The 65,324-nt window shown below is 43.3% G+C and overlaps 2 protein-coding genes, 1 long non-coding RNA gene and 1 other non-coding gene across 5 annotated transcripts; 1 reads left to right on the top strand and 3 right to left on the bottom strand.

Moving 5' to 3' along the window:
- Window positions 1–18,068: 18,068 nt before the first annotated feature.
- On the bottom strand, window positions 18,069–18,205 carry LOC111758303 (small nucleolar RNA SNORA2/SNORA34 family). The gene has a single exon (XR_002792499.1). It is a non-coding gene; the product is annotated as a small nucleolar RNA SNORA2/SNORA34 family (small nucleolar RNA).
- An 8,190-nt stretch (window positions 18,206–26,395) lies between these two features.
- On the bottom strand, window positions 26,396–34,916 carry Rnasel (ribonuclease L; the record flags this gene model as incomplete). The annotated part of the gene is given in 6 exon segments (NM_001173055.1): window positions 26,396–26,850; window positions 27,494–27,627; window positions 29,334–29,466; window positions 29,877–30,082; window positions 31,270–31,355; window positions 33,258–34,916. Coding segments are annotated over 6 exon segments (2,208 nt in total). The 5' UTR covers window positions 34,720–34,916.
- A 2,156-nt stretch (window positions 34,917–37,072) lies between these two features.
- Window positions 37,073–51,155, top strand: LOC134474014 (uncharacterized). Its single transcript, XR_010044552.1, has 3 exons — window positions 37,073–37,268; window positions 42,584–42,683; window positions 50,900–51,155. It is a non-coding gene; the product is annotated as an uncharacterized LOC134474014 (long non-coding RNA).
- Window positions 51,156–51,698: 543 nt separating this feature from the next.
- Window positions 51,699–56,889, bottom strand: Rgs16 (regulator of G protein signaling 16). 2 transcript variants are annotated; one of them, XM_063240199.1, is made up of 5 exons: window positions 56,718–56,889; window positions 55,835–55,945; window positions 55,072–55,133; window positions 54,641–54,807; window positions 51,699–53,446 (listed from the first exon to the last, which is right to left on the bottom strand). In XM_063240199.1, the coding sequence occupies exons 1-5, from the start codon at window positions 56,759–56,761 to the stop codon at window positions 53,225–53,227; spliced, it is 606 nt and encodes a 201-aa protein (XP_063096269.1). In that variant the 5' UTR covers window positions 56,762–56,889; the 3' UTR covers window positions 51,699–53,224. The 2 variants fall into 2 exon arrangements, with proteins under 2 accessions (XP_063096269.1, XP_063096268.1); XM_063240198.1 differs by having other exon boundaries at window positions 55,072–55,136; window positions 56,718–56,888.
- Window positions 56,890–65,324: the final 8,435 nt, after the last annotated feature.

The raw sequence follows: 65,324 nt of genomic DNA, 5'->3' as shown, positions 1-65,324 counted from the left end.
ATTGGACACGCAATAAACCATTTATACTCAAGTGCCTCAAGGACCCGATAAAGCCATTTTTTAAATAGTTGGAATGAAAAACACCCCTCAAGAATGGTCTGTGCTTTTTCTCTCCTTTCTCAGCCCAGTTTTGTACTGGATATTCACAGTGTAAGAGAAGTTATTGCTGACCTTGGACAGACCAAATGTGGTCAGGAACGGGTGCCCTGCTAGAAAGTCTGATAAGAAAAAAGGGATATATAAACATCAGGGGAAATAATAGAAATTGGGTGCTTATGATAACACGGGAGAAGATAGGCATGGATAGATAGGTTTGCTTCCTGCCAGAACCACAGAAAAAAGATTAATAACCTAAACTAATCCTGTTAGCTTTGTAGAAGGAACTTAAGCCTGAGTGATTCTAATCTTCTTCCTCTGCTCCACTATGGAGGAGGGTGAGCAATTTTTACACTCTGGCATTGCTGGCTGGATCAGTTTCTCCCCAATCCCTATGATAACAGATAGAGTCAGTCACTCCAAAATAAGGGTCACAGGATTTGACCAGAGACCACATGTGGAACTCATATTTACTTGCTCCCCAAGCACAAAGAGAAGACTACAGATTAAAACAAGTATTGTTCCACATCAGTATTGTTCCAAATCAGAATTAGTATAGTATTCCCCCCTCTCCACGTCTGTCATTAGCCTCCTCCTTCCTTGGAAACATGCCAGAAATGGATGTTCTATTAGCAAAGGTACTATAGACCTTGGTGGTGGGATTTGCTGGTGGTAAAGCTGGTACTGAGAGGAAAGAAAAATGAGGCCCCGTTAACTTTCACATACCTAGAAGGGAAGTAAATATCAGGTAATACAAGCTTCCAGATGGACACACTAGATTGGAAAGGCCATAAAAGAATTAGAATCTAAAATGGGATTTTACAACCTAGCCACAGTGACTTGAATAAAGCTATCTGATAAAGAAAAAAGAGAAATAGGACTTGGCCTATGACTGCAGACCAGTAAAACTAGGTTACCTTCACTTGGGAGGGAAGTAGTGGACATTCCAGGTACTGCCTCAGAGACACAGTTCTCCTCCCACTTCATGGTGACTTGCATCAGGACATTATCTGTTCTCATTCCCTACTGGTATTAACAAACTGGTGAAAACCATCCATTTCTACACAACATGTTAGAATGACTGTGTACTCCCCTACACATAAGAAGATGGCTGTCAACTCCTATCAGATTTAAGGTCTGGCCCACATATGGAGTCCTTAAAGGTGGTCTGATAGGGTAGGATCACTTGATCCCAAGCATGGTAAAGTGCAAACCTCAAACTCTCAAATGACAAAGGATATATAGAAGTCTATAGTGCTTCTGGGCTATGCGTGGGCTTTCATTACTCACCTACCTCAATTCCATACCCACTGTGTTGGCTAATTAAGACTGGATCTATGTGAAACTGGGATGCCCCTCAGAAGGAATCATTTTCAAGGAAAAGTTTTGATGGTTCCAGTGCCCCATACCTGGCATGTCAGTGCAGTTAGATGTCACCCCAATAGTGGATGGGATGAGTTTGACTTTTTGGCAAGAGCAACATAAACAAAAGTTGGCTCTAGGATTTTGGTCACTGCTCTGGAAGAGAGCTTAAACCAGTCAAACCATGTAAAACATTTGCAGCAGTGTACAATATCCTACTACAGGTGGAGCCATTGATCAAGACTGCCAATCACAGTGTGAACTAACCTGCCTACAAGTGGGGGGGGGTGGCCCACTTCACTAGTCTCAGTCTCCTATAGTACAGACCACCACTCTCAATCAGTGAGTGGTGTACATATTTGCAAAAACCCAGTTACCTGTGTCATTGTCATTGTCTACCAAGATGGCTCTCCCAATGTCCTTGATCTCCTAAGTGCAAGGGGAGATAGACATCACACCATAAAATGCTCAGTATGCAAGTGAGTCCAGTGGGGGAAACCCAGGTGTAGGACCATTTGCTACAGTACAACCTGCTGCTGCCATTACCTGACTTGAGACAGAAGGAAAACAGAACAGCCAGGAGGTACAGGCTCACGTGAGATGTCTGGCAGTGACCCATGAGTCATGGCACCCGGTTGTACTGACAACTGGGCAGTGTATTGAAACTGTACATTGTGTGTTGCCCTAAATGGCAGGTGAAACAATGGCTTATTGTGGGAGACTCTCTCTGGGGAGCCTCACTGTGACAACAAGTATGGAAATAGCCACATGAACTTTGGATGTAATTGACTACATATATTGTTCACTCTCCCAGGATGACTCCACCTTTGGAAATATGGAGGCAAATGCTTTGACTAAAGTACAGGGCCAGGCCCTGACACAGGCAGCTCCTGTTAGAACACAGAATGAGTTAGATATGAAAATGCTAAAGTATGGGACATAGCTAAGGAGGCGGGATCATCCCTAAAATTCAGTGAGTTGGTGGTGGCTGACAGCTCAAGCTCCAGCCCTGTTGTGTGACCTACATATAGAGGCAGACATACAAAGCTGTCCAGCCCACACAGGACTGGCCAGTTGATTATATTGGCCATTTGCCAAGCAGTAAAGGACATAAAAATACTTTAACCTATATAGCTATAGCTACTAGCCCTATTCAGTCTTTTCTAGCAAGAGAATCAATAAAATTACTACTAGCAAAGTTTTGGGAATTTAAGTGTGGTGCATGAACACCTGTTAAGGGTTGACCAGGGCACCCAATTCACAGGACACACTGCCCATAATTGAGTCCAAACATATGATCTATCATAGCATTTTCATCTGCCATATACTCTCAGGCAGCTGGCTTGATGGAGAGAAAGAATGGTTTTATTAAGAGAATTTACCTTAGTTAGTAGGCTGAACTGAAGTATTTGGAGAAGCATTAATAAATTTAAATAACCATCTAACTGGAAAGTCTGCTCTCAGAAAGCATTTGGAGGCTCTGGCCTCTACCTCTAAGACTACCCATGACCAAGCTACATATACAGATGCTATGCTGCCTGAGTCTATAGACAGAGAATACTGCTGTTAAACACAATGCAAGTGCTAAATTCAAAACAGGGAATGATCCAGTGGAAACTACAGTGGCTTGCAAGGTGGATTATTCATTGTTACATGTTGAAACCTCCAATCCTTCTACTTTCTACTTTGGTGCCCACTGAGCCTGCTGGACTCTGGGCCTGTGGTCAGTGCTTACACATTGAGTGAGCTAAAGGAATATTTTGAGGTGCTACAATTTCCTTGCCTGTCCTACCATTTTATCATTAGTTTTAAGAATCTCTTATGGACCTCATCCTGTTGGCCAATATGTGTGGTATCCCTCACCACATCAGTCCCCAGATGCTGTCCCCATGTTGCCTAACAGAGATGATGCCACAAGCACTGTCTTGCTGTATGATACAGGCTTACCTCTACAAGCCCTGAGCATTTATTTTTCCACTAATAGTTGCAGTCTTTCACTGTGTTTGTTATTCTCCCTGGACCTTGTCCTATTAGCAAGACAAAAGTTTTGTGTGCATCCCTGATGTCCCATACCTAATGGTGCATGTAAAACCCCATATGAATAACTTGCCTGATGCTGTCACTTCTATGGGAGTAATAGGCTGTTTGGTTCCTGGCACTACTGGTGGGAAAAGTTGATGACCATTACATTTTGATTTTGTTTGTTTGTTTGCAGTGCTGAAATTAAACACAGAACCTTCATACTGAACTATATTCCCAGCCTTTTTTCCTCCATTTTCTTTTGAAACAGGGTCTCACTAAGTTGCTGAGATGCCTAGGCTGAGCTCAAACTCACAATCCTCCTGCCTCAGTTCCCAGAGTTCTAAGATTATGAGCATGTACCACTGTACCTTACTTCTCTATCTGTTTTCAAGTCTGTGCCTCTATGGCTGTGGTGAATTTTGCTTACAAGCTGGACAAATGGCCTCATAGTATGCCTACACATTGCTAAGACCACTCATTTATAGGCTCAAGGGACATTGCAGGAGTGGGGTGGCATACAAGACTATAAGAGCTTTATATGGATGAGCTACACTTGACCTAACTACAATATCTAGAAGGGTTTTTTTTTCTCCTGTTTTAAAGATGGTAAAATCCAACAGAACAAAGCCAATCAAAACAAAGCAGCAAAATTGGTATAGAACTTCAACACAGGATACTAGGAAAACAATAGCTATCATAGTATATCTTATTATCTTTACAATAGGTGTCTATCCCATCAGGTGTAGAAAAATCAAACCAAAACAAAATAGAATAAAACCAATCAAAACAGAACAGTGAATAAAGCAAAACAATCAGAATAAAACAAAACAGTGGAACAATACTGAATTTGGAAGGCAAGATTAGAAGGAAATCCCCCATATCTGCTATATTGCACACTGTCATACTCCCATGAGATGCTCAGACAGCTGGCCTCAAGCCTGCAAAATCAACCAAACAATACAAGCATTTAGTTGCTTTTCATAATTAAGTTGCTAACAATTCCACCCATCCTCCAAACCAACTGGTTCCTTGGGAGCTCTCAGCCCACACAACAGTAGGCTCACAAGAGGCTGTTTGACTTTTCCCTTCCTGGGCCCCACATGGCTTGCGTGACTTACCAGAAAGTTAGCTTCTTGCCTAGCTTCTTGTTGGGTCCGCCCAGTCCCAGCATGGCTGACTCTCTGGAGATGCTGACTTTTCTCTTCCTGGGCCCTGCATCTCTCGTGCAGCTTACCAGAAAGGCTGGCTAGTTCACCATCTTGAGTTTTAACTGCCATGATTACCCCTAAGCAACTCTGGTTTTTCAGGATACACAAATTGACAAAATTTTTACAGTGGAATATGAAGCCTTAAAACTGGATCTTGGTGCCAAGAATGTGCCTGATTCCTTGACATTATCTCAAGAGAAACCAAGTACATTCTTGCTTAGATAAATTCACTTATTTTCTTTTTTCTTTCTTTCTTTCTTTCTTTCTTTCTTTCTTTCTTTCTCTTTCTCTTTTTATTTTTGTCCTGACTGCTTGATGAGCTCCCATCTTTCTGGTCCAAATCATGGCAATCCATCTAGTTTTTCTCTTGTCCAGGAGGGACCTTGCTTATATGTCTGTGAGTCCCAAGAATCTATTCTGTGCATTCCTGGATCTGTCTGCCCCTTTTCTTCAGCCTCATGGCACCTAGAGCAAGCTCTCCAACATGGGAACCAGGTTGTTCTGAAAAACTCTTTAAGTTTCTTTTCTGTGTACTGGGAATCAAACTCAGAACCTGACCTTCACCAGGCAGGCACTGTGCCAGTGAGCTACAGCCTGGCCCCCAGAAAGATGTTGTCTTTAGATTCTTTAGTATTTCAACACACAAGACAAGCATGTTATTTGCAAAACAGAACAGTTTATAAACTGTCTCTTCTCAGCCCATAGACCCTTTATTTCCTTATCTTGCTGCATTAGTCATGACTTTGATGTGATGTTGAGAAGGGGAGGTAACAAGGGACATCCATGTGCTGAAGCTGATCTTACTTGGGAAAACTTCTAGTTGTGGTGGTGCTTTTATCATGATGTTAGCTCTGGAGTTTTGTAGGTGTTCCTTATCAAGTCGAAATAATTCTGAATTCTTAGTTTACTGATAGGTCTTATCATGAATAGGCAGTTGGATTTTACCAAATGTTTTTCTGCATCTATTTATATGGTCATGTGATTTTTCTTCAGTCTTATATAACAAAGTACACTAACTGATCATGATTGTTAAGTTATCCCTGCATTACTGCTTGAACTTCAGTTGGTCTCATTCTTTTACTTTTTTATACCTTACTGCATTCAATTTATTAATATTTTAATATATTTAACAAAATATTAAATATTAAGGTTTTGCATCTATGAGTATGAGAGGTATTAGACTATAGTTTTCTCTTCTTTTTCTTGTCTTTTTTGTAATACATTTGCTTTTAACATAATACTTGTTTCATAGGATGAGTTAGAAAGTAGAGTTCCCTCTGTTCCTACCTTGTGAAACATTCATTAAATGTTTGGTATAATTTACCAATAAGTTCAGTCAATTTTGGTGGATTCCACTTTGGAAAATTATTGTTTAAATTTCTTCAACAGATATAAGACTATTTAATTTTTTTTATTTTTTTGTGAGAATTTTGGCAGATTCTGTGTGCTGAGGATCTCTCATCCAGGTTTGGTGGTCACAGAACTGTTTATAGTGATTTTTATTATCCTTTTGATTCCTGTGAAATTTATAGTGATGTTCCATACTCTACTGCTGATAGTGTTAATTTGTGCCTTCTCTATGTTTTTAATTAGCTTCTCTATACTTAATTAACTGATTCGAGGCTTATCAATTTCATTGATCTTTTTGAAGCATCAGTTTTTGTTTTTATTGATTTTCCTCTGTACTCTTCTTGTGTTCAATTTTATTGAGTTCTACAGTATTATTTCTTTTCTTTCACTTAATCTTTAATTAATTTTGGTTTTAACTTGGTATTGGGGGGGTTGTTACCTAATATGGAAAGTAGATTATTTTAAATCATTCTTCTTTTCTAATATATGGGCTAAATGCTAACCTCGTTCTCCAAGCACCACTTTAGTTGCATTCTGATAATGGGTATTTTTGCTTTTATTTAACTCAAAATTTTTACATTTTTCTTGAAATATCTTCTTTGCGACTTCCGGGAGAACATGGCGGACAGATAACAGCAACTACCGGAGGCTCTCTGAAAAACTAGGCTCAGAAGCCAGGTATGTTGCGGACTAAAGAGACATAAGCAGGTGGAATATGCTCTGCTGACTCAGGAACGAACTGGGCTGAGAGAAACCAACTTGGAATGCAGTCCTGGTGCTAAAACAGGAACAGAAAAGTCTCGCTGCTGAGGCTGGACCCTGCGCCATTGGAAGCCGCGATTTGGGTTTCCCGCCGCGCAGTGGCTGGCTGCCTCTACATCGGCTCGGCAAGGAGAGAGACGCGCGGAAACTCTGAGAACGGGAGTCTGCGAATGGAGTCGAAAACAGAACGGGCAGGGAGGCATGTTCTGACTTGTGGCGAGGTGAGTGAGAGAAACTGACACTCCACCACAGTTTGACTCCAGCGGACTTTCTGGGCCCGAGCAGTCCTGCGGGAGCAGGGCGGAGTGGGGACTCCAGCCACACATTCCCCTCTCGGGCGGGATTGGTGAAAAGTGCCTGGCCTGCGTGACACTGCCGGCGGACCCCGTAGGCTGGCCCAACACAGATCGCAGAGCCTGACGGAGGCCGGGAGGAGCGGGCCCCGAGTAGGCTGCCTGGTGCGCAGTGGTGAGTGGGAACACCTAACCAGCGCAATTCGATCAGGCTGTGGCTGACAGGGAGAGAAGCTGGGCCTCTTATATAAGCTTGCATATATAAGGAACAGAGAATATGGGAAGAGGCAGCAACAAGAAAGGCTCCTCGGCCCCCAATTCTGAGAAACAGGCAATAGCGGACACCGCACCATTACACATAAGGCGCCATATAGAGAGCCTCATAGACCAATTCAGGAATGAAGTTATCAACGACCTGAAGCTAGAAGTATGCAAAATAGTCAGAGAAATGCTAAGCCCCACCCAAGAAAAAAAAGATGGTGGAATGGAAGAACAGAAAAAGAGGGGAGAATTGTTTGATGGAGAAAACAGGGAAAGCATAGAATACGTGAAGCAGGTTCAAAGGGACTACCAAGAAACTAAGAAGTCTATCGAAGACTGGCATAACAGCTTGAAAGAAACTAAGGACAGACTATCTGAACTGGAGGGCAGAATTGTAATATGGGAGAATGAAATGAAAAACTTCTTAAAAACAGCAAAGAAACAAACAGCAATAATACAAAGACAAGAAGATGATAAGAGGATCCATAACTTAAGGATTAAGAACATAAAAGAAGAAGTAGGGACACAAACAAATGAACTACAAAAGCTACTCACAGAAATAATCCAGGAGAATTTTCCTAATTTAGCAAAAGGTAAAGATACTCAGATGTATGAGGCATACAGGACCCCAGCTACCTACAACCCAAACAGAGCAACACCCAGGCATATAATAATAAAAATTCCAGAAATTCAATACAAGAACAGAATATTAAAAGCTGTCAGAGACAAGAAACAGACCACTTACAAGGGAACACCCATCAGAATTACAGCAGATTTCTCTGCACAAACCATCAAATCACGAAGAGCATGGGGGGAAATAATTCAAGCTTTGAAAGATAATAATCTCCAGCCAAGATTGAGACATCCTGCACAACTGTCCCTGGAAATTGATGGGAAAACAAGGTGCTTCCAGGATAAAGAGGAACTGGGGGAATTTGCAACCACCAATTCAACTCTACAGAGAGTATTGCAGGATATTCTAAAAAAAGAAAAATACAAAGAATCCAGAAATAGTGGAGGCCACGACTAATGGAGCAGAGAACAAAGTGAAGAAGACAAACTGACAGCTACTGACAGAATAAGAGCTCAACAGAAATGAGGCAGAGAAGATTGGATGATAGGAACAGCTATTTTGGAGAAAATGACATCTTAATAGGTAATACTGATTTAGTATCATCTTGTTTTGAAGTCTCATCTAGCTTTTGTCCTTCTGTCTCCAATGGTCTAAATAGGTTGTATCTTACTGGATTTTATTATGTATGATAGTATAAGCAAAAACCTTTTAAAGACAAGGAGATTATACAGAAACCATTGTTCATTTTCTGTTAGTCGATTCTAAATACTCTGTAATGCTGTCATTCTCTTAAGTGGTTTTACATTGTTTTGATATACTTAATGCTACAGTATACGAAGTTGTACTCAAGGATTTCAAGGAAAGAGACAATATGGTAACTACTTTTAGGTCAGGATTATCTGGTGGTAAAACACTATTCTGCTTAAATGGTTATGTTTTGATCAGTGCTGTTTCGTTGTTATGCCCTCTTTTATCTCAATCTCCACTCCATTATTTACTTTTTTAATACTTTTTTAAAAATTTTTATCCTTTTAATTAAAGGAAAAAAATAGCAGGATATATTATAGTAACCCACTTTGACTTTCCATTACCTCGATTTAAAGCCCTGTATTACTCTCACCATCTGGTTTTTAACTGATGTTCCCCTATTCTGTTTTGCTGGATAGTATCAGGTTCGAAAATTTAGGCATCAGCTGTGAAGATAATGAGATTCATTATAACGCCCATTCTCGTTGACTTTTATCTACTTTTGAAGACCTACAATGTCCCCAATGGTTTGGCTTTGTCGGTTTTGTTCTTTACTGTTTTGTTCAATTGTATTATAACTAATGGTATAGGCAATTCTATTAGAGATAGCGGGAGGCATTATGGTAACCATTGTTGATCACCTTGTATTATGTTTTCACATTATCTATTATGTCCACCCTTTTGACTTGACCGATTCTGTTCTGTTATGTCACATTTGGTTTTACTCTCTTCCAAAAAAGTAATAAGAACCGTGAGAGCAATGAAACCCAAAATGTGTAATAGTCATTGTACAAAAGAGAGGAAAAGAAAGTGCTCTAAACTATATAACTGCATGTATATTTAAGTGTATAAGATAGAAAATGATATCACAGAGATTTATTGGATCATTGAACAGAACTGTTTGCAGTATCATTGATGGAATGTCCACTTTACAAGCTTTAATTTTGTGACTTGAACAATTATTTCTAAGATGACAGTATATAATCCATTAACTAGTGATTTCCTACTGTTCATGTTTTTTCTGCAAATCTGTATAACTTGTACCCTTTCTCTGCTTTTTTTTTCTTTTCTCCTTAAATAAAATTTTTAAAAAAGCAAAAAAAAAAAAAAAAAAGAAATATCTTCTTTGCACCTAATGTCATTTAGGAATCTGTTGTTTAACCTCTAAATATTTGGGGATTCTTTGGCTTTCTGTTACTGATTTTAGTGTACTTTCATTGTGCTTTAGGAGCATAGCTTATATAATTTTTATTATCTAGAATTTGCTAAAATGTGTTTTAGAGTCCACAGTATGGTCTCTCTGAGTGAGTCTGAGAAGAGTGTGTGTTTTGCTGGTTTTGGACAGGATGGTCCATATAAAGTATCCTACATGTATGAAACTGTTCATTAATGTTGGGTTTAACTTAACTGATCTTCTGCTCTCCCCATTTGTTCATCTGCTGATGTCCTTTTTTAATGTAAATCAAGTTTCTGGCTTTCATTATTTGCCTTCTCTCTGAAGAACTTCTTAACATTTCTTGGCAAAATTTTACCTTATTTTACATTTTCATAAGAAATTATTTGCCCTTCACTTTTGAAGAACAATTTCACAGGGTACAGATGTGAACATTAATGAATGTTCTTTCTCTCAGGACATCACACATTTCCCTGTACCCCCTTGCTTGCACATGCTTTAAAGAGAAATCAGATACAATTTTTTTTTCTTTTACAAAGAAAAAAATTTTCCCCTCTGGCTGTTGCTGCCTCTTCTTCTTCCTCCTCCTCCTTCTCCTCCTCCTCTTCTTCTTCTGCTTCTGCTTCCTCTTCTTCTCTTTTTCTTTTTAAGGCAGGAGTTTTCTATGCAGTTCAGGCTGACCTTGAACTCTTTTGTAGCTCAGTTTGGCCACAAACTCCCAGCAATCCTCCTGCTTCAGCCTCCCAAATACTGGGATTACAGGGATGTACCCTCACACCCAGCTCTGGCTTCTTTCAATGTTGGGTGGGGGTTGTTTTTGTTTTTCTGGGGGTTTTTTTGCTTATCTTTAATGTTCTATGTTTTGAATACGATGTACACAGATGTAAGATTTTGTCCTCTCTTCTGCTTAGTAGCCTCTGAGTTTTCTAGCCATGGTTTAGTGTTTGATATTAATTTGGAGAAAGTCCGTAGTCTTTATTATTTCAAATATTGTTTTTATCATTTCTTTTGTTCTTGTCTTGCATGTGTTATGCCTTTTGTAGTGCTCTGTGGTTCCCAGATTTTCTGTTCTCTTGTTTCTTGTTACCTACTCTCTTTTCCATTTGCTTTTCAATTTTGAACATTTCTAGTGACAAATCCTCAAGCTTAAAGATACTTTCCTCAGCTCTATCATCTGCTAATGAGTTCATCTTGATTTTTGTTGCAGTATTTTGGCCTCTGCTTACATTGTCCATTTTTCTTCTATGCTGTCTACTTTTTCCATCAGAGCCCTCAGCATATTAGTCATTTTGTTTTAAATTCAGTCTAATTCCAAGCCCCCATCATATTGAGGATGGAGTTCTGATGCTTCTGTCTCCTCAAACTGTCTCCTATCTTTTAGTAGGGGAAGCATTTCATAGCTCTGTGACTAGGTCATAGCTTACAGTGGGTGTTTGAGTCTCTGAACTAGGAACTTCAAAATATTTAGGTTTTCCTTTTTGTCACTGTAGTAGGAGGCACAGGATAGTCACAGAAGATTGTGGCTGGGTATTTCCCAGCCACAGATTGGTTAAACGCTGATAAAAGCCTCAGTACATTGTTAGGCCATGGGGCCAGGGATTTAGCTCAGTGGCACAAGTGTCTGCCTGGCAAGTGTGAGGTTGTGAGTTCAATTCCTGACACCAAAAGAATATGCTATGGTAAAATAGTCTCGTCGGCAGGCGAATTAGCTCAAAAATTTAAAAAATGTACCGGTGCAAGTGAAATGCTGCACACCGTACTAACCGGAGGGTCTACGTATGTGTGACAAAAGGTTACAAGCATCTTTCTTTGGGAGAAATGAATCCTCATGTTTATTTTTAAGAAGCTGGCGAAGTGACCGCGGCTGTCGCGCTCCCAGAGACGAATGGGACGGATGCAAACTTGCGCTGGTCTTGAAAGCACAGAAGTGTTGAGCAATGTTCAAGAAAACAAGGGAAGCAAAACCTCAAAGTGCTTACTTCCTTCTTCTCTGGCGCAAGCACAGAGAGAACACTGAGAGTGTCAAGACCAGAAGCAGAACGACAGATGACCTACGGACCCCTCCAACTTCTTGCTTTGTAAGATTGCTCAGTTAACCTGGCTCCCTTGAATGTCCACACAGGCTTGAAGATCGGCTGCAGTCCATGTCTGCTGCTGCTCCTTGGCCTGATGACAGTGGGGAAAGGTGAAACTTTGATGGCAGTTAAGAATCATTCGAGCCAGAAGCTTACTGTAAACCGGGCCGGCACAGAGGGTCCTCCCACACAGCCACCTGGTGACTTCTGTCTGCCTTCCTGTCATAACAAATTCCAGGGTTGTGAAGCCTCACTTTGTTTTACCTTCACATCATCCTGCCTGCATGATTCTCTCTAGCAACTCAGCCTTTCATTTGACATTGCCAGGTGAGGAGGAATCTGTCATCTGTCAACATCGGCTCGCAGGTTAACATCCCTCAACTCCTGAGACACAGGCACTGGATCCACAGTTGTCACGGATCAGGGTAGTCTAGCTCAGGTCATCACCAAGGTCCGCTCGGCCTCTCTTTACCATGCTAGCAGATCATTGCTAACTGTATGCATGAAAGCCACACACCCACATTTCCCATTCTGTTCTTTCTTTGGGCCATAGGAAAGATGCAGCTTCACTAAATACCACGAAGTCTTTCCAATCATTCCCATTTGAGTCTGCTGGAAGAAACTGCTCCAGTGAGACTACCTTACAATGGTGACAGATCTGATCAAGGAAGTGGCACCACTGTCCTCATGATGCAAAAGTCAAAGCCTTTCTTCAGCAGTAGTTTCACAACTGAAGGAAGGGAGACCAGGTTAAACTTTATTCAGTGCTGTCTCCTCCCTGATTCCAACAGGTTCTAGGTATTTCATTGGTGACCTCGCAGGAGGCAGTGATCAAGAGATCCTGAGCAGCCTTGTTGGGGCCTCTGCTCAGCTCTGAGTCTCTCCTCTTCATAAAGTATGAGCTACTGTACAGCAGAAGTCATGCTTTTCAGAACAGGAGTAGGTGTGGCGGTTGACAGACTGTTCTATGTAATTTTGCTACAAAGTAAAGAGAAAGAAAAAACTCTTTAGTCTAATCAAGAATTACAAAAGTCCATCCTTTTGATTTGACTGACTCTGTTCTGTTATGTCACATTTGGTTTTACTCTCTTCAAAAAAAAGTAATAAAGGGGCTGGGGATTTAGATCAGGGGCATAAGCACCTGCCTTGCAAGCAGGCGGTCGTGAGTTCGATCCCAGGTACCGATTAAAAAAAAAAAAAAAAGGTAATAAGAACTGTGGGAGTAATAAAACCCAAAATGTATAATTGTCATTGTACAAAAGAGAGGAAAAGAAAGTGCTCTAAACGATATAACTGCATGCATATTTAAGTGTATAAGATAGATAACCATATTACTGAGTTTTGTTGGATCATTGAACAGAACTCTTTGCAGTCTCACTGTTTGAAAGTCCACTTTATATGCTTTAATTTTGTAACTTGAACAACTATTTCTAAGATGACAATATGTAATCTATTAACTAGTGATTTCCTACTGTTTATTTTTTCTGAAATTCTGTATAACTTGTACCCTTTTTCTGTTTTTTTCTTTTTCTCCTTAAATAAAATTTTTTTAAAAACTGTAAAAAAAAAAAAAAAGAATTACAAAGGTATGATTGACAAATACCATGAACGTTTGCATTTGAAAAACATTTTTAAAAAAGACAAATCGAAAAAGTCATCCAGGAACCAGTGCTATGCATGGGCCACCTGCAACCCAGGAACAGACAGACCCAAACCCCTTCCCGCACACAGGCTGCCAAACAAGAAGTAGCAAACCCCACCCCAACACACACCCTGCTGTAAGCCAGCGGCTTATGCAAAGAAACACAGCTGTGATGATAGCTATGGAGGGGAAGTGCAACTGGACACCTGTGGTGCTTTGGGGTTTCACTAATGTTGCAGGTCTAGGGCCAGTGGTCCAATCAAAGGTTCAAAGGACAGTGTGGCATCTAGGGTGGGAATCTCCTTCTGAGGGTTACAGCCATTGTGGATTCCCTATAGTCTTATTTTGGAAGCCATACGTCTTTTCCATTGTTTTGTTGGATTGAGTTTTATTCTCTTTTGTCCTGTTTGGTTACGTCAAATCTGATGGTAGATGCAGCTATTTACAAGATAGCAAGGTATATTATGGTACTAATTTTGGATTTACTATAGGCTTGTTTTGAAGTCCTTTGTTGCATTCATTGTTTTGTTTTTATTGTTTCTATTCTATTCCATTCCATTTGATTTTTACTGTATGAAAAGTTATCTGCGACTATTTTGACAACATTGAAAGGCATTATGGCAACCATTGTTGATTTTGTAATGTTTTGAAGTCCTGCATCTTTTACACTGGTTTGTTTTGATTGGTTTTATTCTGTTTTATCCTCTTTAAAAATTAAAAAAATTTAAAAAGACAAATTTCCATTAAAGACCTTCAAAGTATGCTCCCCTCACACACACACACTTCAAATACTCATACAGGCCTGGGAATTTAGCTCAGCAGCATAAGCGCCTGCTTTGTAAGCGCAGTCGTGAGTTCGATCCCCAGTACCAAAAAAACCCCCAAATACTCATCTCATCATTCTAGTCACCAAAGCAGTCACGGACGTCTCTTTTCATGAGAGTCTTCAGTTGCCCTGTCACGGCTGCCTCAGTGTCCTGCATCAATCAGTTCACAACATTTACTTTTTGTGGTCATTTTGACTGTGAGGAAGTACCAGAAGCTGCACAGTGCCCAGTCTGGTGGATAATGTAGAAGAGACACACCACAGTGCTTTTATTTGACAGAAATTGCTATAAACAGTTATCAGTATGAAGTGATCTAAAACTGTGTTGAATGTTTAGTTAAAAAATATATCACAGTAAAGACTCATTGCCACTGATTCCCTTCAATATACTGTTCTTCCTCTTTCTTCAAACACACTGATCCAGTTATCATTGACAAGGTGTCTTTCACTGCAACACTTCCTTTCACTTAAAAATGAACTGTATTTTTGCTCCGCCCTTGTGTGATCCTCACAGAAGTCCTCTACCTTCCTTTCCCATAAGCTTCGAGGAGAACAGCCACGAGGCCTCTGCTCCCCGCCTTCCTTGCATACTGCCCCTGTGGTCTTCCTCAGTGAGGGTGGTCCTGCCTCATCCATACTGCAAGACCTCCTGTGATCTTCCCTGTCATCTTCAAGTGAAATCTAAAATCTCCAGTGATATAGTGCAATGAACTCCCAAACTACTATGTCCGGAATAAGTTCGTGTTCTGTAAAATCGAAGAATGAATTTTAGGAACAATGGAGGTTAAGAGCAGAAATATTTACTGAGAGAAAGAAAGCTTCTGTCTGAGAGATAGAGAGGAGGTCCTGAGCAGGTTGCCAAAGATTCTGTATTTTCTCAGGATTTTTATAGAGTAAAACCATGCGGTAAGGTGGGTCTAAAATTGGGGAAAACTGGGAACTTGCAAGGCAGATGGGCATGAGGTGGGACAGAGCTATGGTCAATCAATAAGATTAATAGCTCAGGTAAAATTGACTAAATTGTGAACAAATGGGGAAGTGAGTCACGTAGAAGGTGGGCATCCTTAGAGAGCAGTGACTCTTCCCAAGGGATTGGAATGGTGACTCCTGACTTCTCAGGTGATCCAGACTTAATCCCTAAGGATTACACTTAAGGGTGTGGCTGCATTTGTTTTGCTTTCTGTCCAAAATATGGCCCACTGCAAGAGATGTGTGTCCCCTCCACGGTCATCAGACATCTGGCCCAGCCCTGTCTGACTGCCTATAATATTTCTAACTAGCTCAGCTGGCTGTAACACTAGAACAGGATGCAGGCCCCATGACCTTGTCTTGCTTCCCTCTCATTAATCTTGCTTCCTACCTGCCTTCCAATCTCCGCTTGGCCCAAGCTCTGGACCTTGGCACACCTCCAAGCCCCGCCCACATGCACCGGGGAATTTTGCTGTCCTTCAGCGTTACTTTCCCTCTAGTGCTCCCACCCCAGTAGAGGGCTCTCAGCCTTCTTTCTGTCCCTGCGATATGTTCTGCTGAGTTGCCAGGGTATACATAGGCTGCCTCCTTTAACGGACTGAGTCCTCTGAGTCCGGGTACCGTGTGTCCTCACCCGTGTCTGCTCAGGGCCCAGCACTCAGCCTGTGCTCCTCCAAATCAGTGAAGTGAGTTCAGTGTGAGGACCTGGTTAACAGTACACTGTCCATTTGCATGCAAATGGGGCAACTGGTGGTGCCTGTAAGGCATATGTGCCTCTTTTAGAATGTAATTGCCAGGCTAGCATGCCTCTTCATGGTAGCCCACCTGACGCTGTAGGATGTACTTTTATTGTTTGTTTTTTTTCCTACTTTTACTTGGCCCAAACTATCTGTGCAGAGCCTGTTTTATCCTACCTCTGTATCCCTTCTTGTTGTTGTTGTTGCTGCTTGTTTTTTGAGACAGAGTCTGTCTACATACTTCAGGCTGGCCTTGAACTCACTATATAACCTAGGCTGATCCAGAACCCCCAGCAATCCTCCTGCATCAGCCTCCTCAGTTCTGGGATTACTGGCTACAGGCACCACCACACTCAGCCTTCTCTTGCGTTTAGGCATAAAATGCCCACATTTCCATAGGGATTACCTAAATATAACTTCATTCCTACCTCTTTTGCAGTGAGGCAGGGACAGGAAACTAAAATTCTGCCAAAAGGATGTAAGCAGAAGGGTCAGAAGTAATTACTACCGTTTCTTTGCTTCTTTCCTCTTTCTCTTTTCACATTTCAACTCAGGTCATCACTAGCTGACTCACAAAGTTAGCCCTGGCAACCTCTCCCTGAACTTGCAATGCCCTACCTAGCCCTGTATGGCACCTCCCCTGAAGTGTCTGACAGGAGAATCACATTGGTATGTTCAAAATGTCTTCCGTTGAACCTGCTCTTCCCAGAACCTTTCTGTGTCTGTTAACGGCAGCCTCCTGTTGCTCGGGACCGTGTGTTATAGATGTCCATGTTCCTGTCTTTCCCCCGGGCCCTCATTCTGTCAGCAAATGCTGTGGCTCACCCTTAAGGCAGCTTGAAACCAACATCCCTGCTCTCACTCCACTGAGGCTACCAATCTTTTGCCTGAACTACTTGACAGTCTCCTAACTCATGTCTGTGGTTTAACTCTCACCCTCTGCCATCTGTTCACAGAGAGACCAGGGGGATTCTCATAAAATTTAAATAGCATCACACTAGTCCTTGCTCACGGTCTGCTAAAGACTTCCTATCTCACCCAGTAAAGCCTGAAGCCTGGGCTTGCATTGGCGCTCTCCCTCACTGGTTTCCTGTTTCCTTTCTTTCTCCCCTTTTCCACCCCTTCTTGTATGACATACTGTTACAGGCAGCTAAGTTAGATTAAAGAAAAATATTACAGACAGTCAGGCAGGGCTGGGCCTTTGAAGAAGTCAATGCAGAAGACAGGATGCTTTGCAACCATGGGGGACACAGATACCTCTTCTGTAGGCCAGACCTCAAGACAAAAGATTAAATCAATGCACCCACACGCTTCCTAGGGATAAACATCAAGGATTGTTATCCTAAATAGGTATCCATCACCCTGAGAAAGCCAGGAAGAGTCACCAGCCCAATGCCCTATAGGAAAACCCCCTGTTCTGTATTTACGCCTACTTGCTCCATGACTTGTTTCCCTACATGACCCCAATTTAATTAATTTTATTTTTTTATTTTAAAGGGGGTAAAATTAAACACAACAAAACAGAACAAAATAGGACATAAGAAAGCAATGTAAGAGATAACAAATTTCAAAGCTAGATGACCTGAGTTCTTCACTGTCTATCATATCATCTCTTGTTTTCTTCCAAATAGTTGTCGATGTCTTCACATACAGAGAATTCATACAAAACAACATAGTATAGAACTGATCAGAACAGAATAAGGAAGGTGATTTAGGTCTTCAAAACCAGACAATAGGGACGTCACTAATGGCTGTTGTAGAGTCTCTTGTTCTCTTCAAAGTAGCTGACCATACTTTCATATATATTGAAGTTCAACAAAACAAAATAGGCGGGGCGGGGGGGGGGTTGCTTGGTTTCCCGGTGTTCTAGAACAGAGCATGGCACGGGTCCCAGTGAACCCTGGTGGCTCAGTCCTGGGCCACCAGAGCCTGCCACGCTCACAGCTGCTCATGGAGGGGGGGTTGCTTTAAGCTGTTTCTTCCTAGTGAATTGACCATTTTACTGCCCAAGTTCTGAAATGGCCAACAGATCATAGAAAGACATCTCTTTAAGCTCCTGCTTGAAACTAGAAGCATCAGGAAGCTGCTGGCCTTAATTCAAGGCCAGAATTTAATCAACTTTAAATGAGCAATTATATTGCTAATCTTATTGGTTGACCATAGTTTTGTTCCACCTCACACCACCTTTCGATTTCTCATTTTTCCCCATCTTGGACTCACCTCATGTCATGAATTTGTTCTACAAAAATCCCTAGAAAAGGCAGGGTCTTTGGCAACCCACTCAGGACCCTTTCTGTCTCTCTCAGACAGGAACTTTCTTTCCTCTAATAAATATATTCTTCTCTTAACCTCCATTGTTCCTGAAATTTATTCTTTGATTTTGTAGAGCACAGTCTCATAATGGACATCAACCAAGTTGGGAGTTTCTTTCCCCCATATCATTTGGAAATGTTCTGTCAAGATCATTGAACAGAGGTAAAAGTTTGCTTTTGTTTCATAGACTACAGACTGAGACTTGTTTAGGTAACATTTTTATGCTTTAAATTTTGTTATGTCTTTTCCCATTGCTTATAATTCCTTGTCCTTTGTCTCTTAAATTACCTAAGTGTTAAAATGATGATAAATCTAACTTAAAACATGAGAAGGTTATATGGCGATGATGCTTCTTCAATGGGACATTTCTTATTCCTGTTTTGCTCTTGTATGTGTTGCATTTGAACCAGTTACTGAATTTACTGGTATTCCTTGTTTGATTTTATTTAGACACTGGTGTGAGAAAGAGCAACATTAGAATGTCCCCAGGGGGAAGTTAATGTAAACTTCTGTCAAATGAGTCGTTTAAATGAAATCTAGCTCAGACTTACAAAAATATACATATCTATGTAATAAAGTATAGTAATCTTCCCACCAGTTAAAAGACTAGTGCTAAGTAAGCTAGGTCGGTGGCTAGTCTTAAGACTTGGAGGGCAGATTTCATAGGGACAGAATGGCTCTGATCCTCCTCTACACTCTGAAGGAAACGTCGAGCCTGTTCTGCCTCAGTTTCCTCTCTCTGGCCTTACTCCTAATCTTTTCCTGCCACTTTGTACTTTCCTTTTCCAAGATATGTAAAATTAAAAAGAAAAGAACTCGAGATTGTCCCAACCTTTTCCTCCTACTCAACAGCTAAGTTAGGCCCATAGAAATGAGCACTGATTAACACTGAAGACCGGGAAGTCATCTTAGATGAAGAACATATACTCCTTCTCTGGGTCAGATGAAACTGTGAAATTTTGCCCACCCAGGAGAACACACATAAAGATTATGTCCAGGCTTAGTGCTCTGGGCAGGTGTCCTTCAGGCGGATGACCCTGAGACACAGTAGAACTGACGTCAGGGTGAAACCAGAAGAAGCTGTTTCTAAAGCACACATGTATGGGATCAAAGCACATTTAACCTAAGGAAGGATCTTCAACCTTACCTTTTCTCCTCCTAGGTCTAGTTATCATTTATGTATATAGGAAAAATACTTTCATAATAAGTTGTGAACTTTAATGCTTCTACTGTAAACTTACAAAAGGTAACAATGTTGCTCAAGATTTAACTATCCCATATAGAACTTTGACAAACACTGTTTACCCTGCCAGCTAAATGCTCTTAGAGCTAAGGACAAGTGTCCCCAGCATCTTTTTGGTGAATCCCCATTGAAAAAAATGGCCAGTGGAAGGTTGACCAGACAGACAGCCGGGTTCCTTTCAAGAGACTGATCTCTGGTTGTGTGGCCAACAGAAACTAAGAACAACTGCGGGATCGTGGCTAGAGACTCTCTGATGGACACCCAACGTTTCCTCAGTAGAAATTTGTTCCCAATGACAGAAAATTCTCCACTTATCTATTGTACTTATCCCTCTCTGCTAGTAAACTAGAAATTCTCCCTAAATTTTTCAGTGGATCTTAAAACCACTTAGACTACCCCTCTCTTCAGAAGTCAGGTTGAAGCAGCTTCTGCCATTGCACAGCAGCTAGCAAAGAAATGATTTACATTTGTGCCTTCTATATGCTAACTAAGAGATGTTAGATAGCCTTCTCTTTCAAGTGCAGAGAGAAGACTGATAGGCCTTTACAACATGCAAAATGTGATTGCTAGATAACAAATGTAAGTTTAACTTGTGAGCTTCAAAGATGCAAAAATTGAAATAAGGCATAGCCTTGTCCCGCTGCTGGGAAAGATTGCCTAGGTGATTAGATAGATAACATGAATATCTTAGACTTCTTTGCCCTAGGGCCCATGGCAGAATTTCCCAAGTTAATTGTTGCTTTTATCTATCTCTATCTATGACCTCCTTCACAGCACAGCTGGAAAAACCGCTCTAATTCTAACTCACCTTTTTATGTATGCCCTCTTCCAAGAACAAAAACCAATAGTTTATTACAAAGTTAGCTTCCTTCTTTAAACATTCCTGTCACAATTAAGACCAATTGTAATTTGTGTTTGTAAATGTCCTATAGGAGTAAGTTCATAAGCTCCCTGGGAGAATAAAATTGCACACCACTTTGAGGGTGGATAGCATGGTCAGATTTTATCTTCTGCTCTCTCCAGATAGCATCCATCTGCCCTGGAGTGGAATCTACTCAAGGGACGGTTTGAGTGTACAGAAATCAAATAGAAATCAAAGAAGAGATGCCTGAATTATTTCTTTTTGTACTTCACACATGGGGTGCTCAAAGTTGAAGCCTCTTACTCCTTTAAAATGCATCCTTAAGAAGCAGTGAAATACTTTTGATCTTTATGTATCGAAAAAGAACTGTTTGATATTTTTTTTGCATGTGTGCATGGCCTGTCTACCCCCTAGAGCAAAAATGCAATGCAGAGGGAAGAATTAATTATGATGTTCTTTTACAACTAAAATCATACTGTAAAAAAAGAAGAAAAATGATCAAAATTGCCTTTCAATGTTCAAACTTTATTTGCATTAAGAAATAATTCTTATTTATGCTCAAAAGATAATCATAATTTATAAGAGACTACTCCATTCACATGCCTTTTTCAGTGACTTAAGGCAAATCAAACTAGAACTAGAAAATTTTCAGATGATCCTTTTAAGTACATCAATGTCTTTAGAGGTCTAACTAAGACCTATAAACTGGACTGGAGAAATGTAGTGTTAATCTTAAGTCAAACATTGTCTTCTAATGAGGACAAGCAACATTATAAGCTTGCTATTACATTTGGAGATGAATACCATATTGTCAATTTTAAACAGTCAGAAGATTGACAGCAAGGGGAACAACCAGTTCCCACTGGAGCACAAGCAGATCCCACCCAATAACCCACTGAATTAGCAACCAGACAGGAGATTAGAGTAGGACACATTTTCATGTGTGTATTCTTGAAGGTCTAAGAAGGACAAAAGCTAAGCCCTCTAGTTATTATAGATTCTAGCTATTTTTCAAGAGTATGATGAAAATCCTTCTGCTTTCTTAGATCATTTCAGGCACTGGTAAAACACACGACCAGAGCTCCTGATTTGATAGGACAGATTTTGCTTAAAGACAGGTCTATTACCCAGTCAGCCTCACATATTAGAAAAAAGTTACAAAAGACAGCTTTTGCTCTGGATAGTTCACTTGATACTTTAGTAAATCTGCCTCCTTAGAACTCTATAATCAAGACTAGGAGAAAGCCAAGGAGAGAAAACTGAGACCAGAAAGTGGCTACCTTTGTTATGGCCTTAAAAGAAGTAGACCTTAAGTCTGATTCTCAAGGTTCCAAAAAGAGCTTAGCGACCACTCGCCCACTACCACTGCCAAAAGCAAGATGTCTTAGTTACTTTATGCTCGTTGCTGAGACCAAATACCTGAAATGAACAATGCAAACTCATGAGGCCTGAGGGACACACACATAAACCATGACACAAGGTTACCTTAAGAAGGGCTGCCTTAAGAGGCCTCCCAAGCCTTGCCCTGACTGCAAAGGCTGCACTGGAAGCCAGAGGTGGAGGCCCCAGAGCTCAGATTCGCCCTTCCCAGTCTAGCAAGACCAAAGGGCTTTAGTGCTCTCTACCCTCTTCTGGCCAGACTGTCATCTCTACCTGTCATCTCCATGGGGAGCCCTGAGTAATTATGACTACAGGGATAAAACAGCCTAGTGCTGGACAGTGGCACATGTCTCTTTGTCCCTCCCCAAAGCTGGCCTTCCTTCCAGACAGCATACCTCAATAAAATAGTCACCAAAAGTATCTTGGTTGAGCTGTAACTGGGACAACTTTCTCTTCACTCATTCCCTTTTTATGCCCAGAAGTCCAGCTCCATCCTGAAGAGATTTTATGCTGTCTAAATATTTTCATATATATATATATATATCCAGGTTGCAAACTAATCAAAATGATATTGAGACCAATTTTTACAAACATAGTACATATTGTTGTTCATGTATAAAAGCTTAAAGAGTTTTTCATTTGTCAAGATAATGTATTAATCTAGTTCTCATATATCATCAAAAATTTAGAGATAATTATAACTAAAGCTACTGGGACTTATGACAAAAAGACAAAATGTCACCCTCGATCAATAAAGGGACCTAAGAACCAGTGAGTTACAATTGCTATCCCTGAAAAAGTTTCTAAACTTACCCACAGCTCTAATGCTCAGGCTTTGATTATACGTGCTCTAATTTCTCAGAAAATTTATTCTTGCCTCAAGGATGCCAAACCCCAAGGCATCATACAGATAAAACCAATAATAAATGTGCTAGATTCTTTTTATATTTCTTTTACTGGGATCTGCTAGATGTTATCCAGAGAGAAGGCATTGACATATATCAAGGCCTTAACTATCCTCAACAGGTCTTACCACCACCGCTGGTCTCTCTCCTAAATCAAAAGTAATTAATAGGGGCTGGGGATTTAGCTCAGCGGCATAAGCACCTGCCTTGCAAGCAAGCGGTCATGAGTTCAATCCCCAGTACCAATAAAAAAAAAAGTAATTAATAAGACAAGTCATCCCCCAAAATGAGATGACATTAGACATTCTAACAGCAGCACAGGGGTTAGGAGGTACTTATGCAATTGTGAAAACTGAATGTTGTGTGTACATTCTAAGGAGAAATGACAAAAAGTTAATTTCTTGAGGATTAGGTTGGGAGAACTCAGTGGTTAGCAGTTGAGCAGAGAATGGCCTGGGCAAAGACAGGGAGGAGTAAGCAGTGTGGAGGTGAATGTAGTGCTGAGGACATGAGGGGGACACCTGCAAAGGCCGGAGAGTAGCCAGGTACTCAAACTGCAGTCGGTTCCTTAATGAAAACAGGGACACGGTCTAACGGATTTGGCACTGTGAAGGTCACTGGTGACCTTGAGCTCCTATGTTTCCAGGGACAGAAACAGGTGGAAGCCCTTGTCCTTCTGACCAGTGACCATTCCTGCTGCCTGACTCACTGTCTTTGATACTCCAGAAAGACTATTCCTTATTATTGACAACAGTTATCCAAGTACTGTAATCCTTTTTCCAGTTTTCCTCACAATCCAAAAAGTTATATTTGTAATCAATCTACCACCTCAATGCAACCCATGGCGAGAGTAAAGACACCAAGACATTCTCCAAGTTAAGGGCAGCCAAGGGGTCCCAAATCAAATCCTTGTGGGGATGCACGAACAAAGGCCCTGATCCTAGGCCTCTCCCAGAATTTATTATCTTGTGAATAAGGGGGGTGGCTCAAGGCTGAGTGACAGTGAGGATGGCAGGAATTATGTAACTTGAACTGGCTAGCCAGGTGAGGAGAAAAGCATCTCTGCAAATTGCAGAGATAAAGATATGCAGAAGGATCAATTCACATAGTCCAATTACGGTAGCAACTGAATTGTTTTAGGAGGCTGCTGCTTCAGTTTCTGATATATAAACTTTCATGCCCTGAGGAGTCATAGCCTCTACCTTGAGGCTCATACCCAGTTGACATTCCCGAAGCTATTAGCTCTAACATCCCACGGTGTTCATATCCTTTTCGGAGAACACCATTCGAGGAAACAGGACTGTCTGTGGGCTTTAGAGATTACATACCAGCACCTCAGCTAGCCTTATTTGCAATGCTTAGAGCCAATTGAAGAGAGAAGGAAATACCATAGCCAGCTCTCTACATAGCAGTATAAGGAAATAAATCTCCAAATAATTAAAGTTGCAGCAATTGTTTTCCATTCAAGGGGAGTCACTAGAGTTGTCTTACGGACACTTACGGACTCACAGACCTGTGTTGCAACTAGGCTCTTCTGTTTACCATTAGTGTGAACTTTAACACCCTGATGATTCTTTCTAAGCAGTTGCTGTTTCTTCTACAAAATATGAGAAACCACATCTTACAGTGAAGTCATGGACATAGATACTATATGGAAAAGCATTAGGCAGGAGCAAATAGTAAGTGCTCAGTAAATAGTAGCTCTGTTACTTTTATCAGTATCATCTGACTTGTGTTGCTTGTCTAATATATCTCAGTGTGCAGTTCTTTCTTTGAATAACTGATCTTCCTGCTTGGTAAGCCCAGGCACAGAATCTAATCTAGCCTCACACAGTGCCTAATATGAACAAGGTAAAATGATGGATTCCTTCCCTGGGCCCAAGCAGACACCCAGGGCCCATGTTGTTCTAGAATTCCTGAAGGGCAGAAAATAGAACCCTTTTTACAGTTTTAAAGACTAGGCTTTCCTTTCTTAGAACTCACTCTTGAATTTCTCATTTAGTTTTTTCCATTGTAGATATCACTGATCTTCAAAGTGGAACTGTCATTCGAAGAAAATCAGATTTAATAAGATGATTCAAAATTTTATTGAATACGTTTTCCCAGTGGGCATTTGATTGACATATCCAGATATTCACTACAAATTTGGCAACCAAAGCTTAACTTTAAAGCATAAAGCAATCTTCATAAAACCTTATTTTAAAGCCTTTGGTTCATATCTTTTAGTACATCTTAATTTCACCCAGTGATATTGTATCCATCATTAAACATTTCATTTTCAAAAAAGAACTGTAGATACTATCTGGTTCCTGTTCCAAAACTGGGTTAACCACCATGAGATGGAAACAACATCAGACTGAGCACCAGAAAAATCTGTTCAAACCAAGACAGTGACACTTCCTAGCTCTATGTCCTAAAGTAAATAAAAATATTCCTAACCTTATTTTCTTCATCACCAAAATGAAGACCAGCATGCACACTTTACAGGATTGTTGCAATGTGTAACTCATAAAGCACCATAAAAATCTAGGATAGTATTATTCTCAAATGATTAATGATTCACACTCATTCATTAATCAGTGGATACTTATGAAACATGATCATGAGGCAGACACTTTGTAAGCAATAAAAATATAAATTCAAAGTAAGTCAATGGCTCTAAGAAGCTTCAATACCAACGGGGAAACCAAATTTACAAGGTGGAAAGAAGCACGTGCTAATGTGGCTCTTGGAGTCAGAATGGAGTATGGAAGTGAGATTGAAGGAGGACTTCCTGAGTTGCTAACACTAGAAGGAGCTACCAAATTACAGACTCAGCAGCGACAAAATAAATCAGAATCACTGCTCTGTGAAGTGGCCCACATGCTCCACTGTCCTGGGCCCAAGCAGTTCCAGTGTCCCAGCCCCTCAAGACAGGCTTTGCCAACTCAGCCCCACTGGATAAATTTGTGCTGTGGGCCTGTCTAGTGCATTGCAGAATACCTCTACCTACTAAACGGCACAGTGTCTGCCGTTATCCAAACTGTGGCAGAAACTTCTGCAGACACTGCCACAAACCCTCTGGGGAGTTAAATTGCCCCCAGTTCAGAACTTCTGCTTTAAGGTTATGGAAAACCAGTGTAAGTGCTTCTAAGAGGAATAGAATTCATGCAACTAGTACCTAGACTAACACTGGTGTTCAACAAAAATGAATGAATGAATGAATGAATGAGCCTCTTGGAATCCCTTTGGCTATTTCTCTCAGGTCTTATTCAGAAGAGCCTGGGCTGCTAATTAAGTTTTAAAAGTATGCAAGTGAGGGCCAGGGATTTAGCTCAGCAGGCATAAGTGCCTGCCTGACAAGTGCAAGGTCATGAGTTCAATCCCCGGTACCGCAAAAAAAAAAAAAAAAAGTAGGCAAGTGAGAGGTAATAATAACACCAACATCCATTTAAACAGTGCTTGGTGTAAGCCGTACCATCCTGCACAAGGAGCTCAAACTCTCTGAGTCTCAAATTCTTAAGTGGGGATAATAATCTGTATTTTACAAGGACATTGGGAAAATTAAATGAGATAATTGCCAGTAAATTATACTGGCTTAGAAGGCTTAGCACTCTCTTTTGATGTAATTGAGAGGAAGAATTTTAACAGGTTGTTTCCCACTTCTTTCCAATAAGTTTTACCCACTAAAATGAACCAGAGAAGTTTGAAGAAATAGTGCTTTTGTTTCAAATGAGTGGATGGAGCGCACCGTGATAGAAACTGACAATCAGGCATCCAGCTCATCCCTCATGAGCAATGGGTCAGTTAAGTGGCCCCAAGCATTGTGACTTCCAAGAACCACTCATCTAGTAAAGTAGCAATGTGACCATGAAAAGCTCAGTCAGCACTCAGATCTGGCCAACGCACTGGCCTGGATGCCTTGGTCACACTGAGGCTTGGTTGGGTTGTAGGTTTGAGGAAAGTGCCTTGCGTATGCTGTGTCCCGCAGTTTTGTATAGACATAGATCACCAAATCTGGAAATGTCTTCTGAAAATAATGGGAAGGTTCTCCAATGATTTCCTTCATCCTGAAATGAAAGAACAAATGATTTAGCATACTTGCTTCACGCACCTCCTCTCTTCACAGAATACAAGAGTTCGCACTGCTCTCTTGATTTCAAGTGCAAAATGAATAAAGGGTTTGGAATCTGATTGAGCAATTCTTCTAATTTCTTAGTAACTCTGTAAATGTTGGCTATTTAATTTTCCTGAACTCCAGTTTTTCACTAATAAAACAGAAGTAATACAATTCTATAATCTTTTATGTACAAATCTCAAATTCAAAAAAGCCCCAAACCAAGAGGTTTTTGTATGTATGTGTTTATGGCAATCATTTGAGGCAGGAAAATCTGATTTTACCAAATAGGGCTGTTGAACTTTCGTTAACATAGATTTATTTTACCCCGCTGGCCAATCTCCTGGTTACTCATGTAAGAAATTGCTAGCGTCTGTTGCAGTGGTCCTTGCAAAAGTCAAAAGGGAGACGACAGTCTGCCGGACCCGTCCATCATTAATGTAAAGCCAAGTGACACCCTTTTTTCAACACAGAAGGGACTGCTCTTCTTCTATGAAAATAAATTTTCTTGTTTTTATGTAGACAGGTACTTGGAAATGGATTTTTAAATTATTCACATTGCATATATGATTTATAAAAGCGGAAACAGTATTTACCATTTATTTTTCTCCTCATCAATGTGTTCTCCTATATTCCGGATGAACTTCAGCAGGTCACCCACACTGTCCTGGTAAAATGTTTTCTTTTTTTTATAGAATTTATTCATGCTCTTCATAACAGATTTATCAATCTGGAAACAAAACACTGCACATAAATGTGGTGGGAACAAAATAAATCTGATGGCATGCAAAAGGCAAAGTACAAATTTGAATACACGTTCTCTACTAATAACTAAAACAGATTAATCAAAAGAATGAGAGTAAATGCAACCCGAAGCAGTGGTGGCCACATTAATGTACCCTGAAAAACTTGGATCATGCACCTATGATGGCAAAACAAAACCATGCAAGCCAAAAATGGGCAAGTCACTAAAATCAATAGAAAAACACAGTCTAAAATGGATATTAAAAGGCAAGGCTTGAAGTCAATCAAAACTCAGTATAAGCAAAAACCTAAAAAAAAAAAAAAAAAAAAAAAAAAAAAAAAAACGCAGTATAAGTCTATGAAACTTAGAGGGAGAAATGCAGTGAATTGGGAAACAAAAAAACAGGTCTTGCTTTCCAGCACTGCTAATCCCTGACTGCCCTGTCCTGGGTACTTCAGGTGTACTTCATTTCTGAGCCTCAGTTTCCTCAGGGATTAAATAAATTGGAGCTGTTGATAGTATTGTAGCTTTTGTGGTGACAGCAGCCTAAGCACATGGCTCTGCAGCTATTCCAGCTTCAAATCTTTCCACACCACTCCCTGGCTCTCTGCCTTTGGAAAGTTGGTCTGTGCCTCAGTTTAGAGGCTGTTTGAGGACTGAATGTGACAACATTATGAAGTCCTGAGAACCACGACTGTCAGTTAGCACTACAGAATCGCTGGCACCATCTACTCTAGTTTCAAGTTGCTCTTTCAAAGGTTAAGTGTGAGCTGAAATTTTATAGACACTGATGGAACTTGCAGGCCAGCAAAGAAAACAGACATTAAACCAACATTACGAGGTGTAATCTAGAGATCAGCTAAGGAAGGAAATAATCCAAGAGCCAGAAACCAAGAAGTTTTGGAGAAGAAGCCTACGATAGGGAGGCTGCTGGTTGCAAAGACCTAAAGATAAGGACCCTTCCTTAGTGCTTTGTACGTGTCCTCAGGGTGCCCCGCACCCATCATTTTGGGGGTCTCTCAGTTGCATACACACTAGGCATTTTCTGCTTTATGCACCCAAATCCTCACATTGGCCAACCTCATAACTGACATTTGATAGATGTTTTTAAATTAATAACAATGAAAGTTCTGATACTAAAGTCTAGAGATACAGATTAATTTTTTTAAAGTTTCACTATACTTAGATCAAGTTAGGTGGAAATTTTCTTGAGAAAATTTTCCATGAAAGATCTTTTTTTCAAGGTGTTTTCTCAAGGCATGCTATCAGTAGGAGTGTGAGTCTTCAGAGCTGTGGATGCACACGTGGCAGAGGCAGCCTGACTCTCCCCTGGCTGAGATGTTGCATGCTAGAGCACCGCCCTTGGGCTGGGTCTATTTAGTCCAATATGCTGGTCACAATAGCTAGGCTTGAAGGAAATGCTCGTAGGTTGCGTTGAGACCTTTTTAAGCAGAAGCCTAAATATGAGTCCATCAGGAGCCTTGGGTCTGGGGTAAACATGAGGTCCTGAAAGGAAGCCCAGGGACCCGAAAGTGCTAAGAGGGTCTAGGATGGAGAGGAAGAGAAGGAAAATCATCTCTTTGCCTTCCTAGCTGGAACAGGTCGGTATAAAATAAGTTAGAAACATTAGCATAAAACATTACACAGACTGACTTCTGAAATAACTCCTAGGCCAGAGCAATTGTCCATACCTTATCTGTCCACTTAGCAAAACTTCTAGAGCATTCAGATGACTCAAGTTGTAGCAGATTGAGGATCTCACTATCAGATTTTCTCATTTTGATGTCAGATTCATTTCCTACATTTCGAAGTGTCCTATATCGGCTGAAGATGATAGAATTATCATGATTATTTTGTTCTTCCCACTCTTTTCAGAAACAGAAAATTGATTGATTTTATTTTCTGAGAAAAATACTAGCTCTTTAAAACTTCTGATTATAGAAAAGGCATCTGAAAGGTCATGTGTTCAACACCCGGTACCAAAAAAAAAAAAAAAAAAAAAGAAGAAAAGAAAGAAAGAAAGAAAAGAAAGGCATCTGATATTTTTTCCCTCTTATTCTGCAGCAGAGAAAGCCAGAACCAGAAAGTCACATCACCTCTCCAGGGAAACACAATCAAGAATATGCTGGATTGGAAGGAAATCCTAGATTGGCTGATTCCCAGCCCTATGCTCATCCTCACCGCCTCCCCGTCTCCTTCTGGAGCCCTGTGACATACATTTAGGTTTTACTTACTTTTCCCAAGACCAAAAGAAGGGGTGAGCCAGAAGACTGTTCAGAGAGTCCCTTACGTTTTCCGCAGGGCAGAACAAGTGATGGATGAGGTCCTTAGTTTCCTCATCTGGAGAAAGTTGGAGCACCTGTTCATTACTTTGAGCCTTCAGCTGCTCAAAAGGGATCTGTCCCTTCTTTACCACGTACAGGGCCAGCCGTCCGAGGGCCTGTGCAAGGGCCACAAAACAGCCAAAGGTAATTATAAGTCTCCTTTCTATTTTCTATTTAGAAAATGTGGACCAAGATGCACACACACAAAAGCAATCCGCAGGCTTGGTAGGAAGAGAAGGTGCAGCCCTGTGCATAGAGAGCTCTTCAGAGCAATATGTGGTTCACATGGTTCAAGTTTATGAAGAGTAAAAGATACCCTTGGGCCAGAGTTGTCAGGGCAGGGTACCTGGAGGAACAGGGATTTGAACTGGGCCTTGAGAACACCGATGGATTATAGGTGAATCGGGGAACGTGAGACTGTTTTGAACAAGATGTATCCTGAGAAACTGGCTGGGAAGGGGAAGTTCAGGTCCAGGGGCCTGGTAGGAAGCGGATATAACATAGTTGAGGTTGGGAGGGTCAGAGTGCCAGTCAGGGAGTCAGACCACAGCAGGGAGGAAAACAGAGAAGGAGGTCATCACCGAGCCTCTCCCCTGGACACCAGTCAGGGATGGAGCCGAAATCTAGAATCAAATCAATGGGCCAGGAGATAACAGTTTGGGGCCGTAATTAGCCCAGCAGCTTTGGGCTGCAGAGCCAGGCTCCATGTCCTCTCTGGAGCAACAGATGTTTCAGGATCCTAACTTTTTTGGGTCAGCTTCATGTCTTTTTGAGTTGAGGATGACCCCACCACTCCTAGAAGTTCTCTGAAGACCTCAGTATCTGGCCTTCTTCAGAGCTTAGCACAAGAGTTTGAACAGAATGGGGAAAGAAATCTCATCTACTTTATCTTTAGGCAGAAGAAGGTCTCCTGGAGGAATGTTGATGATACTTGGAAAAACCTCCCTAGAGTGTGTGGACAGAGGTACAGCATGCTCAATTCATTACTTATTTGCTAGTGGAGGAAGGAGGAGATCCTAAGAGACACAGGAAGGGGTTGCAATCATAGTGAGGCACACATCTACCCAGCACACCATCTTCTCCTCTGTATATTAAAAGCCAAGCAGACATTCTGTGTGTTGAAACTCCCATAGGGGAGTTTGTTGGCATGTGACTGAAGACAATGATTAGGCAGGGGCAAAGCTTGAAAGTTCTTTCCCTCCTGGTTAAGAGAGAAATATCCTATATTTGATCACAGTAACTAGGGTAACGAACCAATAATGGAGCAGAAAGAAGAAAAAGTAAACTGAACTGTAGACATTACCTCTAGATCATTCTTGATTTCCTGAGGATCTCCAGTCCACTTGATGCTCTGATCAAAATCACTCAGGCGAACAGTATTCTTGTAATCTAAGGGATAGTTTACAGAGGGGCGTGGGAAATACTCATTGTCTGTATTGTGATACTCAGTAGGTATGTACCATGATGTACAATCCATCATCACTGGAGGGTAAATAATAATGCTACTGACTCCCCAGAAACTGTCACACATATAGTTTCATTTGAGGTGTCTACCGAGATGCAGCAATTAGCTAATAAAGTTCTAAATCCAAGACTGTAATGGCACAGAATTCCACTAAATGGAGCAGATGAGCCACAGCCCAGCTGGATGGGCTGACATTCTGGATAGTAACCATGCATTAGTGATGTACTTGTAATGAGTCATTGCTTCCTTGTCCCCTTCAGATTCCTTTTCCCTTGAAACAAGCCACACAGCCCACAGAAAGAGGGATGAGTGGATGTGAGAAATCAGAACCTAGATGAATGGAAGGCAAATTGGCAGTTCATCCTTCAAGAGGTGGCCCCTGTTTTTGGCTCTAAGATTTCTGAGAAGAAGAAAGGCTGCATAACTCCAATAGGGTCAGGGTCAGTCGAGTTGAGTGCATCTGGATTCTAAACGTAAACATTAAAGTTGTATGAGAATCGAGTCTAACAAAAAATGAATCCATTAAATTATATGACAAGTGTCTACTGAAAGAACAATGGGTGAAGGAGAACCCAGCTCAAGAATAGTAAGTGAATAATTATACAAAGCAATGTGAAAATAATTGCAACTTTGGAATGCTAGCCAAAAGTGCAAAATGCTATGTAAGTATTTTATAGGAAAGCTTCATGATTAGCTGGGAAGGGGAAAGGTGTCCCTTAAGGATGAAATACTTAAAGGAAAAGCTGAATTGAATTCAGAAAGTAGAGAGGAGAAGAGAATTTCAGATAGGAATTCCTGAGGCCACAAGGAACAAAGAATTCCAACTTGGAGTGTCCAGAGAGCAAGGATGAAGTCACACAGTGGCCTGCAACAAGGGCTGGTCTCATTACTTGAACCAATAATTGTTTTTCCTAATTTAAGCCACTTTGGGTTAAATTTACTACCACTTAAATCTGAAAGTGCCTAAATGGACCATTTGACTACTCAAATGTGTGTAATTTACAAACTCCAAATCTTTCCTATTAGATTCAACAGATATTGTTAGTGGACTCTAAAATTTTTGAAACTCTTAGGTTTAGTTTCTGCACTGACAGTCAAAGAAGGTTACAAACAAATCTTTTTCCCCGCTGCTGCTCTGAGCCTCAGTCCTCTAATGTCTTTGGCCCATTTTAAAATCAGATTCTTCTATTTTCTTATCATTGAACTATAAAAGTTCTACGCATATGTGGGGCAACAACCCTTTATCTGATATATCTTTTGAAAATCTTCTCTCACACTATACCTTACCTGTTCACACTCTTCACCTTGTCTTTTGCAGAGCAGAAACTTTTTATTGTAATATAGTCAATTATTATTGCCTATCATTTTTTTCTTCACAGATTATACCTTTGGTATTGCATCTAAAGAGTCATCACCAAATCTAAGGTCCTCCACATTTTCTCCTATGTTATCTTCCAGGGAATTTTATACTTTATGGCTCCGGTAGAGAGCCAGGACCTTATATGGTAGGTTTGGTCTGGAGGAATCTGCCTTAATGAATGGGAAAATGCCACTGTCAGAGGAGTGGGATCATTATCCTGAGTGGGCTTGGTATAAAAACAAATTTGGCTGCCTTGTGCTCCTGTGTGCCCTCTTATCTTTCTGCTTCTGCCATGCACATCACAGCAAGAAGTCCTCATTAGAAGCCAGTACCTTGATCATGGACTTTCTAGCTTCCAGAACTGCAAGAAAGAAATCATTTTGTTTTTAACTAGATTGCCCAGTCTGTTACATTCTAGCATAGCAATACCAAAAAAGAAAAGAAAAAAAAAGACTAGGGAACTCACCTATTAAGATATTTTCTGGCTGCAAATCCTGATGAACATATTCATGCAAGTGTAATTCTTGAACAGCTTTAAATATAGATGCTAGGACATTTCGGCCATGTGCATCTTCCTCATCCTCCACAGCTTCCGCTCTGGGCTTATCCAAGTGCTCTTTCAGAGACTCTTCGCAGAGGGCTACACACACATACAAGCAGCCCCCCTCACTCTCACTCCCACAGAAGGTCAGAAAGTTACTGTGCCCCCGGAAGTGTCGTAGGCAGTCCATCTCCCTCTGGGCATGTTCACTGTCCTCACGGAATACCTTCACAGCCACCTCTCTCTCCTCGTGGAGCCCCAGGTAGACGCCCCCTTTAGAAGTGCTGGCAATCTTATAGTCATCATTTTTAAGAATCTTGAGTTTGCCAGTGTAACGGTGGCACATTTTATGGAGTTTTTCCAGCTTTTGCCCCCAGCGTGAACTCAAAGGCTTCCAGTCTTCAGCAGTGTCAGGGAAACAGTCTTGGGCGTTATAAGAGCGAAGCAAGTTTACAAGGGCATTGTCATAATGTTTACGCTTTGCTATCCTGACAAGATCTCCGCAATCTGTGCTGGCTCCCTTCTTGCACAGCAACTCAACAATCTCCTTCAGGTTGAGCTCAACAGCAGCCTTCAGTGCTGTTCGGCCTTCACTATCTTTTGCATCAATCTCTGTGTGCTCTTGTTCCAGAAGCATCTGCACCAAACCAACATGCTTCTTTTCCACTGCCAGGATCAGGGGCGTCTTCTGTTTTTCTCCTCTTACACAGACATCAGCCCCATGGTCCAGCAGGAGGCGGGTAACATCCTCCACCTTTGCATCAGGAGATCTCTGAATACCGTGGATCAAGGCACTTCTGCCCATTTTGTCACGGGCATTGACTTCTGCCCCCATCTCTTTCAGGAGAACCCTCAAGACATCGCTGTGGCCTCTTTTAGCAGCATCCATGAGAGCTGTGCCCCCTCCTTTCCCAAGAAGCTTTTGATCATTCTTTGGCTCTCGATGCAAATTCACATCTGCTCCTTTCTCATAGAGGAATCTTAAGGCTTCAACATTACCATGGCAAGCAGCTTCCATGAAAGCTGTGAAACCATTAGAATCATATTCATTTACATCTGCTCCCTTGGAAAGGAAAAGTCTAAGCAGCTCCACATTTCCCTCAATCCCAGCAATGATGAAGGAGGTGGCCCCATTCTTCTTCCTCTGATGAAGGTCAGCACCGTGACGAAGCAGAAGCTCCACGATGTCCTTGTTGCCACATTGTACCGCATTTTGCAAAGGTGTCCAGCCCCCTTCCTCCTCTTGGAAATTGACATCGGCACCTATTTTCAGCAATTGCTCTATCTGACTGATATCTTCTTTCTGAATAGCATTAATTAATGAATAACCATTTTCTGTCATAGCCCTTCTACTCTCGGAGGAATGGTCCAGACCATTAATCTCCATGATGGTAAATGCTGCTGGCCACTTTTTGCTTTTTCCTTGAGAAAATACAACTTATCTTCTTGGGATAAAATACAACTTATCTCCTTGGGATTTGACTAGCGTTTTGGAGTATAAGTTTGACTAGCGTTTTGGAGTATAACTTGGCCACACCCAGCAGTATAAGGCAGAACAATGTTCTTAGTCTTCCAAGATTCCCCCTGCAAACAAGAGATGCTGAATAATTTCAGAATACAGAGAAGGCATTTGAATCATAGAATTTACTTTTACTAGCAACCTTTTCCAAAGACATCCACTTTCTCATTATAGAAATTCTAAATTGTAGATATCATAAATATATGTAAATGAAAAATAAGAAAATTACTATTTGATAGTCCAGAAACAGCCACTAACAGTATTTCATTATATTTCTATAGGTTTCTTTCTTTTGGTCTTTTTTTGAGACAGGGTCTCGCTATGCAGTTCAGGCTGGCCTTGAGCTCACTTTGTAGCCCAGGCTGGTCTCGAACTCGCAACGATCCTCCCACCTCAGCCTGCCAATACTGGGATTACAGGCGTGAGCCACCACGCCCAGCACTTCCTATAGGTTTCTTAAATAGCTGGTATCTTGCTGTGTATCTCAGTTTTGCACCCCACTTCCTTCCATTCAATGCCATACTATAAATAATTCCTTATATCAAAAAGTAATAATTCCCTGTATTTTAAAAAAGCCTTTTAAATATTTTAATGGGGGGGCTGGGGATTTAGCTCAGCGGCATAAGCGCCTGCCTTGCAAGCAGGCAGTCGTGAGTTCAATCCCCGGTACCGATAAAAAGGAAAAAGACCAAAAATATATATATATATATATATATATTAATGATCCCATAATATACCATCATACAGTTGTTCAATTTGTCTATTGCTGAGTGGTTTTTCAAAATAAGTTTTGAAAAAGATTTTTAAATTCAAAATTTCTAAACAATCCCCAATGACATTCATTTTTAGCTTATTTTCTTATGATAGGTTTCTTATAGTCATAACCTATGACTGGTCAGAGTTATAATTATGTTTAGAATTCTCAGCCTATACTGTATTAACCATTTTTTCAGTGTTATGCAAATATATTCTTACCAGCAATAAATAGATTTTTTTTTAAAATTCATTTAGTATTAACCACTTTCTTCAATGTTATATAAATATACTCTTATCAGCAATGGATTCTTTTTCTAAAAAACTCATTGAGTATTAACAACTTTTTACAGTGTTAATAAATATACTTTTACCAACTACACATTTTTTTAAAAACTCATTTTATATTAACCACTTTTTTCAGTGTTATATACTCTTATCATCAATAAATAGATTCTTTTTTTAAAAAAAACTTATTTGGTAGGCAAAATGTATTTTGTGGTTTTGGCCAATGGCATGTCTTACATCATCAGCAAGCTGGTCACAGTGCTTTTTCCCCAACCCTGTGTGTGGCCTTTTTGTATGACTGTGTGCTTCTGCAATGGGAGTAGCAAGAGTTTCGATTCTCACCTGAATGAGCTCTGAGTTGGAGCCTTGATTACATAATTTTTCTTGACTGTTACTTCCTGATTGTGTCATTTTAGATTTGTGGAGTGTCTTGGATACTTTTCCCTCATGGCTGGGACAAAATATCCCAAAACCAAAATTAAGGGAGGAAAGGTTTATTTAGTTCACAGTTTGTGGAGGTTTCGGTCCATAATCAGCTGGCCCCAAGGCAGAGTGGCAGGGCACAGGGGCGACAGACAGTTCAAGGTCTGCAAAAGCAGGAAGAGCAAAAGGCGGAAGCAGGCCTCTTGTCCTCCTTTATGTTGTGAGCAGGCTGCCCTCCCACCCTTTCTGGGACTGGTGTGGCATTCACACCTTCTCCCTGCCTCCTCCTGCACTAACCGAGGATATGTACAAAGTAAGGATCCTGGCTCCTTGTGGAATCGTTTAGTTAAATTTTTAAACTTTTCAAGTTGACACAGTGTATCAACAACTGCGTGCGATTTTCAGTTTGCTCTATGGGACAACAATAAATATGGCCATGTGCACAGAGCACACTGAAGTGTGTAGCAAATGCTGAGTGCTGGAGGAATGGTAGAAAAATTATGTCGCTCTATGAAAAAAACAGCTTCAAGGAATCCTTATTCTCTCCACCCACATACAATTAACAGGGAATCTAGGCACTAGACTAATACAACTACTTTCAAGCAACTGCACCTCTTCAGACTCAATTCAATCACCAGACAGCCCCACGTAGTTACATGATCACTTAATAACTGCATCTGTCGCGAAATTCACAAAAACAGCCTGAGAACTAATCAAGTGAGCGACATAAGCAGGCGACCGGGCAGGGATGGGATAGGCAGGCGGTGCTGGTTACCGACAGGCTGCCAGCGTCAACCAGGGTGCAGAAGGAACGAGGGCAGGGCTCGGAAAGGGGCTCCTGGGGGGACGCCAAAGCGCGGGAAATACAGCCCTGAGCGCCAAGGAGCGCTGCTTTCACTTTCGTTTGCTCTGGGACATCCGAGGAGCTGAGAAGCGGTTTAAAGAAACAATGTGTGAGTTTCCCCTGAAAGCCAGGCTCCTGCAGCGGGCGGCCTCCCCTCCTGGCCTGTCCTCCCCTCCCGGCCTGTCCCCCAGGCCCTGACCCAGGGCTCCTCCTGGACGGAGCCGGCCAGCCCCCTCCCCGGCTCCCCGCTCACCTTCCGGAGGGACCAGGCACCCGAGGCCGAAGCAGCAGCCGAGCTCCCCTCCGGGACAGTCCAGCGGGGCCAGCGCTTCCTCCTGCTGCGTCCTGAGTCAGCAGGGCTTGGCCGGCCTCGGGATGGAAAGCAAAGAGCAGGGCGTGAGTTAGCACGCAGCCACTGTGGGACAGCAGGCGGAGGAAAAGCTCCTGCTGGCCCGGAGGAGGAAACTGATACCACACACCCTCCAGCCTCTGCACGGTTAGCCTGCGGCATCCGGCTCCATTCAACACACTGGCATCTTCTCCGTGTTCCTGGAATGCCTATTTGAGAGGAAAGAAGGGAAAATAAGCACAACCCATTATGCACTCAACTAACCTTTATCAAGTGCTGTCGTGACAGTTATTATGAACACGGACTATGGTGGTTTGCCCTAGGCTGATTTGCACACGCACTCATAGACTTCTTCATCAGTGGAATGAAACAGATCACACAAAGCTGAACAGAGCTCAGCAGGGTTTCAGGTTAAGATGACACAGATATGATCCCTGGCTGTCCTCCTGTGAGCGTGCTGACTGCAACTGTCCACTTTCCCAGCACGGCGTCCCGCCTCCTGCGCCTGAGGAGGTAACAGCAGTTAGAACGGTGGTGGGGAAGTTAGCAGCGGGTGGTGTGTGATAGCTCCTCAGTGTGCTCCGGAAACTGTCCTGACGCTGCGTATATAACAACTCATACACATGTTACAAAACCTCTTGAGGTAGCGATTATTTTTTTAACATTTTGTTTATTTAGAGAGAAAAAAACAAAGTAGTAAAAGGGTACAAGTAATACAGAATTTCAAGAAAAAAATATACAGTAAGAAATCACTAGTTAATAGGTTACATACTGTCATCTTAGAAACAGTTGTCCAAATTACAAAATTAAAGCATACAAACTGGACATTCATATAGTGAGATTGCACACAGTTCTATTCAGTGATCCAACAAAACCTCAGTAACATGGTTTTCTATCCTACACACTTAAATATACATGCAATTATATCCTTTGGACCACTTTCTTTTCCTCTCTTTTTTACATTAACAATTACACTTTTTGGGTTTTATTACTCCCACAGTTCTAATAACTTTTTTTTTCTGAAGAGGAAAAAAAATAAAAAGAAAAAAACCAAATGCAACAAAACAAAACAGAGTCAGTAAGAAGGATGGACACAGTACATGATGCAAAAACAGAAAACCAGGCGATCAAAAATGGTTACCATCATGCCTCTTGCTATCTTAAAAAGAGTTGCCTATATCATCAGGTATAATAGAATTGAACAAAACAGTACAGAACAAGACCAATAAAACCTACACTGGAGACCTTACAGGACTTCAAAAGAAGATAATAGTCAAACCATAATGGGCATCATAGTAAATCTTATTGCCACCTTCAAAGTGGTTGCCTATACCCTCAAACTTAATACTATCAAACAAAACAGAATATAGAAAGATCAGACAGAACAAGATGGGGAGAGCAATATTGGGGTTCAAATCAGTTCAATAGGAAAACAAAAAAGTTACTGTAATATATATCCCGCTATCTTTTAATTTAGTTTTCCCTTAATTAAAAAAAATAAGAAAAAATAAATTAATTTTTTTTAAAAAGTGAAAAAAAAGGGGGGGGGGGTGGAGATTGAGATAAAAGAGGACATAGTAACAGAACAACACAGGTCAGAACCGAACAATTTAAGCATCATAGTGTTTCACCACCAGATAACCTGACATAATAGTAGTCACCATAGTGTCTCTTTCCTTGAATTATTTGAGTATAACTTCATATACTATAGCATCAAACATAACAAGACAGTGTGAAGCCATTCAAGAGAATGAAAGAATTACAGGGTATTTAGAACCAGCTAACAGAAAATGAACAACGGTTTCTATATTATCTCTTTGCGTATAAAAAATTTTGTTTATACTATCGCATATAGTAAAATATAATAAAATACAACATATTAAAACCAATGGAAACAGACAAACAACAGCTTGATGGGACTTCAGAACAAGATGATATTAAATCAGCACTAGCTATTATGATGTCTTGTTTTCTTCAAAATAGCTATTCATACTACCACAGACAATAAAATCGAACAACCCAGATTAAAACCATTCTAATTAATGAGTGAAAACATTATATGGCTTCAAACCAATATGATTGGGAATCATGATTACCACGTACTTTTATGTATTCTTATCATTTCTTACACTAGGGAAACTATTCAGTATTTACACATGTGAGTTTGATTTATTTCACTTACGAGTATGGTCTCAAGCTGAATCCATTTATTTATAAATATCTCAATGTGATCATTCTTTATAGCTGAGTAGTAATCCATTGTATAAAAATACCACAACTTTTTTTATCCATTTCTCAGTTGATGGACACTTAGGTTGTTTCCAAGATCTGGCTATTACAAATTGCACTGCTATAAACATGGATGCGCATATATCACTGTGGTATGATGCTTTCAGTTCTTCTGGGAATATGCCTAGAAGTGGAATAGCTGGGTCAAATGGGGCTTCCAATCTCAGCTTTCTGAGAAATCTCCAGACTGACCTCCACAATGGTTGCACCACTCTACACTCCCACCAACAGTGCAAGAGAGTTCCCTTTTCCTCACAACCACTCCAGCATTTGTTGTTGGTGGTTTTCTTGATCTTGGCCATTCTTTCAGGAGTGAGATGAAATCTCAGTGTGGTTTTAATTTGCATTTCTCTAATGACTAAGGATGATGAACATTTTTTCATGTATTTATTTGCCATTTGTATTTCTTCATCTGAGAAGTGTGTATTCATCTCAGATGCCCATTTTTGGATTGGGTCTTTGAATTTTGGGGGTCTGATTTTTTTTAATTCTTTATATGTCTTAGACAGAAGTCCTTTGCCTGAGGGGCAGTTCACTAAGATTTTTTTCCCAGTTTTTGGGTTTTCTTTTCACTATACTGGAGATTTCTTTTGACATGCAGAAACTTTTTAATAGGAGGTGATCCCAGTTATTGATTCTGGGAAGTATTTCCCGTGCAATTTGAGTCCTGTTCATGAATTCTCTACCTATTCCTATGTCTTCAAGGTTTTTACCCAATTTTTCTTCCAATAGATTTAGTGTTTCTGTTTTAATATTTAGACTTTGATCCATTTAGATTTTATTTTAGTACATGGTGATAGGCATAAGTCTAGTTTTAGTTATCGGCATATGGAGAGCCAGTTTTTCCAACACCATTTATTATACAAACTGTCGTGCTTCCACTGAACATATTTGGCCCTTTTATCAAAGATAAGGTGGGTGAGAGTATTTGTAGTTGTGGTTCTATCTTCTAATCTATTCCACTGATCTTCAGCTCTGTATTGGTTCCAGTACCATGTTGATTTTACTACAGTTGCTTTGTAGTATAACTTCAAGTCAAGGATTGTGATGCCTCCTGCCTTGCCTTTGTTGCTTAGAACTGTCTTTGCTATTCTAGGTCTCTTCTCACTCCAGATGAATTTTAGGAGTGATTTCTTGAGATCTATGAGGTATGCTGATGCTATTTTTATTGGGATTTCATTGAATCTGTATAAGAGTTTTGGGAAAATGGCCATTCTCACAATATTTATTCTTCCTATCCATGAGCATGGGTGTCTTTCCATTTTCTGAGATCATCTTCAATTTCATTTTTCAGTGTATTATAATTTTCCCCACATAGGTTCTTTTGCAGGAGTAATTCCTAAATATTTCATTTTTTTTTTTGGTTGCTAGTGTAAAGGGTGCGGCTTCTCTTATTTCTCTCTCTGTGATTTTGTTGTTAGTGTATAGGAATGCTATTGATTTTTGAGTATTGATTTTGTATCCAGCCACATTACTGAATTTATTTATTATATCTAGGAGTCTTTAATGGAATTTGGGGGTCTTCTATGTAGAGTATCATGTCATCTGCAAACAATGATAATTTAACTTCTTCTTTTCCTTTCTTTATGCCTTTTATTTCTCTCTTGTCTAATTGCTCTGGATAGTACTTCCAGTACTATATTAAATAGAGGGATGATAAGGGACATCCTTGTCTTGTGCCTGATTTTAAAGTAAAGTCCTTCAATTTTTGGCCATTTAGTATGATACTGGCTATTAGTTTGTCATAGACAACCTTTATTATATTGATTAAAGACCATCTATTCCAATTTTCTGCAAGGTTCTTATCATAAATGAATGTTGGACCTTGTCAAAAGCTTTTTCTGCATCTATAGAAACAATCATGTGATTCTTATTTTTGGCTCAATTGATATTTTGTATTACATTTATTGATTTACGTATATTGAACCATCCCTGCATGCCTAGGATTTCCCACTTGGTCATGGTGTATGATCTTCTTGATGATTTGCTGCATCCTATTTGCCAATATTTTATTGAGGACTTTTGCTTCTGTGTTCATTAGGGAGATTGGTCTGTAATTCTCTTTTTTAGTTGGGTCCTTCTCAGGTTTTGGTACTAGAGTAATATTTGCTTCTAGGAATGATTTAGGAAAGATTGCTTTCTTTTCAATCTCATTGAAGAGTTTGAGGAGTGTTGGCATTAGGCCTTCTTTGTATTTCTTGTAGAATTCTGCAGTGAATCTGCCTGGGCCTGGGCTCTTCTTTGTAGGTAAGGACTTAATTACGTTTTCAATTTGATTAATAGAAATTGAGTTATTCAGCAGTTTTACATCTTCATGACCTAGCTTCATATGCTTCTAGGAATCTGTCTATTTCCTCTGTGTTATCAAACCTTTGAGAGTAGAGATTTTCAAAATAGGCATTGACAATCTTCTAAATTTCTATAGGGTCTATAATGATTTCGCCTTTTTCATTCCTTATTGCATGAATTTGAGCTTTTTCTTCCCTTTTTAAAATAAGGTTGGCTAGGGGCTTATCGATTTTATTTATTCTTTCAAAGAATCAACTCTTTGATTCATTGATTTTTTTTTTTTTTTGGTCTTTTTCTTTTTTATCGGTACCGGGGATCGAACTCACGACTGCCTGCCTGTAAGGCAGGTGCTTACACCACTGAGCTAAATCACCAGCCCCGATTCATTTATTTTTTTGGATTGTTTTCTTAGTCTCTATTGCATTGATTTCTGCTCTGATTTTTATAATTTCCTCTCTTCTTTTGGCTTTGGACTTGACTTGCTCTTCTTTTTCTAGATGTTTGAGGTGTAACATCAGGTTATTTTTTCCTGATGTGGGAACTCAGTGCAATAAACTTTCCTCTGAGGACAGCTTTCATTGCATCCCACAGATTCCGGTAAGTTGTATTTGTGTTTTCATTTGTTTGTAGGTATTGCTGAATTTCTTCTTTACTTTCCCCTGTGACCCACTGATTACTCAAGAGTGTGTTATTCAGTTTCCATGTGTTTGTGGGATTTTTGCAGTATCTTTTATCATTAATTTCTAATTTCATAGCACTATGATCCGATAGCATGCAAGGGATAATTTCAACTCTTTTGCATTTATTTAAATATTTTCTGTGAGTTAATATATGGTCTATTTTAGAGAATGACCCATGTACTGCTGAGAAGAATGTGTATTCTGATGTTGTTGGGTGGAACACTCTGTATATGTCTATCAAGTCCATTTGTTCACAGGTGTGATTCAGTTCTTTTATTTCTTTGCTGATTTTCTGTCTGGTTGATCTGTCCATTAGTGTCATGGTGTGTTAAGATCTGTATTGTATTACTGCTAATTTGGTTTTTCATTTCTGTTAATACTTGTTTTATATAACTGGGTGCTCTGGAATTTGGTGCATACATATTTAAGGTAGTTATCTCTTCCACTTGAAGTTTTCCCCTAACCAGTATGTAGTGACCTTCTTTATCCCTTCTGATCATTATTGGTTTGAAATTCACATTTCTGCAAACAGACTAGCTACCCCTGCTTTTTTTTGGGTTCCTGTTGCATGAAGTATTGTTTTCCATCCTTTGACTTTCAGTCTGTGAGTATCCTTTTGGATTAGATGGACTTCTTGTAGACAGCATATGGTTGGATTTTGTTTCTGGATCCATTCTGCCAGGCTGTTTCTTTTAATTGGCACATTGAGACCATTTACATTAATGGTTATAACTGTTGTATATTGGTTTATTGTTGACATGTTATCTTTCTGCTGTTGCATCTTTATCTTTCTGTTCTGTTTAATTGTCTGCTTTGTTTAGTGGTTTTTTCCTAAATGTATCTAGGCTATCTTTCAATATTCTTTGCAGGGTGGGCTTGGTGATCATGAAGTTCTTCAGCTCTTCTTTGTCATGGAAGTATCTTATTTCTCCATCGATTTTAAAGGACAGTTTTGCAGGGTACATCAGTCTAGGTTGGAAATCATTTTCCTTTAGGATCTGAAATACTTCACTCCGTGCTCTTCTTGACTTTATTGTTTGTGCTGAGAAGTCTGCTGTGATTCTGATAGGTTTTCCTTTATAGGTGATCTGTCTTTTCTCTCTGACAGCTTTTAATATTCTATTCTTTTGTTCAATTTCTGGGATGGGTATTATTATATGTCTGGGCATAGTTTTATTTTGGTTATGGCTATTTGGAGTTCTATATGCTTCATTGCTCTTGATATCCATTTCCAATCTCATGTTTGGGAAATTTTCAGCTATTACTTCTCTGAATATCCTCTTGACATCCTTTATGTTGTCCCCTTCTTTTTCATTTATTCCTATCAACTTTATGTTGTTTTTCTTTGCATCATATTGCAGTGGTTGAATTGTTGTTTCCTGATTTCTTGTCATTTTAAAAGATCTTTCCTTTCCTGTTCACTGCCTGCGATCTTGTCTTCGAGGTCTGAAATTCTATCTTCACATTCATTGAGGTGGTTTTTACAACTTTCAATGGAATTTTTGATTTCCTGTCTATCTCTTTGCATCTGCTTCATATATTCTGTTTGTTTCTTATATCATTCACCCAGGGATTCTATCTTTTTGTTTAGCTCCTCCAATTTTTTAACTATGTCTTCTTTAGATATGTTCAGCATCTCTTTCATTTCTTTTATCATTTCTTCTTTTACCTGAGAGATTATTTCTAGTTTGAATTCCTTTAAGGCTTCCCAGAGTTGCTTCTTTATTTCGGTTACTATTATTTCAGGTATTTCAGGTATGTGGCATGTATTTTCTTCTATGTACATGGCTCCTAGGCTTTCTTGGGATGGGCTAAATGTTTGAGATTGCATTTTGGTCTTTAGTTTTGTCATTTTCCTATATTTCCAAGCTTCAAGTGTTGTTCCAAGCTTCCCCTGGGCATGTTGGAAATTGTCTCTTATGTCCTGGACTCCTGGGACTCCTCTGGTAGTGTAGCTCCCTCCTTGGGCAGTGAAGCCTCCCCCCGCCCCCCAATAAGAGAAGGTTGCCAGCTCCTCTCAGGTAGACCTAAAGCCTCCTCAAGCTACACAGCTCCCCACTGTGGCAGCAAAGCTTTCCTCCTCAGCAGGGCTGCTTCCTCCTCCAGGTGGTGGCAGTAGTGCTTGAGCTCCCCAGGCCGAAAGAAGGTCTCAGGCAAGGTCAGAGCAGTTTCCTGCAGCTTGGCCCAGTTCCCTCCTTCAGGTGGGGCAGCTGCCGTGTGCCTCCAGGTGAGAGAGGGTGGTCAGCAAGGCTGGAACAGGGTCCCGAGGCTCAGCCCACCTCACGCTTTCTGACAGGCAACTGCGGTGTCGGTATAATTTTGCTGATGAGGAAACTGAGACAGAAAGTGATTAAGCAGCTTGCTCTGTTCTTGAGTTTTGAACTACACTGCTGAATAACAGAACAACACATACTTCATGGAGTCAGATAATGAACAAAATAAGTAAATCAGTATATTTTATGGTGAAAAGTCTACGGGAATAAGTAGAATAAGGGGGATTGAAAGTGCAAAGATAGGAACTGTAATTTTCCAACACAGGATATTTGGGTAGGGCTGCCTTCAATAGGTGACATTTAAGCAAAAACTCAAGGAAGATATGGAAGCATGCAGTACAAATTTCACGGGCAAGAGCACAGAAATCAGAGTGAAACCACAAGTGCAAAGGCCCTGAGGCAGGAGCACGCATGGTGTGATCAAGGAGCTGCATGGAGGCCAGTGAAACTGACACAGTGAGGGGAAATGATGTGGCGGTAAGGCCTCTCAGGACCACTGTAAGCACTTCAGTTTCAACACTGAGCACAATGATAGTCATTGGAGATAAGCAGAAGGGGAAAAATATAATCTGAGTTATGCATTTACAGATTCATTTTCAGTGCTGGAGATTAGAGTTACATTAAACTTAGGCTCAGGGGGCTGGGGATTTAGCTCAGTGGCATAAGTGCCTGCCTTGGAAGCAGGCAGTCATGAGTTCGATCCCTGGTACCGATAAAAAGGAAAAAGACAAAAAAAATAAATAAATAAATAAACTTAGGCTCAGGGTACCTCCATATTGAGTCCTTACATAACAAACTTCAGCCTAACTTAGCACATAGAAACTAACTAAAAGCCTAACTTACAAGCTTACTTTTATAAGCCAGCCAATCCACAGCAAGTCTTCAGCCAGTGGCAGGTGGCCAACAGCCTAGACCATGTTCCAATCAGGCAGAGGCTGAGCTGTAACCAGGCAAGATGTCTCTGTACCGCTCTGTCTATAAATGCCGCCTGACCAGCTCGCAGGCTGGAGTTGTCTAAAGCTATTCTGGTTTTGAGGGCTGCCCAACTCATAAAACACTCTTGGCTCAGTTAAACCCTGCTAAGTCAAATGTGTTTAAAGATTTTCATTTCATAGAAGCTACTGCAGTAATCCAACTGAGAGGCTGGGTATAGTGGTGCTTGCCTATAATCCCAGCACTCCAGAGGCTGAGGCAGGAGGAGTGCCAGGAGGTCAAGGCCAGCCTAGGCTACAGAGTAAGACCCTGTCTCAAATAAATAAATAAATAAAAGGCTGAGAACCAGCAGTGGTTCAAGACCAGGGCAATAGCTACTGGTAACAGTAGCCATTATAGTGGCTATTACTTTGTCTTGAGCAGGAGAATTGGTCAAGACTCCCGGAGAATAGGGGCACTTGTGGAAGCCCTATAAGAAGGAACACAGCTGTATGAGATACAGCTAGGTGTGATAACCAGCTGCCTCCAGGGAGAGCTCACCCCAGGATCTGCAGAGAATCTCATGGTTCATCATAGACTTGTACAGGGTTTGGGCTGTGTCAGCTGTTTTGGGGCTCCAGGACATAGGGGTTTGTTCCTAACTGGATGTCATTGGGAAGCGGGCAATTAAATGATTGGTGCCCAGATTGCTAACATCTGGAAAGAACTGAGTGGAGCTGGCATTTTCACTGACACAGAAGCAGAGCCACTCACATTAGCACCTGCTAATGTGGACACCCAGCTGCTCCTGTGGTGGCAGAGCATCCCGACCGTCTCATATTCAGTCCTCATTAAGAGGTGGCTCAGTTTTGTCTTGTTCCACACGGATATGGGGTGACCTCATCTAATCGATGTTTATGTTCAGTGGAAGCGCTGCATACAGCTAGTTGTTAGCTGCCAGCTGCCCAGGCATTTTTCTCATTTTTGTTTATTGGTTTTCTCTGTTCTCATATTTAGAGTTCAGCCCTATTTCCAAAGCAGATATTGATTTTATATAATGGGAAATAAACTCCACTGGAATAAAAATCCAACTGGTATCAATGGATCATTTTGGAAAATTAAATTAAACACTTCTTTCCAGAGCAGAGTCTGAAATGACCCCCACAATGGATCCCATGGAGGTGTTTCTGACCGATTCTTTAAGTGGTAGATTGACAGGCCTTCCAAAAACTGTTTTTATTTTTCTGAAATTCCTGAAAGGATTTCTATCATTTAGTGTTCACTAGAGGAACAGATTTAGTCCATACGGTATAAAGAATTTACAAGGCTGGCTTCCCATGGCCACCCAGAGTCAGGAGTGGGCATTCAGAGGGTCCAGCCAAAAGCTGCAGGTCTGCTGAGAGTCCGTATCTGGAGGTCACAGGATCTGCACTGGAGTCTGAAGAGTCCACCCTGGAAGCCTGGAGACAGACTCCCAGAGGCAGTGAAGTGCGGCTCCTCTGAAGAGTGCAAGTTCCTCCCCCTTTCCCGTTTTACTCCATCTAGGTTAGAAACCTATTTGTTGGTGCCACACACACCTAGGGTGAGTCTTTCCTCCTTAGTAAGTCAGTCATCCAGGCACACCCAGAACTGTGCTAAACTAATCTGCTGAGTGTTGTTTTTTAATTTAAGTTCATACCACTACTGTCACAGGATTTGAGGTGACTTACACAAAGAAGCACAAATACAATTAAAGCCTAACCATTAACACAAGAGTAAGAAAGTCACGAATAATAAAGTAGGAAAACTATCCTATTTCAATAGAAAATTAACTCTAAGTCAAGGCCAAAGTAGAAGCAGCCAAAACTCACCCCGTCAAAGAGGGGAAGTCTCGTGGGAGGCGCGAGGTAGAAGCCAGGAGTCGCCCCAGACCATCTTGAGCCGGGAGAATCAAGGAGGCGGGAACTAAGAGATGCAGAGTCTGACCATGTTCTGGTAAGAAGAGAGACTGTCTGTCCTCAAACAGCCCCAGTACTGGGCTGGGTGCAGGGGTCCAGGCTGAAGCAGGAACCACCAAATGCAGAGGACGGCGGGCCCCGGAGCGAAGGGAGAACCTAGCTAAAGACAGAGAAGCCAAGCCCAAGGAGAAACACAGGACGTGGGGCCTCCCCCTGCCGTACTCAAGATGTTAGAACTGATCAGTGTCCTCAGTCTTTCTTTCCTTTGACCAAGGACACCCTCTACACTGTGGAGATTGGCTCTGAGTTTGGGAATGAACTGCATTTCACTTACCAACATCTTTCTCTGCGGCTTGCTGGTAAGTCAGTGGCACCAAGATGAATCAAGAAGAAGATGAGCGTCCTCACATCAGCAGTGTGAGAAGGGTCGGGGGATGGTGTGAACTCCGTGATAAGTACTTTTCAAAATTCTTTTTCATTCTGTCATCACAAAAACTCTTGGAAGCTGATGTGATTGCTGTTCACAATTTACAGCAAAGAGTGAGGTTCTAGGAATTTGATAATGTGGTAAAAGCGTTCACTAATAAGCAGCAGGCACAGCTGGGTTCAGTCATGGAACTCTGAGCTGCGAAGTTGGCCCCTGAAACGGGCACAATGGAATTGGCAAAGGCGATTATACTTCAGCACTGAGCCATCCCTGAAGCTGGAACTCATTATGAACAGAAGGTTAATCCACACATTTTCATTTTTTAAGTTTAAATTAAATTATCATATAGGTTAGTAATCACAGTTTAGAAATCACCGACACTGTAAGTCTAAGATAGCTTTCTAAATGATGGGGTGCTCACATTCTACTTTCTAGCACCTGACTGCCTTGGCTCTCTTACCCTTAGGGTCATAGCTCGGTTATTTAATTTCCAACCTCGCTTTTCTTCCTTAAAGCAGTTTGCATTACTCGGCTACGCAAAAGCATCAGTGATAGTGAACCATCTTGAAATCAGCATTTAACAGACCCTGAACACCTTTTCCTTTTCCTAAGAGCTTTAATTTTAGAGTTAATCAGCTCTGTGGACTAAAGAAATCTTGGTTTAACTCCTATGCCCGCTGTGCTGTATTATCAGCTATGTTAATAATAACTCTAGTTTCACTAAAATTTATATGCATATTAAAATGAATTAATGAACAAAGCCACACTGAAACGAATTACAGGTATTAGATATAATCCCAAAGAAAGAAGTTAACTTTTACAAGTGACAAAAATCAAATAATTCATTCCTCCAAAAGGGTGCATTGTCTATCATAACCACAGGGAGGCAGCAGAGGGTGACAGGAGGCTCGGCCTTCCGCGTTTGGGCAGCAACTGGTATCTGTTTCAGGACAGCACAAACCAACTGACTGACTGAGTACACTGGCTTACGACTACCTCCACCCTTACACTTCCTGGTCTGAGATTCTGGGATGCTGTGAACATCATATACTGTACACTACCGCGCTGAGACTAGTACACTAGAAAGAAAAGTTGAGTTAGAATCCTGAGCTCAAATCTTGGTTCTGCCATTTTATTTTAAAAAAAAATCGATAAATTGTCTTCACTAATTTTCCTGCGCTAAGGACTGAGAACCAGGCAAAAATAAAAGCTCATGGTGTATCTGTGCGGCATGAACATGGTGCACTCTGAAACTTGGGCTCAAATAACTTCCCAAGGTGAAAGGGCCAAGACTCCAGCCCCAGCACCTTGGCTCCCAGGCTGGGCTGTGAGTCGCCTTTCTGTGCTCTCCCATTGCCATGGCCCTGAGGAGCCCAGCCACATCCTCCACACTACAATCAAGATAAGAACATGTGTCTTGAAGGCTTCCACTGAGAAGATGATATTTATTGCTAGATAAAGTTGGCATTGATTGCTTTTAAAGTTGGCATTCTCCTTACCTCTCAATTCCCAATTTTAAAAAAGAGGAAGAAAAGGAGGGCATTGCAAGCAGAGGGAAGAGCACGTACAGAGCCACAATAACAGGGAGGGCCGAGTCTGAGCAAAGGCCCTCTGCACAGGAGCTAAGTCTGGAGAGAGAATCAGCTCAGCTCAGAGGGAGCTTTGCAGCGGGGTAACAGCTGGACTTCATCTTCCGGTCAAAAGCGAGCCACTGAAGGGCTTTAATGCGCCCTGAAGTGCTCAGATTTGCACTTTTCTTGGGAGACTGGTGCAGTGGGAGGGGGAATGAGCCGGCACAGTGACTGGGGTAAGGACGGCAGGTGGGAAGTCGCTGCGGCCCAGGTTGGAGAAGACAGACTTGTCTATAGAAGCCTGAGGGGAGGAGATGTTGGGTCCAAATTATTTGGGTTTTATGGGGATCCATGTGATGGGGAGCAGAGTTAGAGGATCCTAATCTGGGTCCAGTGCCTAATCTGAGCACCAGAGGCTGAGGGTATCTGAGGAGGACAGTGATGATCTCGGTTTTGAATGTGTTACATATTGAGGGTCTGTGGGATGGCCAGGAAGAGAAGCCGGGGAGGAGATTGAGAATAATAACCCAACTTTTCTCTTCATGGATTTTTTTTTTTTTTTTTTTTGTACCAGAAATCAAACTCGGGACCTAGTGCTTGGCAGGCCTCTCTTCGTGGATTTTAAACTAACCCTTACCTAGGGTTAGTTGTTTGATAAGCACTTGATACATGCTAGACCCTGGAAACAGAAAACTGGAAAAGAGGTCAGGCCTAACCCAGAAACCTGCAGCTGGGTGGAGCGGGGTGAGAGAGGAGCAGGACGGCAGACCTGGGAGGTCTGCGGGAGTTTGCTGGGGACCCGGCTGTCTGTTAAGCCAGTGCCGAACAGGGCCGAGGCAGAGCCTGTGAGGCTAAAGGTATCAGAGGTCATGGTGTAGCCGTGTGATCTTCACTCAGTCACTCAGACTCTAGGACCAAGTGGCATGGGGCTATTTGGAGTCTGACACACAGGAACTGTAAGGTCAGTGAAGAGTCGATTTTTCTTATCTCTGATGTTCACCTGCCACCCCCAGGACACAACACAGACCCCAAGGCCAACCAAGGAAAGGCAGGCTAGCAGAATGGGACTGAGCCTGGAGAACGGTCTTGCTGGACAGACACAAGCACCGGTCCTTCACGGCTCTCCATCAGCCCAGCCGTTCATTTCTTCCACTCGTGGGTTACTGTCCGCTTCCTACCGGGACTCACATCACTTCAGAAGATGCACAGGATGCGTCTAAGCTTATTCCAAGCCCCTTTTTCCCATTAAATGAGGCTACTTGCTGCTGATGGTATGGTGACTGTTTCTGATTCTTTACCAGGTAGGTACATAGGAGGTACTCAAGGAAAGTACCCAGGTACTGTCTCTCTTCCCTGCTCATGGCCCTCTGCCCATCTCAAGCACACCAGCTGCCCGCTCGCCAGTGTAACAGAGCTCCCGCCTTCCTTCCCAGTCCCTTAATGTCTGAATCCCTCCTGGTGCCACCCCTCTGGTGGGTCTGGGTTTAGGATGTGATTCTATGGGCTTCTGTGATAAGTACTCAGGCTCTCACAAGACACAGAACAGCTTGTGCTGAGTCCTGGTGAGACGGACAAAGGATACAGACTGAAGGACAGCACAGAGCTGTCCCAGTCTGCAAAGAGCCCGGCACAAGTTAAGCTGTCATCAGCTAACACAAGTCACCCACCCTGGTGGCCACCCTGAGCACCACCTATCCCCTCGCGGTTCGGGTGTCACATGTGAAATGGGAGTTCACTCACCTGCCCTGCTCCCCCGGACACCTCCCCAGCCCAGGTGCCCATCCACAGCCCTTGGAGACAAGACACTGCATCTGAGTTTTATTTTTATTTTATAAGAATATAGCATGCTGACAGAGACTGCATACATCACTCATATCAAGGAACCCAGTTCCCTTGGTCAACAATAAATAAATATTTAAACAGTGATGCATTCCTGACAGCCCCTAAGTGGCTCCCAGCACATTCAGAGGTAGAGTCTGGTGGAGGGGGACAATCAGGCAGCAACTCCTGCTAAGATTCTCCCATGGAGAAAATGAATCATAATAATAAATAACAAGGACAATAATGATAACAAAAAATATATAACACATAATGACAATCAACAACAATAACAAAAATAATACATGACACTCGGCATATCGCCAAAACGTTATACTTAAATAATTCTCGCCCAGAGGAGTTCAAGTGCACAGAGGGCAGTGGTGGCCAGCCCTGCACTAGAGGGCGCTGTCCAGGTACACTGTCTCCCTGTCCCGGCTCTGCAGCTGGGAGTCTCAGCTCAGAATATCTTGTCTGGTGAGACCGGAGCAGGCAGCCGGCTCCGACCATCCCAGCCTTGCCCTTTTGAGCAGCCCCAAGCCCCAGCTTCAGTCTCAGCCTCTCCACTCTGCTCCGGGGTCATCTCAGTCTCCGCCCGTCTCTCCCAACGCTCCAGCATGCATCTCAAATCCACAGGAAAGAAACCCAAGGCTCCTCTTCCACCCTGAGGCATCTCTTTATCCCTGCTCAGGCCCACAAAAAATAGTGGTTTGGTTTCTGCAGGACTTTTGGGGTTTGCCAAGAGATTTGTTTCTTTTGATCCCGTTCCCCCTCATTCCCTGCTCCCCAAGGCCTTCACCTCTCCCCCTGGGCCTCACTTCCAAGGGCTCACAGAGTCAGCAGCCTGCTCATAGGTGGAACTGCTGCTCACACAGAGCTGGGGCCACCTGCATGAGGCCACCAAGAGCACAGGCTGTGTTCACATGCACAAGGTGGCCCCTTCTTGGGATTCATGGGCCAGTCTTTGAGGTATATATATGTTATTCTGGGCAGGAATCTTGGACTTGCTGACCTTGAAAAGACTGCAAGGAGGGACATGGGGGAGCATTAGGAAGCTGAAGCCAAGGTGCCCTGGGGTGATCTGGGATGGGGACTGCTGAGCAGGGCGGATCAGGAAGATTCTGTAACCGGGCTCCTTCTGAGCCATCAGAGAATTAGGGAACCAAGAGGTGAGCAAAGTCAACTGATCCACAGGCAAACTTCTGATTGTCTTCCTCTCGCCTTTTCAAGTTTCCCTGGAATCTGCCCTTGCCCCCAGAGGGAAGCTCAAGAGCCAGGGCTAACAGCTGCACCCCGGTTTGTCCCCAGACCTTAGCCCCAGGTCCCAGGCGTGAGGGTTGTTCTCACACATGGCCCATAGTATCTGGAGGAGTGGGTGTTCCACTAGGCTGCTGGGCCACTTCCCCTCCACTGTCCCCTTGCACTTGCTGGACAGAACCTGCCTCTCCGACCGGGGCAGCCGCCTCAGGGATGGGTGACTCCACCTCTCTTCCTGCTGGCTTCTTCACTGCCCTGGAGGTTCAGGTATGCGAGGGCTCAGCCAGGTTGCAGCTGGATGCAGAGGCGGAGGTGGCAGAGGCTTGGGCAGCCAGGTCCCGGTAGGCTGGCGACTTCAGGAAGCGTGGATAGGAGTCCTTCTCCATGAGGGTGCGTGTCTTTCCCTGTGCCACGTCAAAGCACATGGCTGTGGCAGCCTTCAGGTTCGTCCTTGTCAGTTCCCGAGTCTCATGGTCTATGTTCACCTGTGGAAAGGAGCAATCATAGGGTCAGGGGTGCAGAAGGAGCCAAGACAGGGGCTCGGGGGTTGCAGAAGGGTCAGCGGGTGGGAGCTGTGCAAAGAGCACAGGAGTCTCCCGTGTCAGGACAAGCTCTTCGGCTCTGGGGCTGTCCCTACTGCAGATCTAGCGTCTCTCTTCCAATCCCTTGGAATTAGTGTGAGGATGCTCTAGAAGTATGCAAACCCAGCCTCCTTGTGCCACTTCTGTTACAGCCCTGGTTCAAGTCACCACTATCTCTCTCCTCCAGGTCCTCTCAACTGGTCTCTTTCTTCTTCCCTCATGCCCTGTCTGTCTGTCCTGGCAGACCGAATGCACTTTTTAAAACCCTCTCTGCCTAGTCAGGCCTTTGCACTTGCTACTTCCCTGCTAGCACGTCTTTCCCTCCCTCTGTCCTTCCATCTCTCCCCTTACAGGACACCTGATAAACAGCCCACTCCTGACTTCCCTTTGTCCACTCACCCCACTGCAGCCCTCAGTGCTCCCTGTATTTCATAGCGGTCTTTTGCTGTACCAGAGCATAAATCATCTGACCTGCTTGTATTTATTTAAGTGGCTATTGGAATTTTCCATTGGTATATAAGTTCCACTAGTAGAGAGACTTTGTTTTATTTATTACTATATTCCCTGAGACTATAACTTCTGTTCAATAAACTTTTATGAAATTAACACAGACTAGTAAATAAAAGCAGTCAGAGAACAATGTAACAGATTCAAATTTGAGGCACTACTCCAATCTGTCCACTAGGGGACTCCACGTTTTTATTCAAACTGAAAAGCCAGCCAGAAGGAAGACTGAATTGCAAAAAAAAAAAAGTTCACTGACCACAGGTCAGCCAGGGGACCAAGCCAAGCTGCACAAGGTCTCAATGATGACCTTGTCTCTCCAGTTGTTAAGTATGTTGAGGGTCTAAATATAAATGATTTAGAAAGGTGTGTGTGGACACAAGCCAAAAATCTTTCTGGCCCATCCTGTACCATCTGAGTCTGATGTCCCGCAGTAGCACTGAGCTGGCTTTTCCAGTCTCTGGCCTCAGGAGCCCATCTCCCTGTGACAAGCCCACTCAACTTCAAAACCACCCCTTCATGTGTCAGCCCCACCCCACTCTCCTAGGCAAAGGGAAAGGATGAAGGATTCCTAGACCATGTTGGGGTGCTGACCTCTTTAGGGGCTTCGCTGCGAATGAACTCATCAAAGATGCAGTGAGCCCTGGAGGCTAGTTTGGCAGCTGATCGGATCTTCTTGAACTCCTCGCATGCCAGCCAGAACTCCAGGTTCTCCTCACTAAACTCTGTCTTCAGGAAGGCGTGGAAGGCGGCCACTCCATCTGGGGTGGAAGAGAAAGACAGGGAAACAGGTCAGACTGGGGGACAGCTAGGGATAAAAGAAGAAAAGATAGCAACTGCAGTTAATGGCTCTATTTTTAGAACGTAATCTTCTTGGACAAGGGCCTGCCTTTGTATGTTGAATAGAGGCTGGCATCATTATGATTATTTCTATTACGAGTATTTTCCCGTGTTTTCAACATCCCTGGCTCCAAAGCACGTGTGTGCACACGCCACCCACAGACAGACACAAGAGTCCTACTTACTCTTACTGCTCAGCAATGAGTCGAAGGACTCTCTCCACCCCAGCACATCTTCGGAGATGCATCTACTAAACAATAAAAAAAGATTTAAAAAACTGTTTTTAAATCAACAAACCAAACAATAGAACAAATTCTAGCTAGTGCTCTTATAAGAAGCCACATAATTTACGCACAGACTTGCTCAGTGGTTGTTGAAGCTGACTCCTCAAAACTAGGAGTTTAGCTCTGGATTTAGGGTAAGTGAGGATGTTTTCTAAAGAACAAATCGGCAACCTGACAATGAGCCAAGGTCTTTTTTGGCCTCAGTCATTATCTCTAAGTCTGTCTCTTCTCTGTCCAAAATTGTTTCTCCAACCTGTGTTTTATACACCTCCCCAAGGAAAGACAGGTCTCACAGGAGGATACCACCACCCTAGGGCAGCACTGATCATAGTCTAGGCAAGGTACTTGCACCAGTGGAAGCAGAATTGTTAATAACAGCTTCCAGAGGTCTTGCGCCCTGTCCTAGCTCTAAATGTCCATGTGGTGACACCTCCAGATGGGAGAGTCTGGTAGGCAGGCACTCATGCCAGGAATGCAGTTGTCTGTTGGTGGACTTAAAACCCTAAAGATACCTATTCCTTTTCACCCCTGAGCCAAAGCAGCCACAGCAACAAAAGCCCCAGTGAAGGGCGGCCCAGGTGCATCTAGCGTGCCCTAATTCCTCCTGGTATTTTCCTTCTCGGGCTCCCTCCCCACTGGGGGCCCCGGACTGGATAAAACTTACCCCTCTTTGCTGTGTTTACTGCCCCACTCGAACTTGCCAACACTGCCAGTATCAGAGCCCAGCTCTGCTTTGTGAAGAAAGATCCCCAGACGCGTCTTGAACTCTTTGGCTCTGAAAGACAAATCATAAACATGGAAGGATTCTCCGTTTGCTCAGCTAGCATTACTCTCTGGTGGTTCCCAGAGCCAAAAGTGTGCTTTTCTTGTTACCATTATCAAGCCTGAAGCAACAAAAGCAAGTATGAGCTCTATCTTGGGAGGTCTTACACTTTTAAGGTTACAACACTGTATATGTTGGCTGTTCCTATTTAAGTCACACTGATCTATCTTTGTGCTGCTTGATAGCAGCTCAGCATTCCTCAGGCTTGTCAGGATATTTCTGGAACTGTGTGGAAACTGATCCCTGCCTTCATCTTTACCTCTTGCTACTCAGCCAACAGTTTCAGTAAGGGTTACAAGCTGCTGAATTAGCTTTCTAGAAAGTTTGCAAATCTCTGGCCGGTGGGATACAGAATGGATTCTTCTGTCTTCCCGGGGCAAAGGAGGCCAAGCCCCTAGCTCTGGGCCATGGAGTGAAAACCAGGTGCTTGTGAAACCGGGACAACCTCAGTTTAGCCTGACGATGCCCACATACTCATCCTGAGGCAGAGTCTTCAGCAGAAGGGACTTGGACTGAGAAGCGCCCTTTTCACAGGACAGGAATGGCAGCAAGCAGGGAAGCTGGGCTTCCCTCACCCTTTCTTTCACCTCCTGGCACCATGGTGATGTCTGCCCCTCTACTCAAGTCACCCGCCCGGGTCCTGCCCAAGTCCCCAAGCCTGCAGCTCCGCTCCCGAAGTTGACGGGCTTGCACTTTTTCCTCGGAGGAGCGGGACTGCCCTTACCTTTCCAGGCAGGTGGTGGGAAAGGCGGCCAGGGTGCGGCACATGGTTGCGGGCGCAGGACAGCACGTCTTGGGAAGGATGGTGACCCGCTCCAGTAAGCTCGCAGCTACAGACTGGAGGACACGCGCAGGTCCTTGCGGGCTGCACACGCGGGTCTGCCGCCGCCGAGCCTTTTATCCCCTCGGAGCGGCGGAGAGGGGCGGGGCTGGATGCCGCTGGCCAATCGCAGAGCGGGGTGGGGGCTGCGCTAGGCGGGGCCAGCATTCCGACCGGGCGGGGCGCGGTCAGCCCTGCGGGCGCGGGGGGAGCTGCCCCTCCTCCTCCAGAGCCGCCCGCGTGGGGAGCGAGGAGCTGCGGAGACGAGGCTCGCGCGGCAGCTCGGTAGGAAAAAACCCACCGACCTCTAATAAAATCAGGAAACGAAAGCAACGGCGTCAGGAGGGTTTGCGTGGAGGTGGCAGGTCGGGGAGGCAGACACGGAGGCGATCACAGGAAAATCTGAGTCTCTTAGATCTTGAAGGACAGGAGCACAGGGTGCAGCCCGGGCAAAACCGCGTCATGAGTGTACCGGTAATTACCATGCACTGCGTTCCTGCCCCGACGGCCGTCGGGCTGAGTAAGCTCCCCATCATCATCCTCTCCATTTTCTAGATGAAGAAACTGAGGGTTGGAGAGGAAAGAAACTCGCGCGAGGGCAGAGTTGGAAGCAGCAGATGTGTGGGGAGGGTGCGGTTTGTTGAACACCTACTATGTGCCTGGCACTTTCTGAAAGACTCTGAGAATTAACAGATCGCTGTAAGTGGTGCCAGAATTTAGATTTCAGATATGAGTTACGCATACTTTCCCCAATGCAGAAAAATAAATAAATAAGCCCACTACTGTAACTGGGCGGTAATGCTGGGTGAGCAGTCCCTTGATCGGTCTCCCCATCTCTGAGATAAAGGTAATAAAAACTCTGCCTCTCCTCAACCTCCCATGAAGGCATTATGGCCATGCCCATTGCCCTGCAGTTCTTTTTACATTTCTTACTTTTTTTTTTTCTTTTTCCTACACAGGGTCTTTCTAAGTCTCCGGCTGAGCTTAGACCTACAGCCTCCCTGCCTCAGCCCTCCAGGTTACTGGGCTTAGAAACACGTGCTGCCATGTCCAGTCTGGAATTGCTATTAAGAAGGTGCAAGGGAGTTGAGAGCACAGGGTTTAGAAATGGACTTTCGGATCTCAAACCAGGGCTCTGCCACTGACTGATGGGAGACCTCGAGCAAACTTCCTCTCCTCTTTATACCTTTGTTTTCCTTGTCTCTAAGTCACCAAAGCACTGGTTTCCTAAGGCGGTTGAGAGGCCTAAATAAATTCCGTGTTTGAGTTCCCCAGGAAATGCATGGTAAGGCCGAGGCTTGCCAGGGGAGGTTTGCAGGGGAAGAGGAAGGGAGGAAAGCAGGGCTGGGCAGAGGGAGGGGTGAATACTGAGAGGTTCAAGGAGCACCTGGCTGGCCCAGGACTTGCTCTGGAGTTCCAGCAGCCATTCAAAACTGTACCACAGAGGCAAGGGGGCCATGCCTTCAGTTTCCAGGCAGGAACTTACAGAGACCCTCTTGGAACTGGCCCAAAAAGGTGGCCTGGTTTTCAGCAGTGTGCCCTCCATCATGAGTAACTAGTAGAGAGAGCCTACGACAGACTCCAGACAGACAGGGCGGCCACTGACCTGAGGAGGGAACCCAGGGACATGTTAAGGCCTCCACATCAGGGGCTTGTTGCCAGCATGCAGGCAACTCTTGATAAATGTTAGCGTTCCGTTTTACTTGGTAGGCATACTGGGATCCTAGGCAGTAAGGAAAAATAGCAAGTATGTTGGTTTTTATTTCATAAGGACCATTTAAAGGTTGCTTTCCTTGGAAGGCATGCTCTGTGTTCCTGGAAGTAAAGAGTCAGAAACGAGAGACAAAGGGGGAAGACATCCTGTCTGTGAGCTCTTCCAGAGGGCTGCAGAGAGGGGAAGAAAAGGAAGAACCATCTAGGGGGAGAAGGAGAGGGAGGCTTGTGAGTTAGCAGCTAAGTTTGCTGGGGCAACAAAGGCCAGAATCAGAGCACTTGACTGCTGGAATAGGTGCCCTCGGAGGCACACGTATAATAGGTGCCCGCAGCCAGAGCCTGTGGAAAATGACCCAGTTACTCAGTACAGCACACATGGGTTGCAGTCATGGCTCTTTGAAAATGTCCTGGTTGCTCCATGGAGAACAAAGCCAGCAGGCAGCTCCAGCCCCACACAGCCTTTCCGGGTGGTCTCAGATGCCAGCATCCCACCGCATTCCTGTCCTGCCAACCAGCTCTTCTACCTTCCTCACAGGCCCGCGGATGGACTAGGGCAGGGCAGGGGTGCAGCCAGGAGTGGGAAGGTACCCTGTGGACACCGTGTTTTTGAGCAGTCCTTTGTCCCCAAGGCAAGGAGCCTCCCCAGCCCCACCAGCAGGACACTGTGGGTGGAGTTGGTCAGCTGAAGGTTTATGCTTCACCTGGTGCTGCTAGTGACACTTTCGTTGTGCAGCTGCCAGGTGGGGATGTGGGAGTTGTCTGTGAGCCAGCTGTTCTCCAGGCAACAAAGATGAGTTTACGGATGGGTCAAACCCATGTTTAAATCAGCCCAGACATGGCTGCACAACAATAATACTGATTATGCAGAGAATCCCCTCAACCCTTTCTGTCCTTTCTGTGTCCCTCTGAACAGACTAGAGGAGGTTTTAAATTTCCATTTTCCAGACAACAAAGCAGCAGTGCCTGAGGTGCCTTTAAGTAAGCTAGAACTGGAAACCGCTGAAACCAGGACCCCACCTCCAGATTCCTGAGCCAGTACTTTCTTAAGTTCAACAAAGGCGAATAGACAAAGGAATTAGAGCACAAACCTCCCTGCTGAAGATGAAGAGCCCTCTCTAGTTCAGCCTGCCTCCCTGTTGCCATGGTTACCTCTTCAGTTTCCAGGCAGAAACTTTTTGAAGTTCACAATTTATCCCAAATTCTCTTCCCAGCAGGTCAGTTTGTGTCTGCAGTTTCAGTAACCTCAATGACTGACAGTTGCTGTAAACCCAGCCAATTGAACTCACTTCTGAAATGCATTGGCTTTGACAAAACCTGACCTCGCTTTTGTCCAGTACCCAACGCTGCTGTGATATGCTTAATGGAGGGTGTGGGGACAGCTCTGCAGCCTGGGTCATCTGAGATCAGGATCTAGACAAAGCTGGGGTCAGGATTAAACATCCCAACATGTCCTGGGTACGCTGCCCTTTATGTCTGTCAGCCTCTCTGCTCTTTGCCCCCAGAACATCCTTCCAAAGTAACAGAAGTCTAGACAGCATCTTTGTCTACTGAAAGTGAGTAGAGGAAATGAAAACACTCAATATCTGATTCCACACAGATGATTCCTCCCGAGGTCGGGAACCTTCACATAAATATTAATTAATAAATAAATATTCATTAAGAAGTTACCATAGTCCCAAATTGGTGGGAAGACGGCCTGTGAGGCTTCTCCCTGACTCACGGACCCTACAATCCAGCCTGGAAAACACCTCTCCACACTGGGGAGGGAAAATGTGAAAGGAGCTATTGTCTGTTGTCTGAAACAGATGTGGCTGGAGGAGGCTATCTAAGGATCAGCGGTATTAAAAAGTGGGGGCAGAGCTTCGGTCACGACAGGCGGTGCGGTTTAGACATGGGACAGGGGCATGGGAGCCTGCTCCAAGTTGAAGAGGTAGCTAAGAAAAGCTTGATGAGGCTTGGGGGTAGAGTGCACATGCAGAAGGATTTAGGAGTCCCTGAGACCCTGGCACAGGGAGCACAATGCGGTACCACCCTTAGGTTTAGGAGGATGAAATCAGTGGCGACAGCCTGTGTCCTGAAGCAGCTGGATAAGGGGCAGCGGTGGCCGCTAGCAGATGTGAAATAGTCCCTGGGGATTTCCCTATCAGGTCATGACAAAAACTTGGGGCCCCTCCACTCCTGGGGGGGGGGTGGCCTACGTGCAGCCTGGATGTAGGAAATGACTGTTTTTCCTGACTGCCTTGTAGGGCAGAGGGTATAGTTCACTTTGCTGCTCTCTGGGTCTGTCTGGTTTCTTCTCCTCTTCCCTCCCCCAGGCTTAGAGGATGATGTCTAGACACCTGGACGTGACACTGAAGTCTCTAACCCTTGTCCTTTGCCTCACACCCTGAAATCCAGCCACACAGGAGCATCATACTGCAAGCTGCTGAGCACGAGGTCCCCGACAGCACAACGTGCCCTGCATACCGCCAGGCCCCACACCCCTATGACCCACTGCAAAAGCAGTTTCCAGTAAACTTACTTTGCTTACAAATTGAGATGTCAGTCACATAATAATATGCACAGATCTTTGGTGCACAGTTCTATGATTTTTGTGTACACCCACATGTCCTGTATCCAGTCAAGTTTCAGAAAAATTGTATCACTCCAGAAATTTCTCTTGTGCTCCTTTCAGCCATTCCCACCCACAAACACATGTGACCCCTGGTCTGAGCCCTAGAAATATAGATTAATGTTGGCTCCTTTTGGCTATTATGTGATTAAACAAACCCTGGGCCTTCCCATTGAGCTATATGCCCAGACCTTCATTTTTTATTTTGCAGCAGGATCTTGCTAAGTTGTTTATTTCCCCAAATCTGTGATCCTCCTGCCTCAGCTTCGCAGAGTGCTCCACCGCACCCAACTGGATTTTCTACCTGGTTTCTGAGAGCCAGCTCATAACACCTTCTCTCATAGACTTCCCTAACTCCCCAGTTCACCCCATCTCCAAGCAGAGTTGACCAGCTTCTCCGAGCTGTGCCTGCATCCTGATTGTTCTGGTGCCCATCTTCCCCCACAGAATTGCTCTGCACTGCTTCCCTTATGTGCTCCGGGGGCAGGGACCACTGCCTTCCCCATATTTGTGTCTCATCCTTTGATACCACGTCAGTTTAGCATACGAGTCCGTAAGTACTGGCTGGGTAGGTGGCTTGTGATTCAACACAAATTATAAAAGTTAACATTTACTGGACATCTGTCATGTACCAGCCTCTGTTTTACCCGAATTATCTCTTACTTCTCACAGTTAACCTCTTCAGAGGGTAATACATTGTCTTCAGTTTACATTTAAGTTAGTTGCTCGAGAGACAGGGAAGGAACTCACGTAAGGTCGTGAAGGAGGCAGCAGGCTGAGTTTTGATCTCAGACAGTCTAACTCCAGAGCCTGTGCTCCTAGGCCACGTCATGTCAGCTTGCCGTGCAGTGTTTTCTACAACTCAGCCTTGGCTCACTAGGAGAAAAACAAAGCATATCCTTGGGGAATAGTGGCAGGATGCTATAACTCATCCCTCTGTCTTCTGTAGTATCTGTGCGATACGAGGTGGCCTGTGTCCTTCCCCAGCCTGCTTCTTTGCTCACCCTCCTCCCCCTTCCCTGCTCACATTTCCCACAGTCTCTTCTTCCTCTTAGCTGTGGTGTCATCTCTGACCCTGGATTTTCCTGTAGCCTCACTTCCCAGTCCCTTGTGTATCAGTTCCTACGTGTGGCTGTCAAGTTTCTTTGCCTACTCGCTTGGTTAACATCTGAGCCCTGCATTCCCCATCACCTTTTCCCATCTCCCTTTACTCCTGGCAGACCCTGGTTCCCACTTGGAAGGGACTCAAGGAGCAGCTCCTGGAGAACCAGATCTTCTGCTCCCACAGTCTCCAGGATGGGTTGGGTCTCACGAACCTCTCTGTTCCTCCCTGTCCTTCGGGGCTCCTTCCTTTTCATAGTTGGAGCCTGGCTCTCTGGGGTGTATGTTTTTTTGGTCTTCTTGCTGTCTCTGTCCTTCAGATGCTGAGTTTATGTTGTGTTTGCATGCATGTAGCCTTGGTGGCCTACCTGTGACATCTGCTTTACCCTATGCTGCCACCCGTCACCTGCCTCCAGACCCCTAAGTTAGGGGTCTGCCAGTGCCCAGGCTCTGCCTCCCCACCTTACACTGCCTCAGCTCTTGCCTGCAAGCACGCCTGCCCCCCTCCTCTGCCACTGTGTTGATATGTTCCCTAAAGAACCTACTAAATCAGCGGCACTGATGGGCCCCATTGTATCCCAATACTGCTATTTCCAAAGTGGAGAATTGCTTAAGAATTTTGGGTTTCCGAATGTCTTCCTCTTTCTCACAGTATCTCCCTGTCCCTTTCTTCACCTTAGTCACGAATGTCACTTTTTTGAGAGCATCTAATTTCCATTCATCAAGACTGAGACACACAGTTGTTCCACCTCTGGATTTTTCTCACTTGGAAATTTTCCAAGTCCCCAAGAGGCCATTCAGGACAAAAGAATGAAGAGGAGGAAAAGCAAGGCCTGGCATTTGCAAATGAATGAAAGGTGATTCTTACATTTCCAATTCCCTATTCCTTTGCAAACAGAAGATGAAACGTTTTTCCCCTTTCTTTTTATCTCAGAACTGAAAAAACAAGCAGGTATTGCATCCAGGACTTTGCCTCTGTCACCAGGCAGGAAACATATCCTGGGGGCCCAGTAGGTATCACCCCCGGGGCTGGAGCACAGGACTTTTGACCATCAACCCCCACTTTAGTCTCCAACCAGTTACCAGCCAGTGCTGATGCCTGACACATGGACCAGGAGAAAGCACAGCAAACAACTAATAGTTGTGTCTAGAACAAGGCTATGGAACAGGTAGAGAGGAGGTGCGTTACACTCACAAATTGTGTGTGTGAAGGGGCAGGGAGCTGAATGAGCCTCACCGGGAAAACTTCCATGCATAGATGTTTATGTCCCAGGCCAGCTACTCTCCTCTCTTGGGACACAGTAGAAAGTCAGACAGTGCTCAGTCCCAAAGTCACAGAGGCAACCTCCTTTGTTCCAAGTTGCCTTTGAGACATGGGTGTTACTTAGGCGAATCTAAAATGGCCTTAGGAAGACTCACAACCCCAATCTTGACCAGAAACCCCAGAATCTGACATAATAGCCATTCAATGCTTAACAAATGAATAAAAATCCAATGCTAGGTGCAGTAAATATCCTTGGAGTATCATTTTCAACCCTGTCTCCCTAGGGTCTGTGTACAGCAAGCATTCTCAGCTGAACTTTCACCAGATGGGCTGGGTTACATGGTAAAATTTACTGCATGCATCTCCCTCGACACAGCCCACTGTGGCAGCTGTGAATCTCCCCAAGCAGTGCAAACTGAAGCAAAGTCCAGGACTGAGCAGATATCAGGGGCTCCAGACTGGGGCTGGACACAGGGTGCCAGTTCTCCCTGCTCCTCTCAGCCCCAGATGCAAAAAATCCCCGAGCACAAAAAAGCCCCGAGCACACCTTCCCGCCTTTGTCCTGGGGTTCTAGAGATGCTGACACTGGGGAGACCCAGTGGGGTTTCTGGTCAAACTGTCCTCTTTGGTAAGAAGGACATTTCAGCTGGTCCATGCTAACACCTGTCCCTGCTCTAGGCCCTGCCTTTAAAGAGAAATGACCACTCCCAGTAAGCAGGGTCAGTAGGACCGGAATCCAGGTCTACTTAGGCCAGATCCAGGACTACACAATGCGCATGCCCAGCCTCTGAGCAGCTCGCCCCGCGGACCCTGGCTGCCAATTTTGGCTGTTTCTCCAAACCCTCCTAAGAGACTTCTAGGTGCTCCCCTAGGCCACTCAGGAGGCATAAGGGCCCCAGCATATGAGTGTCACGGACACCTCGTAGTCTCCTGGGAATTAGGAACCTGCCCTCTGTGCAGCCCCTCCCCCTCTCGGTTACCTTCCCAGAGCCGCAAGTTAATAAAAGAGCGGGCTGTGGGGGTGGGGAGAACCCATGCAGAAGCACAGAAGAGAAACAGTTTCACAGGAAAACAGAGGTGGCTCCACAGCATCAGCCCTCGCTGTGATGTGGTGACAAGTTGTAAGAAAACGTGCCTCTCACAATGAGCCCACAACACCTGAGCAGAGGGAGAGAGAAACGTGGTTTGCTGTGTGAGCAGGGGGAGGCTGGGGCCAGCGATGATGCTGGGGGAGCGACAGGAACAGGTGGTCCTTTCATGAGCTCCCTGGCCATTCGCCCCGGCACAGCAGCTGTCCTAGAAACAGGCCCAGGTGGACAGAGGGAGGAGCACAGCGGGGGAGCGCATGATGTTTTGCAGAGAAAGAAGTGAGCACTCCCTAGTGCGCCCCACACATCTGCACAGGGGGAGACACGCGGGAAGCTGTGTGACTGAATTAGCCTCCCCGTCACACACGTGGGCATCTGCCTGTGCTGCTCCAAGTGTAGCCACCAGGGAACCTTCAGGATCCAAATCCCCAGGCTTCCCAGCCTGTCTGGCTGCAGCAGGGGCGATGACAGCTGTGGATGTGTACATAGCGAACAGTTCTCCGTGCTCACCGTCAAGGATTGCCATAGTCCTCCTCTCGGACTCTGAAAATGGTACTCTGATTGTGGCCTCACAGATGGGGAAACTGAGGCATGGGTTAGTGAGGGAGACACAGAAAGATGGAGCCATGATGTGCTCCTGGGTCACCTGATGCAGAGTCCCTTTTTTTGACTACTCTTCCTGCAAACCACCCCACCGCACCTCCCAGAGGGGCCGACAGCTCTCGTCTGCCCTG

The sequence above is a fragment of the Cavia porcellus genome, unplaced genomic scaffold (genome assembly GCF_034190915.1).
Source record: "Cavia porcellus strain 051 isolate PalLab524CR breed Dunkin Hartley unplaced genomic scaffold, mCavPor4.1 scaffold_29, whole genome shotgun sequence".
NCBI lineage: Eukaryota > Metazoa > Chordata > Mammalia > Rodentia > Caviidae > Cavia > Cavia porcellus.
The sequence above is the reverse complement of the archived record's forward strand: the minus strand, read 5'-3'. Positions and strand labels throughout refer to the sequence as shown.

Bases quoted from the DNA above. Each gene is read 5' to 3' on its own strand.
- Rgs16 (XM_063240198.1), bottom strand. From the start codon at position 56,761: ATGTGCCGCACCCTGGCCGCCTTTCCCACCACCTGCCTGGAAAG. The intron at 55,946-56,717 runs GTAAGGGCAGTC...TTTGTCTTTCAG, and splicing joins CCCACCACCTGCCTGGAAAG to AGCCAAAGAGTTCAAGACGC. The intron at 55,137-55,834 runs GTAAGTTTTATC...TTTATTGTTTAG, and splicing joins AGTAAACACAGCAAAGAGGG to TAGATGCATCTCCGAAGATG.